The sequence below is a fragment of the Enoplosus armatus genome, chromosome 13 (genome assembly GCF_043641665.1).
Source record: "Enoplosus armatus isolate fEnoArm2 chromosome 13, fEnoArm2.hap1, whole genome shotgun sequence".
Taxonomy (NCBI): domain Eukaryota; kingdom Metazoa; phylum Chordata; class Actinopteri; order Centrarchiformes; family Enoplosidae; genus Enoplosus; species Enoplosus armatus.
The window spans coordinates 20976864-21045008 of NC_092192.1; the positions used below are offsets into that span (position 1 = coordinate 20976864).

At 42.7% G+C, this 68145-nt stretch overlaps 9 protein-coding genes across 9 annotated transcripts in view; 2 read left to right on the plus strand and 7 right to left on the minus strand.

Annotated features, from left to right (window-relative positions):
- wnt11 (wingless-type MMTV integration site family, member 11) overlaps positions 1-1373 on the minus strand; it is a 10029-nt gene extending 8656 nt beyond the window's left edge. The window contains exon 1 of the mRNA XM_070917235.1: positions 1108-1373. The gene's annotated coding sequence lies outside the window, so the exon portion shown is untranslated. The remainder of the gene's footprint in view (positions 1-1107) is intronic.
- A 7488-nt stretch (positions 1374-8861) lies between these two features.
- On the minus strand, positions 8862-11560 carry LOC139295571 (52 kDa repressor of the inhibitor of the protein kinase-like). The gene is made up of 3 exons (XM_070917777.1): positions 11299-11560; positions 11153-11189; positions 8862-11018 (listed from the first exon to the last, which is right to left on the minus strand). Exons 1-3 carry the CDS (start codon positions 11482-11484, stop codon positions 9475-9477), a joined length of 1767 nt encoding a protein of 588 aa, XP_070773878.1. The 5' UTR covers positions 11485-11560; the 3' UTR covers positions 8862-9474.
- A 1099-nt stretch (positions 11561-12659) lies between these two features.
- LOC139295516 (52 kDa repressor of the inhibitor of the protein kinase) lies at positions 12660-20157 on the minus strand. Its single transcript, XM_070917710.1, has 9 exons — positions 20063-20157; positions 18467-18587; positions 17756-17863; positions 17597-17651; positions 15639-17440; positions 15518-15548; positions 13466-15220; positions 12858-13097; positions 12660-12688 (listed from the first exon to the last, which is right to left on the minus strand). Exons 1-9 carry the CDS (start codon positions 20155-20157, stop codon positions 12660-12662), a joined length of 4236 nt encoding a protein of 1411 aa, XP_070773811.1.
- Positions 20158-22221: 2064 nt separating this feature from the next.
- On the minus strand, positions 22222-25656 carry LOC139295656 (52 kDa repressor of the inhibitor of the protein kinase-like). Its single transcript, XM_070917882.1, has 5 exons — positions 25571-25656; positions 25155-25272; positions 24787-24885; positions 24652-24688; positions 22222-24527 (listed from the first exon to the last, which is right to left on the minus strand). Exons 1-5 carry the CDS (start codon positions 25654-25656, stop codon positions 22711-22713), a joined length of 2157 nt encoding a protein of 718 aa, XP_070773983.1. The 3' UTR covers positions 22222-22710.
- A 1195-nt stretch (positions 25657-26851) lies between these two features.
- On the plus strand, positions 26852-29939 carry LOC139295595 (cytoskeleton-associated protein 2). Its single transcript, XM_070917808.1, has 7 exons — positions 26852-26893; positions 27293-27361; positions 27478-28265; positions 28369-28708; positions 28801-28861; positions 28999-29272; positions 29427-29939. The coding sequence occupies exons 2-7, from the start codon at positions 27317-27319 to the stop codon at positions 29689-29691; spliced, it is 1773 nt and encodes a 590-aa protein (XP_070773909.1). The 5' UTR covers positions 26852-26893; positions 27293-27316; the 3' UTR covers positions 29692-29939.
- A 432-nt stretch (positions 29940-30371) lies between these two features.
- Positions 30372-37863, minus strand: stt3a (STT3 oligosaccharyltransferase complex catalytic subunit A). The gene is made up of 18 exons (XM_070916744.1): positions 37838-37863; positions 36919-37039; positions 36772-36832; positions 36558-36679; positions 36190-36335; positions 35496-35586; positions 35301-35407; positions 35052-35216; positions 34647-34827; positions 34373-34528; positions 34149-34240; positions 33791-33946; positions 32878-33066; positions 32596-32712; positions 32402-32504; positions 31944-32132; positions 31421-31536; positions 30372-30755 (listed from the first exon to the last, which is right to left on the minus strand). Exons 2-18 carry the CDS (start codon positions 37004-37006, stop codon positions 30717-30719), a joined length of 2118 nt encoding a protein of 705 aa, XP_070772845.1. The 5' UTR covers positions 37007-37039; positions 37838-37863; the 3' UTR covers positions 30372-30716.
- A 906-nt stretch (positions 37864-38769) lies between these two features.
- ei24 (EI24 autophagy associated transmembrane protein) lies at positions 38770-46808 on the minus strand. Its single transcript, XM_070917177.1, has 11 exons — positions 46716-46808; positions 45216-45352; positions 43677-43822; positions 42969-43029; positions 42421-42487; positions 42208-42332; positions 41653-41772; positions 41008-41119; positions 40818-40929; positions 40253-40327; positions 38770-40159 (listed from the first exon to the last, which is right to left on the minus strand). Exons 2-11 carry the CDS (start codon positions 45255-45257, stop codon positions 39997-39999), a joined length of 1023 nt encoding a protein of 340 aa, XP_070773278.1. The 5' UTR covers positions 45258-45352; positions 46716-46808; the 3' UTR covers positions 38770-39996.
- Positions 46809-47581: 773 nt separating this feature from the next.
- Positions 47582-53976, plus strand: LOC139295313 (beta-galactosidase-1-like protein 2). The gene is made up of 19 exons (XM_070917483.1): positions 47582-47673; positions 48230-48415; positions 48502-48570; positions 49066-49161; positions 49561-49669; positions 49777-49869; positions 49996-50077; positions 50161-50225; positions 50354-50438; positions 51305-51442; positions 51617-51697; positions 51793-51902; positions 52007-52153; positions 52368-52439; positions 52577-52655; positions 52758-52845; positions 52932-53043; positions 53153-53269; positions 53890-53976. The coding sequence occupies exons 1-19, from the start codon at positions 47582-47584 to the stop codon at positions 53974-53976; spliced, it is 1908 nt and encodes a 635-aa protein (XP_070773584.1).
- Positions 53977-56609: 2633 nt separating this feature from the next.
- On the minus strand, positions 56610-58396 carry b3gat1b (beta-1,3-glucuronyltransferase 1 (glucuronosyltransferase P) b). Its single transcript, XM_070917337.1, has 4 exons — positions 58285-58396; positions 57471-57982; positions 57022-57318; positions 56610-56696 (listed from the first exon to the last, which is right to left on the minus strand). Exons 1-4 carry the CDS (start codon positions 58394-58396, stop codon positions 56610-56612), a joined length of 1008 nt encoding a protein of 335 aa, XP_070773438.1.
- Positions 58397-68145: the final 9749 nt, after the last annotated feature.

Here is a 68145-nt window from a genome sequence, read left to right on the forward strand (position 1 = left end):
CATAAGGTAGCAAAGCTGATTATTTCAGCGTTCTGTGTGGTATGGATGGATGGTTGAGGTTATATACAATCACAAGGACATTTGCTAAACTCAGACATTTGATCATTTGATTATCAAGCTGCTTGGTTTATTCCAGTCTCTGTAAGCCAGTAGTAAAAATGTCAAGCTATTTTAAAAGGAGGTAACAGTCGCGGGACACGCACTGATCTGCAGTCAGCGCATCGGCAGCGTTATCGTCTTGTTATGTGACGGGGCTCTGAGCTGCTGATAAGAATCTCTTTGAAGAGACCTTCAACTGATCACGGGCCTTCTCAAAGCACGAGCTCCGCTCCTCGTCGCTGATTGGCGGAGGCGCGTTCGAAACTGCGTGAAGTCCCCTGAATATTAGAATATTAGCTGAAATGAGCCGAGTGTGTGACATTACACCAGCTACTGGCCCGACGGCGGAGAGAATAAGAGAATGCCGCTGTCTTCCTGGCCGTATCTGTTGAAATGCGTCGCGGCCTGAAGTGGATTTACTGAATTTACATTTGGCCTAAGTGGGCTGAAGGGCAGCTCCTGTTTCCCCCTAAAAGATAAAAACTGATAGCCTATCTCTCTCTCTCTCTCACACACACACACACACACACACACCATGCGATGCGCGTCTCTCATCGAGCCTGGACAAGCTGGGCAGGGCACTCCAAATGGACTATCAATCATATTTCCTATCGATCCAATTGGAGCAGATTAACTAACAAGGTCGGACCTGGATTATTATTATTATTATTTTTGCTTGTGAAGACAGAAGAGATTCTAAAGTCGCGTTGGACACAAAAGGTCTTCTGCAGTTGCTTTTATCTTTTACAACTGCAGAATTAAAATACAACATCTTTGGAGAATAAACTGGAATAAATGCAGTTAACCGTAATTTCTCCTATATTGCGCTAATCTTTGTTACAGTTCCTCCCACACTTTTCTCCCCCCCCACCCCGCGACAAACAAAGCAACTCTGTATTCAGCCACTGATCCTAAACTTTAGACCTGTTCCATGTGCACAGAGAGGGCGCACTCACTAACAGCAGCGTGCGTAACTTTTCCTCCGGCCAAACCCAAGTTTCTCCTCACCTTAGCGGCGGCGCCCGGCTTCCACCGTTCAACCAGACAAAAAAAGACCAACAAAACAAAAACAAAAACAAAAAAACACCCAACAGCAGAATGAGATCTCAGCAGGTCGCAGTATCCTGTCAGAGTATCAGCCGGACGCGTGAGTAAAATCCAGCATCGGGGTGTAGAATAGCTCCGGACAGGTACGCATGATGTGTAGCAGAGCGGCGCCGGAGAGTGAGTGAGGCTGTGTGTGTGTGTGTGTGTGTGTGTGTGTGTCGGACAGAGAGAGAGAGGTCTGAGCAGAGGAGGGTGAGTGAGCCTGAGTGGGGGCAGACCCGGCTCTAAAGTACCCCTGCCCTGCTTTGATCTCACTGCTGATGTCAGACCAGCATTAGCATAAGAAAGCGTGCTGCACCGGGACGGAGCAGAGCTACTCGGAAACACTGTAATGCAATGGAGTTGGATGGATATCCCATAATATTCCCACAGGGAAGGGGAGTGAGTCACAGCGCGTCTGTGGCGATACAGTGACCTTATTTGAAGGGCATCTTTATCGCTGCTCCGGTGTCACACTCCCGTAAAACGCCGGTAAAAAGATTCCTGAAGTTCTCAAAGGACACTTATTATTGTGCTTCATAGAAGCCAATTATAATATTTTTACACATGGCTGTAAAACATTACAGCTAGATGAAGTTAGTACACTGATATAAGACCTAATATGTGTTTTTGGATTAGAAAAATATTTCTTATACCAAAAACAAAATGGCACTCAGCCATGTATTTGTGTCATAGTTATACTGTGTTTTTATACTGCTAAAACTAATAATATTAGTTGTTATAAAATAACGAAGCCCTGTGTCAGTTTTGGCACTACAGCAATAGTTATAAATGAAGTAACAATGGCGTTAAAAGGCGACAAAGACACATTCATCTATGATTTGTTATTTTATATTGGATTCTTATGACATAAAACGATACATAGATACACACCGAGTGCATTGATTCAAATGAACGGCGAAAGTGCCATCATTGTTCCAAACACTGAAATTAAACAAACGTTCTGCATCTGTTGCTTCCAAGTTGTACAGCCTTATGGAAAAATATAAAGCAACTGCATCATTCCACTACAGTTACTGAAAATGTCCGTGTCTCATGCTTTTCATCCAAACCCATTTAGAAACAATGTTTTACATTCGGACGCTGTTGCATGGTTTTTCTTTTTGCGCGCTCAGACCAACAAAGGGCACTACGACTAAAATTCAACAACGACTGGGCTGTGGTGAAGCACAGTCTCTCGTGTGTGAGCAAGTAAATGTTCCTAAAAGTAATGCTTAAGGGAAATGTTTAAGACTGAAATATAATGTGCTTTTTAGATAAATATGAATTTGACATTGGAATAATTTCCCATTTGAAATGTAAACGGTGCTCTGAAGTCACCAGGACACTAAAAACGTATTTAATAAATTAGGGTGGATACCATATAATAGTTTCAATATATTGTAATACAATGTGACATGATATTGTGGTATTCTAAGTACACACATACACACACACACACACACACACAAATGCTACCCAACATTTTTAAATGAAACCTTCCTACAGTTACACAGAGTTTTCCTGTTCTGGCTGATTTCCTTAAATATTAACCACACTGTAAGTGATACGCTGCAGAGCCAGCTGTGGGAAAGTAATGCACAGTTTCCCTGAGAATCTGCTGCACCTCCAGCGCTCACACAAAGGCAATAGTGAGCTGTTGTCCAGACCTTGACCTTGCAACTGGTATAGCTAACATGGCTGGCCTCCTGCACCGCTGGCCGCTCCACCGGGAACAGCAGATCAGGTGTTGTCATGCTGTCTCCGGAGCAGACACATTCGCGGACCACAACAAGCCCCCCACCTCTGGGAACACCCGCACCTTGTGTCTAAATCTGTCGGCCAAACAGGGTCCGCAGCAACCTTTTACACACACGCATAGCCCCATATGTGTGTACCTTATTTACAGTGGGGCTGTGATCCTGGTTCCAGAGAGACTCAATGTGTTTTACATGGCAGTCAACTGTGAATGGGCACAGGTCGGAGCGTGTGTGTGGGAGTTGTGGAGCTTCCAGCAGGACCGGGCCCGTCTACAGAGAAGCTTTTTACACTCAGGCTCTCCATTCCTGAGCTAGGATCAACACGCAGCCCCTTGATCTTCACATTTTACCTTCCAAGCCACACAGACGGGGAGGACACCTTCTGAGGGAGACAGAGGGGGACAAGCGAGCCTCTGGAGTTCATGATAATGAAATAACTCATGTCACACCACGGCGGAATCAGAGAGAGTTATGATAGATAATCCACATCGCAGATCAAACGCAGCTTTACGGAGATAATGTTACAGTTACATCGTCCTTTTTAACGGTCACAGTGATCAGTTTTTGACATGATGGAGTTACTGGCAAAAAAGCTGCATGAGGAGATGTCCTGTTACATTTACAGTAAAAACGTTTCCAAGTTTCCAAACCTTGCATTCTATTTTATTATTTCTTTCTTTTACAACACACTATTGTTTAATCCAGATGTGGTTTGAGCCTGAGATGGAGGTTTATTTTCAAATGAGTTTCAATCAGTGAATTAGATCCCTTCAGATTGTGGGATGTCGTAACCCCAATGAAATATTTCAAGAACCCAAAATGTAAATGCACATAAATAGCAACTGCCATGTGTAAATTGTATATCACAATTCACGTAAAAATGTTGTCATAGTTTAAATGTTTAAAAGAAAAATGCCTGAATGAAGAATGGAGTTAGCCCAGCTCTGAGTACAGTGTTAATGTTTGGGAGGAATGAGTCCTCGGGCTCACAGCCATTGTCCTTTAAATCTCAAGACGATTGAGCCAATATCACCAATCTGGAGGCTCACCGGGGGGGGGGCTCAACTTTCACCCATGAGGATCAGAGCCTGAATAGGTGCAGAGTTACTATTATGCCCCTGGAAAATACTCCCATGCCCCCATCAGGATACATATAAAAGCAAGTTGGGCTCCAACAGGGCAAACGTTTCTGTAACTTGGCAAAAGAAAATGTTTAATGTTAATTTGAATTTTTCTTCCCGTGCTGTTATAAATGTTTCAAGATGATTTAAAAAAACAAAACAACTTAGTTCAGCCTTAATGCCAAACCCTCATTACACAAAAAGATTCACATAACTACACCGCCATGTTTTTATTTTTAAATCTAGTCCCTTTTATTTTGTCAATTCTTTGATAAAACTGACTGAAATTTCCAAACCACAATGAAACTAATAAAGGTTGAACTCTGATGAGGTACGTTCATTTCTGCTGGTTGTGTCTGTCCTCCATTACCAACTAAACCCACTTGACCAGAGATACATTTTCAATCCAAATTAAAACCAGGACTTTGATTAACAGCCATCATAAATACAATAAAGCAAGAACTTAAAAGGGAATTTTCAAATGGAAACAATCAGTGAACCATATCCGTAACAGTTACTTTGCTTCTTATCTTCACCCAAACACTGCAGGGCTCTGCTGCCAGCTGATTACTGACAACACAAAAAGAACATTATGTATTATTAACGGTATTCCTAAAGGGTAAAAATTGTCAGATCAGACCCGCAGAGGGACAGTGACAGCTTCGGACCAGCCATGTGAAAATCCCATCACCCTCCGGTGTGCCTCCTGTGAAAGCTGCCGTAGCTCACAGTGGGGATCGCCACAGAAACAACAAGCTCCGTCCAATCTGTCTGACTGGACCCACATCTTTTGAATACCATTTGTTTATAACCTCTGTCTCTATTGTGCTTTGAGGACAGAGTCCTTTCAAGTGACAGATGGGTGGCACTTTTGAACACGTCATGTGGTCCTCCAGGAACCTACACCATGAGCTGTGTGTCCACCAAGCCTGGATCACTCCCGAAAAAACCAAATCACCATGGCTGTCCTGGTTTGAGCTGAGGGGCATGAAAGTCGCCTGCCCTATGAGTTAACCAGCCAAGAGAGGAGTGGATTCCAGTAATACAACTAATTAAGCACATTACAGTCCTGTCATATCACCAGAGCATCATAAATCCCACTTAAATTGAGTCCATTCATTGCGTGAAAACGAGCTCCAACAATCAAACGGAAAATCCAACATAAAACAGATTTTTTATAATATCTTTCTGCTCCAGTGATTAAGTCGTTTTAACACAAACTACTGTCACCTAAGATGGAAATTAGTAGATCGAGTCATTAATCGATGATGTCATCAGATGACATGATTTGCATTTGTTTCGTTGACACAGAATTAGTGACTGAATCAATGGAGAAGTGGAATTTTTGCCCACTTCTTATCATCCAAGTAAGCAGCGGTTGAAGGAGTGTTCAGATCTTTTACATAAGAAAAAGTAGTAATATCACAGTATAGAAACAAGTCCTAAATTGTTACTTTAAGTAAAAGTACACAAGTATGAGCATTAAAATACATTTAAAGTACCAAAAGTAAAAATACTCACTATATAGAATGGCCCATTTCAGAATAACAAATATTAGATTATCGGACTAAAATTATCACTGACGTTGTCGCTGGTAAATGTTAAAGCTAATTTGAACTACTTTATATATTGCCGGGTAGCTTCATCTATAATATTACTTCATCATTTAGTAGTTGATTGTTGCTGAATATCAGTTGTATTTTACATTAATCATCGTGGAGTAAAGAGGACAATATTTCCCTCTGAAATGTAGTGGAGTAGAAGTATAAAGTACCATAAAATTACTCAAGTAAAGTACAACTACCTCAACATTGTACTTAAGTACAGTACTTGAGTAAATGTACTTAGGTAGATGTGTCTATAATCCACAAAATATCTTGGGATTTGTTTTATTATTGACTGTCTATGGAGCAGCTGCAGGATTTGTCTCATGACATCATCACTACAGTTTGTCTCTTTGCTGTATCTGGTCCAAGTCATGAATTAAAGCGGAGCTATACATCACTTAAGAATGAACACACGTGAATGATATTGTCGGGTGTCCCTTCCCTATAAAAAGAGACATTTCTCCCAGTGTCGAGGGCGGCAGCGCTGTCTCACACAGGCCCTTTATCACAATGTATGAAGCCATATCACTGCGTCTGAAGAGGTGTTGCTGAAGAGGAGCAAAAGGTGTTGAGGCCCAAGGGAGTTGAGGTGAACCATGTGGGTGGGGTGATGACTTCAGCAGAGTTTGGGGGCGCTCCATTCGTTTACAGACGTCTCTCTGCTCACACCTCCTGGTAAACATGAAGCCGAGGAGCGATAGAGGAATCACAAGGGCAGGACAGGCACCAGCCCGGCGTCAGGCCTCCAAACAGTACAATAGATAAATTGTGTAGATACATCTGGTTCTTATGAATTTAGCCCTTTAGATTATGGTTGGCGGGGGCGTGAGAGCACCAGAGCATCCTTATAAATGATTAAAGCGTACTTCTTTAAGGATTACAAAAGCATTTGAAATTCCAAGCTGCATGCCCGTCGCTCTGTGAAAATGTTCCAGGACCAAATAAATGCATGTTTTCACACAGCTCCAAAAAAGGCGTCTCAATCAAGCTAAGGTTGTGATCATAAAATAAATTGTATTCACTGTCTCATGATGGGATAGTCCCTTATACACCTCAGTATTGGTTAAACACACTCATTGAAGACAATCCTTCACATTCCACTTGGTTAAAATCCTTCAGCTTTACAATAGCAAGTAAAAATGAAGTGTTCTTCGAGGGTATGAAGCAATCAACAATCAACAAGTTGACATCTGAATAATTCAAACCAAAAGTTTTGCTCGTAATTCTAGGAAGATCTGAATTCTGGCCTGTGCTGCCAATTTTCCCTGAAAGGGAACCTTGAAATTAAATCCATTTAAGCCCTCTGTCTTCCCCTCCAGAGTGTAGTTAAATCCTGGCTGTGTATGGACATGATTACAGACTGCCACGGGTCTTACATCAGTGCAGAACCTTGACTTCCAGCAGGAAACCTGGTGCACGGGTCAATTACGGCAATACCTTGTTTTGCTTAAAGATGGAGGATGTGTTCTTCATGCTCAAACACACAGGCTGCACCTGAGATTTAAACTGTAACATTGTCTACGTCCACATCCAGCGTGTAAATAAATAAAACACAGCTTGTAGGAGGTATATGGCTCTCGGCAGAGAGTAGAGTTGGGGTTATGAGACGATGTCTGGTGTGCTCCTGTGCCGCATATGGTTACAGTGAGGCCTGTGAACACTGCTGCCGGCGGGCCACAGTGGAGACAGATCCGTTTGCTCAGCAGCTGAGCGGGGACACAGAGATGCTCCCTTCACACCGAGCTGAGCACCGACAATCAGGGCTTTGTCAGGGAGGTATCTGCTGTTACAGCTCACAGGAAGAACACGTCTCTTTAAAAAAGTGGGGTTATCAGTGTCAAGATGAGGGGGCTTCATGTCAACAAACCCAAAATGTAAATATATGGTAGGGTTTGAACAGTAGCATGCAATCTTTCTTTTCATGAAACCTGTGGGATATTTCAGGAGCAAACATTTCCACGTTTAAACTTGTAATGTAAGTGACTTAAATATATCCTGGGGTATTGTGTCAGTTTAGCTTCAAATCAGTTAATGACATTCAGAGGGATTATTCACAGTTTATCAGCTGTTCTCCTGAAGAAAACTGTAATAAACCAGGATAGAGATTCAAATACTGTGCAATGCAGAGCTGTAGATTTTTAAACATTACAATTTATTACAGGTGTTTGTCAACTTTAAATTTAGTGTAACATTTGGAGGGACATTGCCATTGGCCAACAAGTAACATCTAATAACAGCTACAGCACCTTTTCTAACTGTCAGTACAGTAGCTGTGTCTCCTCGTATAAAGGCTTATACACCCGATTGGAATTCATAGCCAATAATTGACAAGAAAGACAGACAATGCCCCACAGCAGACCCACAGAATTACATATTAACCAAACCACAATGGTAACAAAAGAGCCGGAAAGCGATGATTTGCATTACTGGCAAATACTAGTCAAACCTGTCTATCTCACATAACCAGCATTGGAGAGACCTTACACTTTGTGGACAAGAAGTAATTGTAAAATAAATATTTACCAGGTATATAGAGATAATGTAATGGTTGTATGACCTTCATAACCCTCCCCTTGAACCCACATCCTTGTTGATCAGTAAGTGAATCATGCAAGACATTTTTATTCAACACATCGTGACCTAGAGTGTGAACTGCCGAATTTTCAGTCAGCAATCATTAACACTGGCAACCCATATTGCAAATTCAAATAGGCTTTATACGAGCACAGTTGAACTGCCCCGTAATCATATCACAACTAACACATGTGAAAGGTGTCCTTCCTTTTGTTAAAGAAAAATAAATCATGCAGGTTCTCTATGGTTATGTATTTTCATTTATCAAAATAGTAATACTAGCAGGAATGTAAACTGACAGATTTGGATTACAGTTCTACTAGATAATAACCTCCCAGACTTCCTTCAGCCCAGTTGGACTTTATTACTAAATATCCCGTTGCTGCAGGTATTATAGTTCAACAATTTGACATTATATTTCAGGATAAAGCTTGCAGGTACATTCAGCTGCTTAGTTGAAGTATTTATCCTCGCTTCTTACCAGGTTCAGTTATTTCCTCAGAAGGTAAATTACAGCCTCACTGCGCCATCTTGTGTTAACTTACAGGTATGACAACCCATTATAGCCAACTGTGCATCTAAAAAAAAAAAACAATCAATCAAAAGCCAAAACATCTTTTTGGAGCATTTTATTACTTTTTTGACAAATATATATGAAGGTTTTCCTATTAAGGAAACATTCTTTCAAAGATACGTTTACAGCAAATTCATTCCTGCAAAGAGACAGGAATCATGGGAAATCATCAGAAGACATGATGGAACTAACCATTTCTATTTGTGCCCAGGAAAGGTAAGGGTGCAATTTCATAATTATAATAAATTCATGACAGCGATACAGAAGTCAGTCAACGCCAATGGGACATTTTTCAACATCTGCATTATCATGACATGGGGTGAATTATTAGTTTTGCATCAAGGCACACAAGCTTTGATAACCGTCAGTGGAGCATTGCTTCTTTTTTTTTTGTCAAGACATTGGTCCCATTGGGCAGTACAACTGTACAAACTACAGAATAAAAAAAAAAAAACATAACATAGGGCTTTGTTTGCAGGATAACAACAAAAGGAAATCTCAAAGAATTTAGATCAATAATGTACACAGAAACATTGAGTTTAGAACTTGGGACCTCAATTCGGGTTGAGACACATTAGTTCTTAAGTATGGTGGCGGTGACATCTCAAACGCATTGCTCAAATCTGCTAGCTGTGACGGAAGACCTGCAACTCTTACAGAGGATGTAGCTCAGTGAGGGATCGCTTTTCCTGCTGTATGAACTCCAGTAAGCTTCTTTTTCCCTGCCTGAAGTTGCTCTCCCTCCTTGAAAACGGCAAGATGACCTGGAGTCTGAGGAGAGTTTCAATGTTGCTAAAACTTCTTATCTGTGAGGTCTTGAGCGTATCGAGCACAGTAGTGGGGAGATAGCCTGCCAGGGGGTCCAACCATTTCTCCTTCCACGACTTCATCTCAGAGTGAAGAGAAACCTGATCTGGCAAGTCCTCCTTGTACAGGCGGAACACAAGACCACTAAGAATGCTGGTTTCCACTTTGGACATTGCGTAAGGCACAATCTCCAGACACCTCAAGGTATCCAATACCTTTTCTGTGAAGAGGTCGTCAACTTCTGCTATTGAGTGCTCTACAACCTTCATGCTTATCGATTCTTTGTAAAACTCACTCAGTGGATCGAGAAGCGCCGAGTGCAACATTGTTACATGAAGATTTGAAGCCAGTGCCACAGCTTCCTCAAACCAGGCCTTGTGATGGCTGTCAATGTCACTCGTCAGATTACTGAGGGACGCTTTAAGATCAGGCAAATTATTCACAGCAAGTAACATATCTAAGGGTTTACCCTGAAGAGACTGACTTAGCTTTTTAGTTACACTCAAGACATTCTTCTGCACCACTGTTGATAGGATAAACTCAAAGTTTCTGATCGCATCGAAGAACTGTGATGCTTGCTGCTGGTTTGAAGTGCTTCCCTCCCCTTTCAGCTCATTCAAGCAGAACATCACCGCTTCTAAAATCTCTACCATCACCTCGTGCGTGTCGTGACTCTTCTCCCAGTTTTTGATGAGTTTGTCCCTCAGCTCGTTGCCCTTCCCTTCATCGTTCTGGAACACGTGAATGATCATGTCTTCCAGTTTGTTCTGGCGTTCTGCATCCTCTGTGAGCCAATGCAATATTTTACCTATGAGAACTGCTCCGTCCGCTGCTTCTTCAGCAGGAGAGGATCTAGCCAGCCATACATTGAGAGACAAAGCAGAGCTGACAGTTCTTACAGCCTGGGGGTATTTCTTAGCTATAGCTAAACTTACAGCCCTCATCTGAGCTCCTACTTCACCTACACTCAGCAAAGCCTGTCCTCTACAGTACTCCATGTTGAGGCCCCACTTCTCAGACAGGGCAGTCTCAATAGCATCTGCAAGGACAACTGGGTCTTCACCGAAAGGGATGAAAGCCAGTGTCTCCTCACACTGGATGTCCTCTTTGTTTAAGTACCTGATGCACAACGGAACATAGAGCTCACCGTCAATTTCAACAGCTTGCTCAGTTATAACTGTGAAGAACTGAGAGTCCCAGAGTTCCTTGAGGATTTCTTCACGCAGTTGTGGCTCATAGAAAGACACTGCTTTTCTTGGTCCTTGAGCGACCTCCAGTATCACTTCACCATCAGCCGATTTCACCTCAACATCAGTGGGCTTCTCTGCTACACTGGAGGCGTGCGATTCTGTTGGTGTTGCTGGTTTCGACTGCTGTGTTTCAACGCCTCCTGATTTAAAGAACAAAAAGAAAATGTTAATGCAGCACAGAAAACTATGTGCTGTCAAACTACTGGTTATTATTTGTTGAATCAGAATCACGGACATAATGATGTTTTTATCAAGCTGCCATGAAAGCACTTACCACTGTCCAACTTTAGTCTTCGTAAAGTTCCCATCACCTAAGAAATATGAGGTGCTGATTAAAATGACTGGAAAAATGCTAGCTTTGTTTTCTGATACAACATGGTGATTAAACATAAACTATATAAAAAACTATTTTAAATTTACCTGGGAAAGACATGGACTGCTCTCTGTATCAACCTCCATACACTTCTCAATGACCTCCGGCAGTCTCTGCAGTGTTGTGCAGTGAGAGAGGAGCATCACATGATCCATTCGGCTGCCTTTGCATACAGTGTTTTTCAGAAGATCCCTCATGGAGTTCAGGGTGGTCTTCATCAGGTCACACTCCATACTGACACTAGGCAGGACAGCTACTAGCCTAAGCAGCAAGGTAACAGTTGGGTGGCTCTTCGACTCAGGATGGACTAGTGTTTCAGCGATGGATGTTGGAGGAGCAACATCCTGGTATTTCTCTCTCCAGACAGAGGCCCAGGCGCTGATTTCCTGCTCGGCTGCTTCAGGCTCAGGAAGATCTGTAAGGTAGAAGCTGAATGGCTTGTCCGCGGACTCCGACAGAATGGACTGCGGACTGCAGGAGGGAAGCAACGACAGGACTGACAGGGCCTTTAAGTGGCTGTCTGAGAAGCTGTACTTCATTTCATCAATGAGACTTCTGAGGAGAGGAACACTCAGATTCTCTCTGTAATAGATCTCAGGGGATTCATAGCTGTTGGCTTCCTCTGAGAAGCATGCTTGTTCAGGAGCTACCTTGGTTGCTAGCTGGAATGCCTGCTCAAACCAAGTAGAGTGCACGGTGCTCACATTTTCTAGCATTTTGTTAAGAGTCTCTATGATGGAGGGGATTTTTTCCACTTCACAGAGAATATCAGCAGGGTTTCCACAGCGGAAGACAGTGCTACAGTTACGAAGAGGAGCACAGGCATTCTTCAGAATCACAAGGGTCACAATGAAATCCATATTTCTCAGAGCGGTAGAGAGAACTTGCGCATGCATTGACTTGGCACCTGTGGCACTAGAGCTAACAGCATCTAGGCAGCTGAGGATGCCCTCTAATGTGTCAGCGAGTATGTCAAAGAAGTCCTCTCTCTTTTTCCACCTTGAGCAACAGGTTTCTGGTATTTCCTCCAGGGCCTCTCGTGGCATATTCAAAAGCCCATCGACAGCCTGTGCTAGCTGACCCTCCAGACAAGGAGATTCATCAAAGAACAGCAGCAGGTCTTCTGTGATATCCAACATTTTTGCTACTGAAGGGCAAGGCACACTTCCTGCCAGCCAATGGGCAAGGCCGCAAGACTCACTGGGTGTTACGACAGAGAGTGGATAGCTCTTGAGAAAATCCAAAGACATTTTCTTGAGGCTTTGATAACCTGAGCCCAAGTGCATGAATGCCTGTCCACGACACTGAGATACTGGTAAGCCCCAGTCTTCAGTGAGAATCTTCGCGAGGTTAGTTGCTTGTGTATCAACATGACAGTTTTCGTCAAATGGTAAGAAACCCATGAGCTCTACTTTCGGAGCAGATTCTCCAACATACCTGACAAAAACAGGTAGGTGCGTCTTGTCAGCAATTTTCACAGGTTTGTCTGTGATGAGTGAGAAGAATGGCGATTCCTGTATTTCCTTGAGTATGACATCTCTGATTCCATTTATGAGAAGTTTCACCATTTCATCATCACCTATACAAGGTGTGCATTTGCTCTCACTTCCAAACCAGTGGCACATGCTGAGCTCCTGGATGAAAAGCTCTCTGTCCTCTTCTGAGAGGTCGGAGAGACTGCTATTCTTTTTCCCCAGACGTGCGGCCAGTCGGAATACTGTTGCCAAACTTTGACGATTATCTGCTGCGTGCCCATTCTCATCTGCTGGTTTCATGTCTTGGTCCTCAATCTTGTCAGTAGCTTGCTGAATTTTAGGCTCTTCAGCTTCCTCTTTGACACAATCAACTAAATATATATGAGGGGGAGACAAAAATGACAACACAACAGTGGTTAGGATAAACATTCAAATCACGCCAAAAAAACTACTTTCAATAACTAATATGGCTCTTTATCAAGTTGTGTACTCTCCTTACTTTGTCGTTAATAAATGCAATTTAAAAAAAAAACATCTCTCAACAACCATACCTTCCATATTATTGTCAGAGATCCTGCTGAAACTTTTGGATTCCTTGTCCTGTGAATACACCCGGGTAAATAAAAGTTAGTCTAAAATTAATATAATTAATCAAATATGGAGAATACAATAAGAATGCACAAGAAATGTAACACTCTCATTCTTCATTGAAGAATACAAGCACGTACCAGACAGATACCCTCCAAGGCTTGCGGAGTGACCTTTAAGCACTGTGTCACCATGCGGTCCAGGTCTCTGCTGAAGTCTGTGCCCACCTGCAACATGGCCAAGCACGGGGACCTGTCTTTGGGATTTGTATTTCTCAGGTAGTGTTGGAACTTCTTGTGGCGCATTACAACACCACAGTCCTCCAGTGCTGTGCTGGGTAGTACGGACATAATCCTCAGCAGTGCATTGATGTTCCCAAAGTACTGCATGAGTGGCAGACGCAGTGTGTGAAATATTGAGCCTGGGATGGTCACGGATGCAACTTTGGTCTTCCATGTTACTCTCCAACAGCAGAGCTCTGTGAAGAAGTTGTCAGCATCGGGAAGATCACTGCTGTAGAGGGGAGGCTTTGACTTCAAGCTCTCAAACATGTAACTCGCTGTGACTGAGCATGGAACTAGGGAGAGGAAGTTGAGAGCTTCTTTGTGATCCTCTGAAAAATGATCCTTCACGGCATTGATAAGGTTATCTACTAGGGGCACACTTAAGCCATCTTTGTAAAAACCGACAGGCTTCATCATGCCGTCTCTTGGCAAAGAGTTTTCAGGCACTTCAATCTGCACTCGTAGACTCTGTGCCATTGCACAAGCCTCATCAAACCAGTTCTGGTGAAACACCTTCATATTTGTTTTTACTCGGTTCAGAGTGGCCACAATACCACTGATTTGGCAAAGTTGGGAAGCAGCACTAAAGTGGTCCTTCTGGAGACCTGCACTCAGCTCTCGGGTAAAAGAGGATGCATTCTTCAAGACCACCATAGCAATAATGAAATCAAATTCCATTACCTTGACTAGGAGTGTACCAGCTTGTTCAGACACAAAGGCTTTCCACCTCTGTGGGTTGTTTTTGATTTTCTCCAGACATTCAACCAGGGGTTCCAGCATCTGCACAAACACCTCATAAGAATCATGCTTCTCTTGCCAAAGGGCACAGAACTTCCCCTGTAACTCTTGGACCTTTTCGTAGCTCTCTCTAAGACCAAAGGCTATTACATGGTCTAGCTGTTTTTGTAGAGTAGCACTGCTGCCAAAAAACATCAAAACCTCTTCAAATGTATCCAGGGCTCTCTTAACAGCAGGGACTGGGATGGATTTGGACCACCACGTGTTGAAAGAGTAGGAAGAGCAGTGTGTGCTTATAGCAAGAGGATACTTCTCCTGGACTTTGCAGGCAAAGGCTTTCAGCTTGTAGGAAACATCACCAGAGCCTAGGTATGCTTGACCTCTGCAGTTATTCAAATCAAGATGCCACTCAACTGTTACTATTTCCAGGAGACGTTGTAGCATGGCATCACAATCAAGATCTGCTTCAAGGAATCCCATCAGCTCCAAGCGCATGACATCAAAACTGTCCACAAACCTAAGGAAAAGTGGAAGATGGTCTTTCTCTCCCATCCTCACAACACGGTCGATGAACAAGGAAAAGAACGAACTCCCCACTTCCATGAGTATTCCCTCCCTGACGGCATTCTCGCACACAGTGAGAACTTCTTTCATTTCAGACTTGGTCACATACTCAACCTCCCCATCCTGGGCAGAAGCGTCACCATGTTGCCTGCTATGACTGCTGTATGCAGCCGTGACTGCAGCCTGCAAGGCAGACTTAAGAGCTTCTCTATCAGTCTCCGCACACTTCATCTCCACAAGCCTTTCAGCATCCATCTCTAGGTTTATGAGTTGTAATTCTTCTTCAGTGTCCTTTTCAGCATGGTTCCCATGGGATGCCACTGTAATGAGGTGGGAATGGTATTGTAAGCTGAGAGCACAATTAAACACATTCGTGAATAAGCAGGTGTGCATATTGAAGATTGCAGTTTCACAAAAATATTCAACTTGCCAAAGTTATTTCCACTCAAGCCCAATAGTCATTGGTCATCATTGTGTATGCTTTGTGTTTACAGCTATAATTTGAGAACAACATTCCCTTAAATCCTTGATTTATTTCATGTGATAGAATAGCCATGTGACTAACCAAAATTGCAACATGCTGAAATGGTAAATAAATAATTTCAAAGTCATTTCACCTTGGGAAGGCTTCTCCTTTGTGTCATCATCCTGTAACACACACACACAGTTAAATGTAATTTCAGGTAGAATAGTTATCACTAAAGAGGGTAACAGTATTCTGCTTAGGAATCTACTCACTATTTGCAGCAACTGCAGGATGTCCGGATGCTTCTGGGCATATGACTCCACCATTTGTTCAACATTGAAGTGCACATCTTGGTTCACGTAGACATATGCCATGCTGCATTGTCTTTGGTCCTCTGGTGTGGCTCTCAGGTACGAGTGGCACCGCTCCAGTACCATATGGTATTGGCCATACACATCTGCCTCTGCATTTACACATGGAACAGTGCCCAACACCCTCAGCAAGCTCTGCACATTCGGGTAAAACCCAATATCTGGAATCTTGAGTGTAGCAAACACTGTGGTTGGTAGGATCCTGCGCTTGCTCGCATGCCTCCACTTCACCTCCCAACAACCAAGCTCTTCATAGAACGTGTCAGGCCTTGCGAGGTTGTTCAAGTTGGCGTCTGCTACTTTATCCCTGCGAATGCTGAAATTGTGGTCAGCCATGTAAGATGGCACCAACGAGAGCCATCGGAGAATCCTCACCATCTCTGTGCTGAACACTCTCTTCACCTCTGCAACAAGATACTGCAAGATAGGCCGGCTCAGAGTTTCTCTGTAAGAGTCCTCCAGTGGCGTCTCAGTTGTGTCTCCTTGGTCCATCTCTGGTTTAGTGACCTCCACTCCCAGCTTCTTTGCTCTGCCAACCGCATCTGAAAACCATTTCCTGTGGAATATTGCAAGCTCCTGTTGGTATTTGCTTACCAGCTTTAAGGCATTGGAAATTGTGTACTGCAAGGTACTGCTGATGCTAATTATTCCCCTGAGACTCGAGTTGAGTATGCTCACACAACAGAGGGTGTTCTTCAGAACAACAAGTGTGATGATGAAATTGAAATTCTTCAAAACTGGCTTGAGCTTGGCCATCTGTTCAGCAGTATCTTCATCTACTTTTGAAATCATCTCATTGATGCAGTTCAGGAATGGCTCCAGAATATCTAACATGGTCTGGAAGGCGTCCGTGCCATATTCCCAATTCTCACTGACAGCTGCCTTGATCCTGTCCACTTCCCCTTTTACGTGCCCGTATGTCATCTGGATCTTTCCCTCCAATCTTCTGCACAGCTCTGGTGTTCTCCTGAGTAATGAGGCCACCTCCTCTACAGTGTCTGCAACATTTTGGATGGAGGGCACAGGCATGCAGCGAATAATCCATATGTTGAAGGCATATGGGTCACTCGGTGACAGAACTACTTGTGGAAACTCCTGCAGAATCCTGCAGGTAAGGTCTCGCATTTTCTGACACATACTACCTGTAACCAGATAAGTCAGTCCTCTGCAGTGCTCCATCCTTAGCCCCCACTTGTTTCGCAACTCTGAGAGAAGCATGTAAAACAAATTCTCCGCATCCATGTCGCATGGTAAGAACCCAATGAGGTGCTTTTGTGGGAACCCATCTACAGTGACAGACCTGATGAAAACTGGGATCTGCTCCTTTCCTTCTATACTTGTCACATCCTGAAGCAGAATGGAGAAGAATCGGGCCAGTCTGAGGCTGTTTTGGATCTCCTCCCGCATGAGGTCTTCACTGAACTGGAGGATTTCTTTCTTGTCAATTTTCTCCACACAGATACGATTGAGAGCCTGTTGACCTCTTCCACCTCCAATCGGCTCATCAGTGTTGATGTTCGCACCATTGATGCTGAATCCAGTCAGTGCCAGGATCTCCTTGAAATAGACTTTCAGAGTCTCTTTTGCTTTGGAGCTGGCTACATCCTCTTGGGTTTGGTTATCTCTTAGCAGTTCAGGCGGTCCACTATTCTCTCCAGATACTTCTCTTGTCTCCTCAATCACCTCTGCTGTTGCTCTGTTTTCTGGTGGGAAAGAGAAAAAAAAACTGATTGAAAGGTTGAGATGATGTTAAAAATAGCTAATCCAATCAGTGAATCAATATTTACAACAAGGGCTAATACATTTTAACATAGACTAAAACTCAAGAGTCTTAAATAAGGTTTTTTTTCAAGAATGACTTGAACCAGTTACAGTACCTTTTGTTTTCTTCACAGAAGTAGGGTCCTCTTCCGACTGGGTTAATGGAAAGGATAATTATAAGTTTGCATTTTCAGTGTTTTAATGTCTGATGACAAATGCAAGGAAGAGCGGTTTTAAACATTGAATTAAACACTTACAGGATCTCTAGCTCGTTTCCTGTTGCAGGTTGATTGATTATTCACAGGCGTTGTAAAGTCAAATATTGTTGGAACAGCATCTTCCCTTAAGACACTACTGGAGGCGCTCTGAAAAAGAAAATGCAGAGATCACACTTATATGCTTATCCTCAATATTCTATGTGAAATAAGTTTCTCTATGTTCACACCATGTGATATTGGGATTAAGGAATCTAACTATATACAAAATAGCACTGAGCATCACTGGGTACACAAATGTTGAGTAACAAAACCATTAACAGCACATCTGTACAGGGATATAAAACGGACTCAAATGGTTGCATTAATAAACTGTCTAATTAAGCAAAGTGTCTTCGCTGTTGTTTTAAAGTGGGTGCCATGTTTTAAACCCAGTCACATTGATAATATAGAGCAACAAAACCCATCAATTGTGTTAATACACTGAGTTACATGTCTATTTGGTTCACCCGTAGCTTTGGATGTTCAGTCTTTGCTGACACTATATCAGAGTGGTGTTAAAGCTTTGAGGTTGTAGTCATTGGATTGTATTACATTCACAGATTGATTGTATAGACATGTTTCTAATACAAATAATATGGCACTATAATAACAAAAGAGGTTGCAAAATGACAATTCTTCTTCTTATAATTATTATTATTATTATTATTATACATACACAAAAAGGTAATGGGCAGCAGATTTGCTTCTTACCTGATGAGAAATCATAGAGGGCTCAAAGTGCTTTGCACAAAGTCTGTACAGCTTATGCAACTGCTCCGGAGGTTCTGATGCCAAATCTTGGCGACAACAGTTGTCCAACCATTGTGTGCAGCTGAAAAATAAAGGGGGTGAAAGGCATAAATTGTTGGGGTCGTAACCATAGACTTATAATTAGACTAAAATAGGCATTAGCCAAAACACTTATGTACGTTAATCTTCTGAACTCTAAAAATATGACTCAACAAACAAACATAAGCTCTCACAGGTTTCAGTTGGCACCTGAAACAACTTTAAGATTGCAAGGTGCCATGTTCATCACTGGTCGAATGCAAGATCAAACCCACTTTTAGACAAACATAACATCCATACACAACTCTGTGAGAGATGCTTTTGAAGCTTATTGCACATGCACAGTGCTGTTAGGCTACAAGAGGCCATGACTGCAACAATAACATGGATTTGGCACACCCACACTGACACAATTCTGCTTTGATTAGCTGCACTTGTAACACAATCCCACAAAGTTGCGGCTGACTGCTGACTAAAGCCTTCACTACTTCACATGAGCTGTTTGCTTTCCTTCCATCTCTCATTATGATTTCCCTTCTCTTCCTCTTTCTGTCAACTGATTTTTATTAATGTGGATATATTTGCCAACAAGCAAATGAGATGTGCTTTTCACAATTTAACCCAGCATTAGGTGGGTGCCAGTTTAAAAACGAGCACTCGAGGCAAAAGGAGGATGAAAAGACACAAAGTCACTGCAGGGCTGGAAATGAAATATTTCAGAGACCCCGTGATCTACCAGTCTTTCCTATTGCTCGGAGGTTATATTTCCTGTCCACTGCCACAGTAGTGTGATTCGGCCAGCTGAACTGCACTTACCATTCATTTACAGTCCTTAAATTAGTTCTACTGAATTGATTTTTAAGATTACACACCTATAATTGCATAATACTACCGGAATCTCGAAGTGGAAAAAAACAAACAGCGCCAGTTCAGAGGTAACAGCAGGGAAAAGGGAGGCGCTAGACTGCTATTTATTCATAGGGACATCACCTGTTAAAACTACGTACATATAAGTTTCTATTTATATTGTTCACAACGAGCTCTACTGCACAACGACAGTGTAATTTAACAGTCTGGTGAGCAGTAGCCACAATAACGCCACATATCACTATCAATGGGAGGTCTTTTAGTTTTGCTAAGCTAATGTCAGCGTTACCACACTATCGAGACGGTAGGTGCCGTGTACCGCTGGCGATTTAAATTACAACAGAAAAAAGTTTTAAACTATGGTTTCTCTTGGTTTGTGAAACGACTGAACACAAAGATAAAACGACAGAGCCAATATCACACGTCAGTGCCGGTCTCCGAGCTTGAAAGAGTGAACGGAGTCTATTTCACGCGGACTTTTCTTTCAAGAGTAACGTTAGTCTGCGCCATTTTCGACAGAGTTGTGTCACTGTTAGCCAACATGATGTTAAGCTAACACCAGGGCTAACAGTGGAAAGCTAACACATTCATTTTGCATGCTCAGTTGCTCATTTTATACCCAAATTCCAACGAAATAAGCTAAACTCTTACCGCTCCGGGTCCAAAGGAAAGCTGAAAAGTGGAGTGGAGTTTTCGGATTCTCCTTGTTGGTAATCACAGTTCGCTGCGGCGCAGCAGTCAGTCATTTTGGACTGCAATGTAGCTAGCTAGCAAGTTAGCTAGCTTAGCTGGCGGTTGCAAGCTGGCAAGCCTACTGTGAGCAAACCTGCAGGAGAGTCTACAGAGTCATGCTTTGAGCAACCCCTGCAACCGACACAATTGAGTTTCAACGTTATTTTCGCTTACTGTCTCTTTGACAAACTAAGAACCTACTAATTCCATGCTTTCAAAAGTTGATGTTGCGCGGTGAGCCAAGTGTCGCCGAAAGCGTGTTATCCCATCAACCAGGAACTGGACCGTGTAGTACAAAATGTTCACCAGCAGAGGGCAGAATGGCACCGCCAGGCCCGGCCAAAGAGTTTAACTGTCAAGATAATTCACATCACATTCCATTCAAACCGAGCAAAGCAGGCAGGTGCCCCAGATTTCCAATCGGTTTTTTTTCGGTAATATGCGCCACCAAAGCACATTATCAACCAAGGAAGTTGCACGTACATCCGACCATGAATTATTGTGTGGGTATGACAAGATATACATTAATGTTATCTGTGTATACATGTTTATGTACATGATCAACTTACATGCCATTCACATAAGAATTATTTAAATGACAGAAATACGCTTTTGTGAAATCCTTAGTTGTTGTTGTTGTTTTTTGTTGTTTTTTACCGAATTACTCCAGTTGACTAATATATTAATGTCATATATTAAAGCCATGCTTTTTTTGGCCGCTGATGAAACACCATAACTTTGTTTCCACACAAGCTGTGGTCCAGTATTCATTGCTTACATCATAGCTGACATTACACAAGCATTAAACAGAGGCGTTTGATAAACATTTAAACCACATATAGCTCTGATAGTCCTTTTCTTGTTTTGACCTGATACTCTGATTTGGATTCGCAGCTTCCTCTTCACATGTAAAAATGTAAAACACATTTGGTTAATTTCATTCTTACTTAAAAAAAAAAAATTAAATCTGAAGAAATCGTTCACTCTGCTTTTCAGTAATTCCCACAGTTCGGATTGGATGGGATCGGATGGGATCGGATTTTACCAAAACTCTTAAATCTATCATTTTACTAATTTCACATTATCATTTACTGTTACCCGCATTTTTTTGTCATCTGTTATCTCAAATGAATTGAAGTCTACATCACGTTATGTGTAATCCATTAAATTATACATATTTCCATGTGTGGCTGAAAAGAACAAAGAGGAACCTACAACATAGTAAGTAATTAGTGTGTAATTAAATGTCTTTTTTAAATACAATTTTCTGGAACTGGAACACCCAAATGATACACAGCAATCATCGGTGTCGGTAATCACAGCTGATCATTTAAAATGTCTACCGTGAAAAGGGTTTAAATTCAAGCAAGGAATTAATCGTCTGAATCATTTTATGGATTTATACAAAAGAAAAGCTAATGCCTCCAAATTAAAGAAACTACACATATTGTGTAAATGGTTTTTCATATGATTGGTTGTAATGAGGTGGAGAAGGAGACATGGAAGGGTATTTTAATGTTGTCCACGGCAGCAAACAGTGTAGGAAGGCCAAATGGTTTCAGCGTTCAATCATATCAGATTTCATTAACACCAAACGCTATAGTGGAAATTTGAGTCTCAGAGCAGACAGTGAATCTGCTGTTTAGTCACAAGCATACACTCCATTCGCAGACATAATACCCAAAGTGCAAGGTGCATAGTGATAGATACCGGCAGGGGTGTGGCTAAGAAGTATGGGCCTTCTTCACACCACTTTGTCCTGATCTCCAACTAACTGGATTTGTCAGGACACATACCTAATGTAAATATTTTAGGCACTGCCTGGGTGGTGCTAATTGGCTGTCATATCCAGCTTGCACCAGCCTCTGTTCCAAATCTATCTTGGAAAGAAAAATGTTTTAGAAAGGACAGAAAAAATTGAAGATTTAATAAAAAAAAAGAATCTAAATTCCACTCCTACTTATTCTGGTGTCTCTCAAAAAACACTCGTTTCTGGGTCGGCATTTTCAGTTTTGTTTACAACAGACCTCGTTTCAGGACGGGGTTAAGAAAAAGTTCAGAATGAGGACCACAAAAGGTTGTGAAACCCAAGAGACTACCTCTTTATTAACTTGTTCAGAATTTATAGCTGACCCTCCGTATCCAATTGTTACATGTCAGCAGAACATTGGGTGACACAGCAAAAACACTTTAACAAGACTTTTAACTCCACTGTTAAAACTTCAACAATTTACAACTTATTTCCGTCCACTCAGTCAAAGAATGGACTTGGGTAGCTGGGAAGTTTACAGGGTGTTTACAGAGCGGCCAACGTTGGTCCAAAACACAACATGAAAACAGCATGAAGGACAAGCGTAGCAAAAACTAAATTCAAAGATGACACTTTGCAGCCCAGTTTCTCGTTCATTTACATTCTACATTTTATCACAAAAATGCCTACAAAAAGATTCTACTTCAGTATGAGGGCTCGATAGTAAAAAAAAACAAACAAATGTTTATCTCATCAAAATAACAACCTGCATGACTCCTTAACAAAAGCTGAGGCTTAACTACCATATCACCACAGACTAAGACACCTCCTCCCTGTCAGGGTACGTCTTCATGTAGACCTCAACCATCGAATCCAGATCATACCCGACATCATAGTTCATGTTCAGAAGAGCGAGACCTTTTGATGTGAATTTGTCCGGCGTGTTCTCCATGTACATCTGGAAGCGCTTGTACGACGCATCACAGCTGTCCTCCAGAGCCAAGGTGGGCAGGATGCCGACCAGCCTCAGAACTGCGAGCATGTTTGGGAAGAACTTCACATCGCCCAGCTGCAGTGTTTCATGGAGACTGGAGGGAAAAGTCTCGCCTTTGCCCTTTTTGCTCCATTTAACCCACCAACAGTGCAGCTCGGCGGAGAGGGTTCCTGCATTAGGGATGTCATTTTTAAACACTTGCACACTCTCTTCCTCAGGCTCAGTAGACTTATGCTGCTCTATGACAGCAGGGACCAGCGACAGACATCTCAGAGCCTTCAGGTGGTCCTCACAGAAGAGTTCATTCATTTCTTTGATGACATGGCTCACCACGGGAACAGACAGGTGCTCCTTGTAGTAACTCTCCGGCTGAATGGCTCCAGGTTCTGACCGGCGCTTTCTCAAGAATGACCGAGGAACCTTAACTGGGATCTCCATCGCGGCGGCTAGGTTAACGGCCTCGTCGTTCCAGAACTCATGATACACATCGATGTTGTCGGACACTTCCTTCAGGGAGTGCAATACAGCTTTTAAACTGGTTGCCGCAAAGTGGGCGTCTGTTGCTTTGCCTTGCACGTTCTTCCCAAATGCTCGGGTAAGTGTCATAGCGTTTTTCAGCACGACCAAGGCCATGACAAACTCGAAATCAGCTAGCGCTTTTGAAATCTCTAAGGCGTTGTGTGTGACTTGATCGCTCCACCTCATGTCCTCGTTGTCATGCACGCTGTCCACGCAGAGTAGCAATGCCTCTAGGATTTCCACTGCCACCTCAAATGCATCATGTCGCCCGGTCCAGCTGGTTCGACAGATCTCCTTCAGTTCCTTGGCTCTCTCCTCTTTGTCCGGGTGGAAAATGGAAATGGCATGCTCCAACTCCAACTGCAGTAAAGCGGACTGACCGAAGAATGACTCAATCTTCTTTAAGGTGGACGTGACAAGCTGAACCCCTGACAAAGCCATACCACCTGCCAGTGACACGTTCAATGCACGAGTAGATCTCAGCGCAAGCACTGCCATTGGATACCTCTCCATCAGTTTGGCAGCAAATGTTTTTATTTTACTAAAATGTGTCCCCGAGAAGGAGTGGGCTTGACCTCTACACTGCTCCATATCTAAGCCCCATTTGTCAGTCATTTCAGACAGCAGTTTCTCTGCTAAGGCATCTCCATCACCTTCAAAGGACAAGAATCCAACAAACCTCTCCCGCTGGCAGTTAGACTGGTCCACATAACGGAGAAAGACGGGGAGGTACCATTCTCCGGAGAGCTTCACCAAATCATTAGTAAGTACGGAGAAAAAGCCATTTTGTTTCACTTCCTCCACCAGCTTACTGTGGATGCACTTCTCGCACACCTCAATCAACTGATCCAGCTGAGCTGAGGAGCAGCACTCCTTATTCACATCGTACCTCTTCTTAAGGACTTCGTCTCCGCAATTCATACGATATTCTAACAATGCCTGAAAGTTGCTTGACCCAAGGCCATCCTGTTTATCATCACCGGGCCCTGTCGGAGGAATGCTTTGCTCTGCCAACAGTACAAGAACTTCAAATAATGACTTAAGATACTCTTTGTACTCTTCTTCCTCTGGGACGGTCTGGACATCTTCCTTAGCTGTCTCGGCTTGAGACTTTTTGATTTCTAAAAAGGGAAACGGAAACAATTGCAAGATAGAAACCAAATCAGTCATTCATTCAGCAAATGTGGGTGTGGGAGTAATTTCGTCAAGTAATAAACGTCTATGTATGTTGATATTTCTACTCACTTTTTCTCCCCTTACTCTTCGTTTCATCATCTTTGGTCTGCAAAGATCAATAGTAAAAAAATACAAATGTTATTAAATAGAAACTACAAAAACGTACTTTTCCCCTTTTAAATCAATAAGATTTATTTTACCCACCGCCTCTTTACTGCGCTTCACCTGCCCATTTTGAGGTGGGCTTGGCACGTCAAAGATCGTTGGTATGGCATCATCCTTCAACACTGTACTCTGAGCGTCCTGAAAACAAAGTCAAGCCAAAACAAGTTACTCATACAGCACATACGAAGACAGAATTAAATATGACTTCGGTTGAATTTGTATTACACAGCACTAAAAGACAGATTGCATTTATTGAATAATCGGTGAAACAATATGCAGGGCTGCATTAAGCCCCTTTAATATTTCACTGAAAGATTGGCAATTACATAAAAAGTACTGCAAAGTCTGGGGTCACGTTGTCCTCTGCAATTTGTTCCAAAATCATGTGCAACTTGAGAACAACTTACACCATCGATCCAAGATGTTTCAAAGTGTTTCCCACAGAGTCTGTAGTATCTGTACAACTGGTCAGGGGACTTGTCTACGAGGTCTTCCATCTGGCATTTTTCAACCCACTTCTTGGACCTGAAAGGAGAGGTTAAACCTGAATGAGAGCAAGTTTAAAATTCCACACAAATCTTGGGCTTGGAGATTCAGTTATGGTTCAGTGTTATATCAGTTCAAATACTGTCAAACGCTTGAATTGACTTTGCAGGGCGACATGCAGGCATAGGATGCAGCTGAAACAAAATGTAGAAAATTCAACCAAAGTTGGCCCTGTTTTAAAAAGCCATGCCTGGTCACATTTGACATGCATATGAGAAACGAGCAGGCATGGGTAGCTTGAGAGCTTCCTGTTTGCTTCGGTAGTAGCATTAGTTACCTTTCTGGATCATGCGGAAACCTGAAGAGTGGCTGAGGGTCGGATTTACCACTAGTACAGTTCGGCACAGCGCAGTGATTCTGCATCATGAGTTTGTGTCATAGACCAGCGTTTTGCGTAGAAATCCTTAGCGGATAGCCAACGATGTTGCTACGCTAGCTAGCTGTCAAGCCACTTTGAACGGCAAGGTAACTTCCGGTTTTTGCTTTCAACATAAAGTATATTGTGTCAGAGTAACATCTCTGAACGTAAAAGAGCACTTGTTTTCTGCAAAAAAAAAAATCCCATTTTATTATTCACAAGCCCGCGAAAAAATGTCCGTATGCCAACAAGGCCGTGTTAGCTTGACAGGTCAAATGTCAAAAATGCAATAAAGGTATTCGTTACATAGCTAACCGTGTAGCCCTATTCTCTGCTTGTTTTGTCCCTTTATCCTCAGTACACTTGTTCCTGAAGGCCACAAGTAATGACAAGTTTTTGAATATAATTATGATTTTATTTTGAAGGCAAGTTCGCTTGCTTGTTATCTTACGGTTTTGTTAAACTTGATGTGTGCAACAACGTGCATCAAACCGCGGGCTTCGCTCCTTTCCCATGATCCTCAGCAGTCTTTTCAAAGCCCCAAAGCTTGAAAACATGCCATGACACATTTCAAAACATGTTCATATCATGTTGTTGTGCTTTTTGTGACGTTCGGTTCACAATAAATACACACAGTCGTTGACTACTTACACTTATTATTATGATTATCATCAAAACAAATGCGTGCATTTGCATTTTTCTACATGTGCAGAAAGTATTTGTATTGTCTTATCTCTTTTAAAGACTGGAGTTGTGCGTCACCAAATCATTTGTACACTCAGCTACAGCAACGTGATGTAAATATGTAATGTTTCCTGAAAATAATTGCTTTTGCTAACCTCATTTCCCTGATTACGATTACAACCTACTGGAGGTCATAGCAGTTTGTTTTTCACTAAATCGCCGTTTACACGGTAGCTCTCATGCGCTGGGCGTGTAGCTGTATGCATGGACCGGTATTTGAGGAATCCTATTTGTGTTCAAACATTCAAACGGAGGGATGGGAAGTTGTGAGATGGAAGAACGGCGCTAGTCTTCTTCAATTCTCGTTCTTAGTTTGGAGACACTCTATTGGTTCATGTTGTTATCTCGCGATAATGGCGCGACCAATTGAAGCGCAGCAGCGCCAAGTCAAATAGAATATTTTTTTCCGCAGGGAGGCAAGTGACGTGTTTTGCTCCAGAACTGTGTTGGTCTGGAGAGGCTTTCTTCTCGTATTGTACGACGAAAGACCACAGCACGGTAAGTCAACGTCTATTTTTAACTTGACTTAAATATATGTATAGATACAGTCCGCGCACCAGAGCAGGAATTACGGCAAATGTTCCATACAGCTAACGTCTAACGTCCCGCTAACGTTAACGTTAATTCGCTTTTATCATGTCAGCTAACGTTACGCCAGACCGCTGACTTTAAGCCAACGCGTAAATATTAATGTTTCCTTGCTTTCGATAACCTACCCAACTCTTTAATATATGAAAAAATTCTCACGAAAGTAGATACAGGGTAGATGTTATTGTACTTACTTGCAGACTATATCAAGTATAATCATAGTATGCTAATGTTAGATGATATAAATTAATGACCCGGGTTATTCATTGTAATCAGGCTTGTGTTTGTGTTGCTTTGTTCGCCTTCCAGGAATCTTCTGGTTCAGACTTCACAATGGACAAAATTGCAGTTTCAAGACGAAACCACACCTATAAGAAAGTAAGTTAATGTTCATGAATATCATGAAATGGCCTATTTGTTGTGTTGACGTATAACTAAGTTCTATTCATTGTCCAAATTCAGCCTACCTAATGGTCTTGTTTTGATTGTATTAGGGAAACAAGGAAAATGCTCAGCCAGCATATGGAAGCAAGTCCTTTATCAAAACGGATAAAACGTCTGCTGCTCCCTTTCAACTGAAAAGCAACAAAAAAGAGGAAACCCTGGCAAAAAATGGTCCTCTTAAAACCAAGGCCAAACACGCAGACACAAGGTCAACTGCTGGCGAAGCTCTGAAAGGGTTTAAGACTGTGCAGAGAGATGGGAAAGGAGCTGCTGCTACTGATGTCAGACAACAACATGCGCACAGCCAGGCCCTCCTCACTGAACAGGCTGTGAAAGACCAAAAAATAGTCATGGAAGCTCCAAAGCCACCAGCTGCTGTGCCATCCAGGTCTGCTCCCGGCATGTACAAAGGCAAGATTGTCCAGTCAAAAATTGGATCCATTTGGAAGTCAAGTGCCACGGTGGGCGGGGCAGATCCCAAACCACCAGCACCCAAAACAGAGAGGCAATGGGTTGGAAATATGAAACAAGTCAGGTCCAAATCCATTGCTGAACTTCCTGGGCATCGCACACAAAAACCCACACAGACGAGGTCCAAGTCGGTGTTGGATAGACCTGCTCAGGTGTCCAAGCCCGCTGTCACCAGCCGCGCTGGATTCTACTCTGCTCGCCCTCCTGCCAGAACCGTCCCAGCAACACTAACCAGTACCAGCAAGGGAAGTGGGACTCAGAACTCAAAGCCAAAGGTTCCAGTGACAGACAAGAAAGTCAACAAACTTCCTGTCGCAAGCACCTACAGTCAGTACAGGTTTACCATGGAGACTGCCGAGGAAAGAAGGTAACATTTTGCCAACATACACACTTGACGGTTGCCTTGGTGTCACTGTACTGTAACATCAGAAATGTTTAATAGAAAAATGTTTTTGTGTTCCCTCCTGCAGAGCGAAACTGGCCGGGTGGCAAGCTTCCAAGGGCAAGACTTCCAAGAGGCCAGCCCTGAAAACAGCAGTACCCCCAAAAACCAAAGTCTCTACAAAACCTGAAGCTGATCTCAAACCTCAGTCTCATGTTGAGCCTCAGCCAGCTACACAGCGCAACCCTGAACCTGAACCCAGGCTGGAAGCACACAAGCCAGACTCTGCTGGTACTCACTGTGCAGATACACAGGCAGCAGAGTTAACAACACACAGCCAGACTCCAGTGATCATGAACACGACCCTGGACCTGCTCGAAAACTCTGATTCAGATCTGCCTGTTGACCTTCAGGACAGAGTGGATGATGTAAGGGAAAAGGGCACGTTTTCTATTGCGGTTTTAAAAACATTACCTTCCACAGTGATCAACCATGTTCTTCTTTGTTTTCATTTTGACAGATTGTTGTGAACCTGTGTGACGCTTTGGAGGCCATGGCAACACCCTCAAGATGCAACAATGGTAAGTTCACCAGTGTCTGTCCACTGTGATTGTCTGGTGGCCTAGTGGTGCATTTGGTAAACTCAGTGGTGTTTGATAAGTTCTTAAAATAATAATAATAGATCTACTGAGGTCAATGGAATTTTTGTTCCCATTAGGACTTTCACAGATGACAGATGTGTGCGATGATGTTGAAGTGAAGGACAGTGAGCCAAAGGCTGAATGTACAAAAGAGGAGCTGAAGAATGAAATGCCTGAACATGTTAGCGAGCAGCCAAAGGATGAGCAAGTGAAGGATGAAGACGAAGAAGAAGAAAGTGATGACCAGGAAGTAGAAAGTGATGGTGATGAGGATGTGATGGAGACCACACCACAGATGAAGGATGCTTCAGTAGTAAAGTACAGTGTGAAGACTACTCCATACCTGCAAAGGTGAGTCCATCAACTTTAATGTCTAATACTAGCAATCTCTTTAGCCCAATCCTTTCAATCACCACTTTCAATATTTAACCGTGAGTTAAATAGTCAAAGTAGTTTATTTTCACTTGCAGTACAGTATGTTTATCTTCAAATATCCCTTGTCTAGTGTCAAAAAGACCATTGAAGGTGATGCCAGCACAAGTACGTCCAGGAGGAAGAGCAACATCAAAGATCTGAAGTTTCTGACACCAGTTCGCCGTTCCTGCCGCATAGAGCGCAAGTCCTCCCGCCTGCCGTCGATGCTGGTGGACCATGATCCCTGTGTGTCGTCACTGGCTGAGCTGGTGAAGCTGGATGACAATCCCAACGCCTACATCTACAGAAAAAACCCTGCACTTCTGGAAGATCTGCCAGACCAGCCCAGTCTGTGAGGGGCTCCGACTGTGTCCCGTTAAAAAAAGAAAAAACCTTTAGAAATGTATGGGACAAGAGCTAATGGACGCTTTATACTGTTACTTTATACTGTGGTTTTACTAATGTGTCTGAGCAAAGAATTTTAATTTTCATTGAAATTGTTTTATTGTATTTCTGGTCTGAATGTATTCTAGACTTTCCCCTAATACTATTATTCCTTTATTATAAAGTTGACATGTATTGCCAAATGCACTACAATAAAAGAATATTGCCTTATCTTAAATACCACCGGTTATGCATTGATCCCAGATTTCTTGAGTTAAGTTGTTATCATATAGCCTATATACTATGCATCTCACAATACTGTGGTCACATAAGTGTTAAGACCCAGGAACATCCCATCAACAGTTTCAAGTTCATTTTGGGAGTACAGTGATCTTCCAACCCCATGCAGTGGCTGAACTGAGTAATTCAGGGAACAAGTGTGGTAAAAAAATGACAATACAAGTAAATCTCTGGGGGATGCTACTGGAATCTAGTTAACCTTGATTATGAAGGTGTAGGATATTAAGCAGCAAGCAGTCCTTTCAACCAGTTGTGGGTCTCACCCTGATTCATAAACCGCTGTCTTGATCAACTTCATAGTTCCCCACATCGATTTATTTTGTGAGAGGAAATTAAAAAAAGACAGCCACTATTTCATCACGTTCAATCCCACTTTAATTGACCACATTGTAAAAATCCAAAGCGTTCTTAAATGAACACCGCTTTCTTTTGACCACTTCATGGCAAATTACACTTCCTGACTTCAGACTGGACGTTTTGACACCAGCTCCCTCTGATCCCAGATGAGACATTTCATTATAACAAAATAAAAAATGAAAATCATCCACAAAAAAAAACAAAAAAAATCTCTTGGATGCAATTTTCTTCCCCCAAACAAAAGTATAAAAAGTACTCTTTTCCAACTCATCTGCAGACCACAGGGGAAGGCATTCAGTGCTGTGCGCTAAAAGGCTGTTTTCACTGCTTTCTGATGGTTTTATGTCCTTGAAAGACCCCGGTTGTCCAGATCTTTCACCTACGAGATGGAACACAAGACTTAGTTAGGAAGGCCTATTAAAAAGGCGGTTGTTCAGAGTTCATATTACATTTTTGAATGTGGGCATAGCCTTTTATTAGTAGTATAGAAGTCAACCTTCATTTAAAAAGAATAAGCCAACAGACTGATCTATCATCAGTCTGGCTTTAAATGCACTCCAGGTAGAGCTGTAACAATTACTTTCATTAATGAATAAACTCCAGATTATTCCATCGATTTATAGATGATTGATTCGGCCTATATAACATCAAGAAAAACTGAAAAATGCCATCACAATTTCCTAGAGCCCAAGGTGATGTTATGAAACCATCGAATGTTTGTTGTTTTTGCTTAAAAAATGACCAAAACAACTGATTATCAAAATAGTTGATTTGTTTTCTGTCAACCGACTAATTGTCACAGCTCTGATTCCGGGTTTAGGTTGTAAAGAAATGCATTTTACCCTTCTGTTCTTCCAATTTTCCTCAGTCTGTCATGTCTACAAATCTTTGTGATTTCCTAAATTTCCCCAAAGAAATGGTTTCAGAAGATCTGATCTTGACCAGCAAACCTATTTGGGGTTTCCAACAATCCTTACAGACTGGTATGAGGACGATATGTCTAAAAGGTAAGTAAGAGTAAGGAGAAAAAGTTAGCCGTTTTACCTTGTATATCCTAACCAGCCAGTGCTCTGTTGTGTAGGCCTCTTCCAACACGTCCAATTCGAAGTCTTTGTTCCCAATCTCAGCGTTCCTCACTCTGTCATAACCAGGTGGGCGCTCTGCAGAGGAGATTATTACGATCATCAGAATTACAGTACAATAGGCTGTAGTTTTATATTTCATGAGAAGGAACATGAATATTTATGCATCATCCCTCATTTATGTCTCGTCTGCCGACGGCGTGGTCACTTTAAGAGCTGATGCGGCAGTTCATCTCAGCACGGAGCCCCAGATATCTACAGTTTTCACGGGCCGTCGTGTTCGCAGTCTTGCTCCGTGGTTTCTGCTAACATTTCTGTCCGACTATGGTTAAAATATTATACGAATGAAGGATCTGCACCATTAATCACCCTAAACTAAAAGAGTGCTCACATGTGGCTCGTTCACAATAATGCCTCTGACTGCAAGGTAAAAGCGGGTCATGCGTGACGACAAACAGACCACACCAGGTTGTAGAGTTACTCACTGGCCTCTGTGTAGACCTGGCCGAAGCGGTAGTAGCACATCTTGTACATCAGGCAGTTGAGCAGGACAGGCGAGCCCTCGCGGTCCACTCTGAACTCTCCGGTGGGGGTGTAGTAGTCGTGCTCCTTGATGTGTTTGCCTGTGTCTGTGCTTCCCCCAATACGGACCATCCACAGAAACTTATTGATGTCTGTGATGACAGACAGATACGTTTCATTAGAGAAGCGGTGCCTTTGCGTCGCTTTTCTGTGACATTCAAAGTTGGTTATACACCGTCGTTTAAAGAAAATGCCATCACATGCGAGGATGTCGAATAGCCTCGCTTAAGCTTTGCAAACAGACTTTATTAAATCCAACTCTTTAACGCTTCCATCTGTAGTGGGAATGTTTATGTCAAGCTGCCTTTAAAGACAGTGTTATTACTGTTCTGACTCTGATCCACTGATACTTGGGACGTACCATCTGAAGAATAGCCCGTCAGTCCTCCAAAGATAACCAGGACATAGCTGACATCCAGCTCCCTCATAATCTCATAGGCCCTCTCTTCTGTGGATGCCATGGCCTACAGAACAAAGCGCAGCTCATCAGTCAGCAGCACTTCATAAACATGATTAACATATAAAGATGATAACCCCAGAGGTTACCCAGCTCACCTGTCCAACTCTGGAGATGTGCGTGTTGTTCCACGTGTTGTTGTCCACTAGAATCGTTCGATTAGCCATGGCAGTTATCTGATAGCCATAATCCCACCACGACATGACTTTGGCATCCTGGAAGCACAAAATATAACTCAAACGACTGAATGGAAGCCCTTTAATGGTTATAGTGGTGCATAACTCATAACAACAGCCTGTATAAAATTCAGATCATTTAAAACCCCCAGTTAAGAACTCTAACTGGTTTACAAAACCTGTATTTCTTTGGGTATGACTGACCTCGGGAGTGTTGTGGCGGAGCCAGTAGTAGGCCTCTCTGAAGTCGTCGAAGATGATGCGGCTGCCGTCACCTCCACGAGCCGACAAGACAATTGAGGGAGAGGAGTAGGCTTCGCTGGTCACCCACGTAGAGTGGAAGGTGTATGTAATGAGGAAGAAGGCCATGACCAGAATCATCCCACTGGCAACCTGGTAGGAATATGCAACACAGGAAGTCATCAGTTTTACTCTTCTGTCTGTGCGACTATCAATGTTCTTTTATTCTGATTACTGAAACAAAAGATGCTTTAGTTTTATCAGTAACAGAGTACACATCTGCACTAGAGAGATTTTAGTCTCTTGATGTGTGATTTTAGCAGTTTGGTCCAGTGATTTCCAACCTAGGGGGTCGGGGTCCTCTCTAAAAAAAGGGCCAGAAGATAAATGGTAAATGATCTCACTCACATAGCGCTTTACAGCTAAGTCTCATTCACCCATTCACCCATTCACTCACACATTCACACACCGATGGCGACCGAGCTGCCATGCAAGCAGCTTAGGGACAATCCCAACCCACTCTCTAACCACTGTGCCACCATGCCGCTGAAGAGAAACCTGAGGGGTCATGAGATGATTAATGGGGGGAAAAAAAGAAGAAAAAAGAACATGTAGTGTGGATTGGGGACAGTTATAGCTTTGTACAAGCTGTATCCATTTTTTAAAAAGGCCCCGAGGACACACTGTTAATTATTAACTTCAACTCCTTACTTGCTACTTTGGCACAGTGTAGTTGGCCATCGCATTATCATATGAATAGCTCTGGAACTATAGAAAAAAGGTAGAGGTCATGACCAAGAATGTATTATCTGGAATTGACGGGCGTCAACTCTAACAGCCATGACAGCTCTCTGAACCAGTCTCTCAGACCGCCTACCTCATTTTTGATGGGGTAGGTGGAGTCCTGCTGCTTCTTGCTCTTCTTGTCTGGCCGGCTGACATCCAGATTCTTCATGTAAGTGGTAAGCACCTGGGACACACCGATGCCTGACAGGATGCACATGACGGGAGCCAGTACCAACATCAGACGCACCTGAAGAGGCACAAACAAGCAGTACATGAACCCATGTGCAAATTCACTTTCCTGTACATGTTTTTCCATTTTCTTCAGTTATGCTGTGAAGGCGCCATCTTCTGGCGACACTGTTGAAATGTGACAAACCCCAAAAGCAAACAAATCAACGGCTCTCTGGAGAGTCCTTTGAGTCGTACGTGTGGCCTTATAGAGGGCGTACCATGACAGCTGAGAAGTACATGCTGGTGACTCCATACATGATGATGAAGATCCTGGCGTCAGACAGGTTGTTGAAACAGTAGTAAAGACCAACTGTAAGGAGAGGGAAGGCAACCGTCACTCAAAACAAGCATACAGTGAGCCGTGTGCTTGGCACAAATGATGGGGTAATCTTAAGAGTATAAACCTCGTTACTCCGTGTGTGTCTACTGAGTGTACACTTGCCTGGGAACATGAAGACCAGCAGCTGGAGGTCAAAGTAGTACGAGGACCAGGTTGTGGGCTGGTGCTCAGAGACGGAGGCGATGATGGGAATGTTGTTCTTGGCATAGGAGGGGTCCAACAGGGAGTAGAAACGACCGGTCCATGGAGAGATCTTACCTGAGGGAAAAACACTTTTGGTCAGTCATGGTCCAAAGCAAATCACTTCAAATCAGTTTCTCACAATAGGAAAGGAGAAGGTAATGTATCTACTGGTACACCTTGTCAACCCTCTTACCAGTCAGCATGAGAACAGCGCCCACAGACAGCAGGATGAAGCCCACCAGGGAGATGACGCTCTTGAACAGCACCTCAAACTGCTGGGCATTGAGTTTGCTGCGCAGGTAGTCCACAAAGGCATGAATCTGGCACAAGCCAAACATACCGAAGGCCGCCATGTGCTCTGATGACTGCACCGGCTGGTATATGAGAGGAGGGAGACAGGGATGTGAACTGTGTGCCACAGAACAGTGAAACATCTATTTCCTATCGCATGACAGTGCGATAGGGAAAAGAAGACACTTTTGTGAGTTCTTTGGCCTACATGATGATTGACCTATATCAACTGTCTGAAAGTGTCCTGTAAGCTGAGGCACGATCAGAGTATCAGAGTGGCTCATGTGACAAGACAGAATTTCCTTACCTGGAAACCAACAAAAGAGATCTGCATGGAGAGGATGGTGCCCAAGCAGTAGACTGTGCAGTACGCCACGTAGATGCGGTGAGAGAATCGGCCTGTGAGCATCAGAACCAGGACGTGGAGGGGGATAAGGTTGATCAGGAACACGTAGCCACCCCAGGAGGAAACCTAGACACACAGTAACACCTTATCAGGCTTCTGCAAACTCTGAATTAGTTGAGTAAAACATGCACATTTTTAAGATCTCCTCACCATGTAGAAGTAGGCCAGTGCGCATATGGACGACCAGTACACTGACCCCGTCTTGACAGCCTTGATCCACATGTAGTAGGTCAGCAGCATACAGAAGATGGCAATACCTGAGTAGGATAGCACAGAGGGATGTCATTAACAATCTTCTTGCGATCGTTTCTTTAAATAACATTGTTATTCACATCAGGCGTATACCTTCGTTATCATAGGAGCCAGCAACAGAACGAGAGATGTAACCAGGCACCACCGCAATCATGGCAGCAGCCAGGAGCCCAGCACCTGCATCCTACACAGAAAAAAAGACTGTTTAGTAGTAATATGGTGTACATTCATATTTTTTATGCCATTATTTGAATAAAAGCATATTGAACATTCATCAGAGAAAAGTCCTTGTCTACTGGGTGTCCCTTCCAGTAAGGCTGCTAATAGGATTTTAAAAAGGGCACTCCTCTGATTTTTCACATGAAGATATGTGTACTTGTCACAATAAGTACCAGTCAACCTGTGAAATCAGTTGTACAATGTTTTTTGTGGCTTTGACAGGAACAAGTCTGAGAAAATAATAATACATGGTGTCATCAGGTTGTCTCGGATTATTATGATCTCGGACTCCAAATATTTAGCAGGTGGTGGCGTGAAGTTTACAAGATGTGGGCATTTACGAGGTAAGGACAGCCTAACGAAAGAATGACGATTGAGTCGTGTCCGAGTCAACTTAACCCACACTAGGAACAAAAAGTCAGGACATCTCTGACTCTGCTGCTTTGACTGTGACCATTCTCTTGAGTCCCATTTAATTAAAGTGCAAAGCTAAGTGGAGTGGGTGGAAGTGCCCCTTGTAAGAAAAATCTTACATAACATAGTATGTTGTGCGTCTTCTGTGTGTTACCTTCAACTCCTTGGTGAAGTGGTAGGTGACTATGGCTGTGAAGGAAGAGAACAAGGGAGCCAGGAAGACACAGACATTACGGATGTCTATGGTGATGTGGAAAAAATGTAGGACGTGGTACAGGACGGCAGAGGTGATCATCAGTCCTGGCGGGAGAGAAGAGAGGGAGACGAGACAAGAGGTGTTCAAGTAAGCTTTGCATTAGTGCCAATGAAGGCGGGCTGTATACATGAAGCTCGCTGACATCTCTCTTCTGAACCTTACACAACACTTGCTCTACTTTTCACATCAAAACAACACAGAATTAAGTTCATAAGCCCAGGCTCATCTACTTGTGCTGCTCTCTAATCATTTATACTGATTCCTACCTGGATAAATGGTGCCACCGATGATCCTCCCCAGAGGATACCATGCCCTGTCATCAAACCAGTTGTGAAACTTATAAAACCCTTCTTCTGCAAGGAAGCGGGTGGTACGGTAGTTGAAGTACCTGAGGGTGAAGGTGAGACATGACTTTAGAAAAAAAAGGAGGAAAATCTGTTAATAATCCCAGGTAATAACCACGAGAGAAGCAGCACTTACGGATCAAACTCATGGATGACGCTTTCAAACCTCAAGACGGAAAAGAGTCTGGTGGAGAATGCTGAAGAGAAGGAAAACACATGGATCAATATGTGGTACATTTGTTTTTGGTATTACGGAGACAATCCTGTTGCGTTTAGGACTCACAGAGGACAGCAGCCATAGACAGGATGAGCAGCTTCAGCAGCGTGTCCTGTTTCTCATAGGACAAACGCAAGAAGCCCAGCTTGGTCATTTTGGCGAGGTTAAGGACAGCTCACCGTACTACCTGATGGGAGGAAGACAAACACTGTAAGACCAAAGAGACAGTGGAGAAGAGCCCAACACTGCCTACTGTACGTTTCATTTTTAGAACCAAATCCTGCACGATAAGAAAAGCTTTTCAAGGTCAGCTTTTAAGCAAGCCAGACTCTCAGGGAAAGGGAAAAAAAAAATCAAAGTCTTCCAACTGTTAAGAGTCAACTACAATGTCCAGCCCAACCAGATAAGGCCACGCACTAAGATGTGGCGTCAGGAACCAGGAAGCACCCACTCTGGAAAACTTCTGCAGGGATTGGTGCCTGTCCTCATCAGATTTTGCAAGTTTTTACAAAGAGATTAAACACAAAACCATCGAGCTCAACTGAGCTCTGATTAATGCTAACTTTCAAGGCAGAACTATCACAGCGAGCCTTGGAAGTACTGACAGTTAGCTAACCTTTACAACATCACAGAGTCAGGAAATGAACAGCGGCTAATGTTTGTTAACTAGAACTTAACACGCATCGTGTGCACATTTAAAATGGAATACAAGCATTGTTATAGACTAGACAGCATCTTGTAGCTAGGCAGCTCCAGGCCGGCTAGTGTTGATGCGGCTTCCATCCAGTTAAAAGTGTGAGTAGCTAGCGAGGCTAACCTGCTAGCTGCTGTATAATGAACACCCTAGCCCCGCGCCTCTTCTCTGGCTTATTCTGAAATTAGCATTAACTCCTTCATACGCGGCAGCAGGACAACAGTCCAGAATAACAGTTAGTGCTCCTAAATGAGCTATCGGGTTCAATATTTAAATTTCAGTAAGACTCACCCGCTCCGCTCCTGCTACTCATACACTATTCTCACACAACCTTCACCGTGAACTAATCCCGCCCCAGCGACGCCACGGTGCGCGTTTATTGGTTGACCGTCAGTCAACAGTTATCCCACATACGTCTGATTGGTTCGTCGGCTGCCGTTCAACTTTGGTTCCCTACCTAGCCGCTGTAGTGTAGTGACGTGTCCTTAGTGTGGAAAGGCAACGTGTCGTCCCCTGCTGGTGCAAAACTCTCACCACATCATCATTTAACGTTAAAAACAGTACATATAAACTGTTAACTACTACTGCTACTACTACTGTACATGTTTACTATAACATTAACAACCGGTTTAATAGTATAAAATCAGTCATTTATAATCTAGAGGACAGTATACTGTAGGTTTGCATACAGACAAAGTGTGCAGTCTAAACATCTTCTGCTAACCTGCCTTCTGTTTGGATATAGCTATACTACATATGCTGCGCAAAGTAAATTATGAGATGGAGAAAAACAATAATACATTTATATTGCATCTTTACAGCTGTTCATTTGCAAGTCTCCAGTAACCAGGCAGTGCCAGCTTCAAGTGATCATAACAAAATTCTCCTTTAATTAATTTCTCGCTGTGACTCAGATTTACTGCTTCTTAACACACAGCACTTACTATATATTGTGGATTGCACACCCACAAAATCTGCTTATTTCAACCCTATTATTATACTGAATGGCGCACATTTATTTGAAATCGGGCACGAGCGTAAAACATTCAACGTCCACTTTCCTTTACAGTTAGAACATGAGTTCATGCAATAGCTTTGCAGTGTGACCACTATCTCTGTGAGGTCTCGAAACAATTCTAACTGTTCCCACTGTTGAGCTTGAAATGTCCTGTCTAGACCTCACCATGGTAGCAAAAACCCTGAAGACAGTGATGATCCAAATATTGAATACTGACCAATTTTATTGAAATTAGATGTATTACTTTTACAAAACCTCAATCACATATATCAGTCTGCACAAACACTATGCTCCTCTTACAATAATTGCACACCGTTTCAAAATCACGGCCCTCTCCGCATGGCCATGAGCTCTGATGAGTGACAGAAAAGCTTGTGACTGGGTCGCTGCGTGGTGGTGGTCTTCTGGTTGAACATTCAGGATGTATTAACATTATATACAGCACACAAACCAAACCGCAGATGATCTGTAGGGACCAATTATATTTACTTCAGCTCTCTGCTGGAAAACTAGAGCAAGCAGGTCAAGGCTGATCACCCGTTTAAAGATAGAAAGACTTGAACTATGTGACTCCTTCCTTTATTACAGAGCTTAGCATTGTAGAGGTTGAAGTGAAATAAACAAAACATAGATGCAGCAGTTTGGCAGTGTCATTTCACCTATCACCTACTAAATTCACACAGACTGAAAGTGTTGAGGCAGCTTTTCCTTTGCTGGCGTCACCTTCTGATCTCATCAGACACTGGAGTGAGATTTTAATTTGGGATGAGACACCAAGCAAACCTTTAGTCAACACACGACAAGAGTGACTTTGTTATTTGGTTCCCACTACTAAGGTCACCAATCCTTTTTATAGCAGCTCTTGAACTGATTTGTGTATTCTACTAAAAACAAAGCTCTTACAGGATAAAAAAAAAAAACGACTCCCTTTTTTAACTACACATGGTTATTCCTGGAATTGCTATCACACCATAATTCAACAGAGAAACACATCCATGTGCAAGAAAGCATTCAATCTGTGAGGAAGGAATGTGACTTGCAACATCAAGAAAACATGTAGTGTAGGTAAAACAAGACTGTGCTTTCCTTCTGAATGCAAAAAAAGAATCCTTCTTTAGTCACACATTTGCTTAAACATATTCAAACTACATGATTTCTTGTGCTGTAATTTATTAAAGGAGAGTCACTCAAATGGCACATTATACAAAAAAAAACCCCAAAGAAAATTCACAAAAGAAAACAAGTCAAGAGCTGAGTGTATAATGTGTTATGAGTGTGAGGCACAGGGAAGTCGATTTTTGTGTCACACTAAAAATGTGTCTGGTGGGTGCTGAAAATGAATAACCAAAGGGCCAGAGATTAGATAAAAACATGTAAACCCTTTGTCTAAACCGCTCATCAACTGCTTTCCTATCTCCTTCAAGTGGGTCCATCAGTGGGTGGGCAGAGGTCTCTGGCGGGTCGGGGAGGTGTGGGGGGATGACAGCCTCTCTGAGGAGGTGGACGATGTCAGGGAGGACTGCAGGTGGACTGTCTTGTGGAAAAGCTTGTTGCTGATCAGCACAACCAGGGAGAAGAGACGCAGCTGGAAGTGGCTGAAAGAGTGGCAAACACAAATGTGATCAGTGACTCAGACATTGAAAGACACAATTTTTTAAGAACATTTGTCGTCTTTATTTCACACTCACTACAGCTTTGTTGGCGTCTTGGCCTCATTAGCGCTGATGATGAATAGAGGGAAGAGGATGGAGAACAAGCAGCCACTAAAGAAAGAACAAAAGAACATAGCATACAGTAAAATGCAGTAATGGCTAACTCAGCCCACAGAGAGCATGAGGGCTGTTTTCTAGAGTGCCCTCTGGCTATTTTAAAATTCCTGCGTGTTTTGTGCTATTTTGTAAATATTCTACATTTTACCCGTGTTTTCTAAACTCTAAAAAAACTTTCGACTTGAGACAGGATGTCAATCCCTTAGGTCTGAGGTCATAAACTGACTAGATTATTTTGTTACAAATCCTGTTACCAATGGTCAAGAATGAACATTCAAATTAGGAAAATTCCATATTTTTTTCCATATTTGTATAATAGGGCTTTCTTACTGAGGGCACAGACACAAAGTGTACAAATGTAATTGGACAAAAACAATACTTTACATACACAATTTCTTTAAGGTCAAACATAGGGCTGCAACTAATTAGTATCAATATCAATGAGCGGGTCAGTTTTTTTGTTGATCAATGAAGAATCACTTACCTGATGATGTATGAGGAGGGCAGGGCGGTCAGCAGAGCCATGGGCAAACCAAAGCCGAAGTAATAGGGCCAGTTCCTCTCAATATTGGACAGCCGTTGGTGCATTTCAATGCCTTAAACAAACATAAAACAATGACTTCTCCAGTTAATCCAGAGGATTTATTTCGGGTGTGATATGTCTTGTGTCTCACCATGGTTGAACCAGCGATACTCAAAGCAGTACAGGGAGTAGAGCAGAGACATGTGGAGGAGGCTAACCATCTGTCCAATGGCATCGATGGGGAAGAGGCTAACAATCATACCCTAGAAGACCATGAAAATACACAACACAATTATATTCACCAAGACCTGTACTGAGAGACAAATTTGTGCATTTCATCTAATTTGCTTTAGCTTGGAGAGTAGAGATTTTGTATCATTTGTCAGAAATGAATGCAGAAACGAGCCCTCTTTACCAGTTTCTGAAACAACCCCAATAGTTGTATAGTACTCTCTGAATTGCCTCTAGAGTCTAGGAATGAAAATGTTTTCCTGACATGTTGGAGATGATGCTGCCGTCCTGAATGACCAAACTCTCTGTGTAAAGTGCAGTTAGGTATCTTTGCACATGGATCATGAATGTCATAACTTTCAGACTCATGTGATGTCATTTGCACACTGAGCTTGGTGAAACTGACAGATCACAACAGCAGCTTCACTGTAACCGAAGAGAATCAGATCCAGTTCTGGGTACATGCACTACAGTGGGATTTTGTTGTACTGTTAAACAAAGAAACTCCGACAGGTACGTTATTTTTAATTGGAGAAAACCATGGTGTCAGTCTGCAAAAATGTACCTGAATGAGGAAGAGTGCCTGGAGGAGGAGGTTGAAGAGCATGTCCGCGATGATCTTACTGACGCTGGGGAACGGCTGCGCTTTACATCCAGACACTTCGAAAGCTAGGTCAGCTATATCCTGCAACAGAGAATAACACACTGATAACCATGTCTGCGTCAGTGTAGCCAAACTGCTACGAAGCAAATAAAAACAACATTATAGACATGATGACGGCAATATGAGATGACGGGAGATAACACTCGACTTTAAACAGATGGTTGTTTCTGTGTATTGAGATTCTTTTAATAACAATATTTTAATATTGAAGTCAATTGTGAATTTGAAACCACGGGAGTCCAGTTGAATGGCGTGACTTACAAAAACTCATATTTCAGTGACAGTGAAATTCGATTATGCAGCAGACGGCATGTCACAAATGCCCTTTAAGACCCTGATGCAATTTTGATACCTATGTGAATATGGTACGTCAGAGTGTGTAATGGGATCTATGCATAGATTTTAAAAAGGCCACCTGTCATCACATCATTACAATCTAGCCAAACAGGGCCTGACCTGGAACCAGATGGCGTTGACTATCTTGCTGAGGACGAACAGAGGGAGAACCCAGAGAGCACTGAAGACGGAGGTGAGGATGAACTCTAACCAGGACCACACGCTGCCATGGAGGGAGGGGTCACCTGGAGCAAAAACAGCTTGTTGACTGATTGGTTCCCACCACGGGCCAGAGAACCTGCCCCGGATTCACAAGGTTCCATACATACATACCGATGATTTTTGCTGTGAGAGTCTGCAGCAGTGGGATAAACACCCGGTAGAAGAGAAACAGACTGAGCTGGAGACGGAGAGAGAAAATGAAAGGCTAGAGTTACTCGTGCTTCCCCACACAACACAGTTCAAAATCTGGTATTTGGGTTAGATAGTTTCATGGACATTAAACATTAAAGGTTACATTAACCTTAGAAATGACACAATCTGGAAATAAAATCAAAAAGAAAAAAATGTAAAAGCTTTTGAGGCTTTGCATTTATATAATCACATTCAAGACAGCACCCGAAGGATTAGGGACAGAGGCCACACACAACATGGGTGTAGCAGAGTTGGTTATCTGAGAGATCTTTTCTTTAGCTGACATTTACAAGAAGGACTTGCTCCCAAAATTGTACAGAAGCTAAAAGATAGATTTGGCAAAAAAAAAAAAAAAAACTGCCATCCAGACGCAGTATTTTCATGCGAAACTTGCTGCTGTCAAGTGTTCAGTAGTGTGTGTGTGTGTGTGACGAGGCTGTACAGTAACAGTGGATGAAATATCTTACCCAGAACACTCCTCCATTCCAGGCACAGCACTGAAAGATCCTGCTGGCTACTTTTGGTTCACTGAAAGAGACAATAGATAATGTCCATTACTGTTGAATATTAAAATGGTAATTTGGTTTCACTTTAATTTCACTTTTCTTACTTAACCAGAGTCAGACAAGCTCATGGATGCTGCGAACATGTCCATTTGCAGACTGAAGGTATTTGGAACAGTGGATTTTACTCACAGATATGTATGCTGACAGTTGGCAGGTCTTTTGAAACGAGGACATTAGAGATCCAATTAAACATGTTGTAATTTACAACAGTTATTTTCATTATTAACAGTGACATGGGAATATAGAAACATTTCCCACCACTTCTTGTTGTGCAATGAGCCACGACGAACGCTTTGGGGACTTTGTTGACCTGGGTTCAGCACTAACTTTCAAGCTGTGGAGACTCCTGCTCTTTTGCTAGGGTTGGTAAGGCTTAAGGTAAATAAAGCCATTTGATTGGTGGAACTTGTGGGAAATGGTGCACAGCATGGGAGGTGCACAGGAAGCCTGGAAGCTGCATTTCCAGCTTTTTAAAAGAGCTGCAAACAAATCCCATAAACAGCAATGATGTATGCAGATACAAACAACATGATCCATGACTCTGGCTAAGTGAGAAAATCAGTAGCACTGAAACCAAAATATGCAGCTTTTTTTTTTTTTTTGGCCTACTTGTCCGGCTTGCGCTCCTCACTCTGTGCCCGTCTCTGTGCCAGGGCCCCGCTGGCCCTTCTCCTCCGCTGCTCTTCCCTTTTCTGCTGGATGCGGGCATCCAGCTTGGAGATTGTTCCAATCCCCAATATGGAGTCCTTGATCCCCTGGAGAACCCAGAAAGAGGGAGAATACACACAATGTGTTTATTTCTAACTTGTCTGGAGCTTTGAAATGCCTCAATAAGTGCTTGTTGAACTCAAGAAGTAGCCCATTACAGGTACTTGAGGGCAGATCCAATTAACGATATTTTAGGACTTCATGGTTCTGTACACAAAGCTGTGTATAAACGATGCTTCAGGTCAATGTTTATTGATCTGTTTAATTAATATCATGATGACCAGCGTGTCTAACACAATGCCAACCTAGTGGCTATTTAGTAAAATGCCCCACTACACTGCCATCTTTCCTTGGTGTAACACTTTGGGCTTCCATAGGATGGCTCCACAAAGTCTATCCGGCTACAGCACAGGCAGGCAGCAGAGAGACACCATTAATGGGATAACAAAAGAGCTATCTGGAATTATTCCAGACAAACATTATCTTTGGACTCTATTGGAGCACAGCCAGCGCAAATTCAAGCTGATGGTACACAATGATAACGTCCAAGGTAATAAACAGAAAATGAAGTTCAACTGTCCTCATTTGTCCTGGACAACGGCACACCAAGCCCCTGCATCTTCAGAGGATTTGTCTGTTAACATTTGCCCTTCATACACCACACATACATCAGTCAGAGAACGTGATGTTCCATTTTTGTAGAGAATTTCAGTGGATACAACAACAAATGCATGACATTATAGGCTTAATTAAGGTAGCACTTACTTCAGGGTTATTGTATATGAAGGATTTATAACATGCAAGTGTAGTCTTTTAGTGAGTTCACCCTCTTTAGTTCTAGACATACTCCGCCTGTTTTCTTGACTGTATTGGGAGTCAATGTTTTTGGAACATACTTTGAAACCAAAATACACCTTTTTAAGCGTCTTTCTACATTTGGATTTGTTGGTGGACACATGTCAGTGTGTCGTAATTACAATGTTTAATATGATTAGCTGAACAACAAACAAACTGCTCACTTTATTATTAGGTACACCTGTACAATCTAATGCAATCCAATACAACAGCTCTGCCATGAATTCTACTTTTACAAAGATCATCAATTTTCAATTTTTGTTGACACTGTCAGATATGTGATCATTTGTTTATTTCGGTACTTTATGTGTATTATTGAGGTCATAATGGTCATACTGGACATACATATGAGGGTGGCAAAATATTATATATTATTATATATATATACACATATATACACATTGCAGTGTCTCTTCTATTTCAAAATAAAGCTGAATGGGTCCATCAGTTTGAACTCATGGATCTGTTTCACTGTCAATGAACTACACCTTATGCCTCAAGTCATAGCTTATGTTTGAGTATAGAGTGTGTGTGTGTGTGTGTGTGTGTGTGTGTGTGTGTGTGTGTGTGTGTGTGTGTGCTGACCGTCGCAACATTACGGAGGAAGGCCCTGACGCTGTCTGTCATCTCTGGACCAGCTGCAGATCCATCAACTGCAGAAGGAGGGGGGGGTGGTGACCTGGTGGTCAGCTCTCATGGCAGGGAGGGGCTCACACAGTAACCTGCCACAACCAAAAACCAAGGAAACAAAGTGAGGACAAGAGCTTTCTTTCTAGAAAATAACCATTGAAATCTAAAAGATCTAAACTGCAAAAGTCTCACTTTGGTATGCTGGGATATGCAGCACAGACTTTGCCTGTGATTATGTGTGTATATATATTAATATTAACAAAAAAATAATCATATTTAGTTTTACAGAAATAGTAATCTTGGCATTTCTAAATTTGGCAGTTTTTCATGTGCATACATGAGAATCAAACTTACCGGTATTACACTGCTATTACTTTACTTCAAAGAACAATGACAGTGATTACATTGCATGACAAAAAACCCTTCTGGCCTTGAGACAGTTCAGTGACAAACAGCTGTTTGCCACCTTTTTCCATACTTGGAATATTTGGTAGCCATTTTGTTCTGATTCACATCAGCTTGGGGGTTTAACCAATGTGTGCTTTTCAAGGCGGATACCAGCATTTCTACAGTAAATCTGCTGATTTGTTTGCGTGTCAAAAATTGCTTTAAAAAGTAGAGGACAAAGGAGAACTTAACAATATTATATCATCACAACGATATAATTTGTTTCTAAAGACACCTCATCAACCCACCACATCAGCCCCATTTGATAATAAGATAATGCTAGCTAATGTGTGTTTTGTCACTTTGATACTATGAAACTATATGTGGTCCTTTAGAATTTAGGAAAGTGTAATGTAGCGTCAGATCACAAGGCGATAAAACACAACCTAGTGAGCAACTTCATGAAAACTGTAAAGACAAAGGATCTGATGTTATTAGCTAACCTAGCAGAAATTAGGAACGCATGGCTAATGTCTGTTTAATAAATGCTGCTATTGTCCGATTTACATAACAAACCAATGGACGTGTCTGCATTGTGGCGTTATAACGTTACAAGAGTATACTCAAGCGGACTCAAGTCCCGGTTAATTGTACGTTATAAGTTTGGCACCAAGGTGAAACGTTAATTCAGCCGGTGTCTCTTAGTGTGATAGCTACTGTTTAAGTGTAAGTTAACGTTAGCAAGCTGACTCAGTGGGTTAGCTCACACAGGGGATAGCAGTCAGTGTTAGCTGGCTCTCTCTGGCCTGCCGGAAAGTCTGAACCATTAGATATGCGAAGATCCTCACTGTGTAGCTCGTGTGGTCTGCGTGCTGCCTCCGGTCTCATAGCATTTTACTTTCGTTGGTTTGTTTAGTGCTCTGCTAGCTTGCCTGTCTGTGTGTGTTGCTAGCTAACTGTGAACGCTCAACAACTATTTGAACTGTTGTGGTTTTCGTCAAGACAACACCTCAACGAGCGTGTGAAGCCAGAGACAGAGCACACAGTCAGCCGCGGAGTCTTCCTTACCTCATGCGACACTCTCAGGGTTATGTTACGTTAACTCCGTTAATTCTTTCTTTTGCCCCTTTAATGTGACAACAACAACAACAACACCACCACCACCACCACCAAGCAGACACTACGAGCAGCCAGGGCCGTGCAAAACATATTGCGCAAGCTCCGACTTCTAAGGAGCATGGGAAGTGTAGTCCTGCTTGCTGGAGGACGAAGGTGGGGTGATGAAGGGAACATCTGACCATTTTAACCATCAGTGGAAATGTGTGTGTGTGTGTGTGTGTGTGTGTGTGTGTGTGATTGTACTATGTTCATCAATATGCTTTCAGTTGAGAATATAATATATTATTAAGGCTTTAGTGAGTCTTTGTTTCCTACGATCCCACCATAAATCTTCGCTGTCGTTTCTGTTCTTTGTGCGTTGGATAATGTAAAAAATAAGGTCAGCAATATTTAGAAAAATACCATCCGCAATTGAACATTTTAGAGATGCTGATATAATTCCCTACAAAATGTTTCCATAAATATGTTTATATTTTGATGGACTCTTATTCTTACAATAACATTTTTGAAGATGAGGTAAACTTTTAAAGTTTAAAATGTTTAAGTTTTGATAGATCAGTATTACTATTATATATATATATATATATCTATAAATAATATTCATCGTCATCCTCACCTATACAACAGTGACACAGACACACAGGCAAACCCTGTTTTAATGAGTTGTGTTAGATGCCCATGGATCTGCACGGGGGCACTCCCACGAGGCGGTGCGGTGTTCATGCCCGCATCATGCGTTTCTCCGTGCTCAGATGCTGCTGTAAACTTAACTCGAGCGCTGCTTATGTCACTGGTTGGGCGCTCACATCCTATCGATGGTTGTCTTGAGGATAAGAAATTCGCACAAAAGGAAATGTGCCCTCATCTGCCTGTGCATCGCTGGCTTCATCATGTACAGATATCTCGGGTAAGTTAAGTTCTCACTGTTATTGTTAAATCCGTGTCAGTTAGAGCTACTCTCAGGCTGCTTCTACCTAATGCAGTGCCCTACTACAGGAAGTCTCTATATGAATAATATTATACCGGTGCCATGATATTAGGTAAAACTGCTATGTAGTGAAAACATTTCACTGTACCTCGCAGTTAAGTATCACTATAGTTTATAGAATTAGTTTCTTTGGGGCAAAGAGACTGTGCCATAAAGGATGTTAAATATAAATATATACATACACTTATTATTATGTATTCATTTTATTATTACATATGTATGTACAGTAATAACTGTAGAAAGTGAAAAGGTATATATAGCATTTTGAAGGGTTAATGTGAAGTGCTAAACTCTTCTGATGAAGTCTATCTTGCCTCTAAATTCAAATATGTTCCTGCTCCTTTGTGGCTGTGTTTGTCAAAACAAGACGTCTGCAAATTCCTATCAAGCACGTCATGTGGTCTATTCAAGCAACAATAGCCTATGTGCTATATTATGTGAGTGTGACACAAATAAGCTACAACTGCTCTTCCAGCATGCCAGCAGGGGGACGGAGAATGAGCAGGAAGGTGGGTCTGAGTGCCAACTCCTCCCAGTTCTCCCTGGAGGGAGAGCCCTTCTGCATCCTCGGGGGATCCATCCACTATTTCCGTGTGCCCAGGGCCTACTGGAGGGACCGCCTGATGAAAATGAAGGCCTGTGGAATCAACACCCTCACTACGTAGGAAAAGTACTCTGGATGTGTTTTGTTTCTCCAGAATGGTCACCGGTTGAATGTTAACAGAAAACATCCTGCATCCTACGTAGGTATGTGCCATGGAGTCTGCACCAGCCAGAGAGAGGGGTGTTCAACTTCCACACACAGCTGGATTTAGAGTAAGGAGTAGTGTGACTCTTCCTTGACCTGAATACAAAACACACTCATGATTAATCACCATACAGTTTGTTGCTTATGGGAGTGCAGCCCATGTTCTCATGAAACAAAATATGCAACTTAAAGATGTCCATACTAGGAAAGAAAACACCTTGCACCGCCTCTCTAGCTGTCCTAACAATATTACCTGCTCCAAGGCGCGCTGGGAATACTCTCCTTCTCATCATCTAAGCCCCAGTGCTCAGGGGAGAAGCTAGAGGCAGAGTTAGTCCCACCTGACAACAGTGGCATCTCCCCAACAACAGCAACTTAACAAGCAATTAGCAACACAGCGGTGATAAGTGAAGAGGGACATGGCGCCTCGGCCTGCTGCTGTTGTTGCCAAGCACATAACACACTCCTCAAACAACGAGATATGGGGTCTCACTCGGGGTCTCAACTTTGTGTTTGTGCGGGTAGAAAATACCTATTGATTGTCTTCTCCATCTGGGTTTCAGAGCTTATATCAATCTTGCTGCTGAATTGGGATTGTGGGTGATTTTACGTCCGGGGCCCTACATTTCCTCTGAGCTGGACCTAGGAGGACTGCCAAGGTAGTGCGAGCATTCTTTGCATATAACTAGTCCAGGGGAAATGTATTATATTGCACATAGAAATCCCGATTTTCCTTGTATTTGTGAAAGTAGGATGTAGGTTTGAACCCAATGCTTTTATTCAACAAGCTCTGACTGCTAGTTAATGTCCTGGGATGAATGAAATTAAGTTTGTAACTGAATTTGACCACGACAGCACAAAAACCACTTGATCTGAACCACAAAGTGCCACTTCTTCATTGGTGCAATCAGGGTGAAAAAGTCACATCTTGCTGCAAGGGAAGGCTTGGCTAGTGTGTGAAGCTTTGTCCAGTATTGTAGACTTACTGTGCCTCCATTGTTCTTGCAGCTCTGTGGCTTTAGTCATAACTAAGCATCTTGTTTTCTGTCTCTTTGCAGCTGGCTCCTCGGTGATGGCAGCATGAGACTGAGGACGACTTACCCAGGCTTCACTCAGGCTGTCAATACTTTTTTCGACAAACTTATACCAAAAGTGGTTCCACTGCAGGTTGCTCTTTGTCACTATAGCTCAAAACAAGTTTGTTGTGGCTCCATTTCATTTAACTTGTCATCCTTGAAATAAAATGTCTGTTTTTTTTTGTTTTGTTTTTTTAGTTCAAGAAAGGAGGTCCCATTATTGCAGTGCAGCTCGAAAACGAGTATGGATCTTTTGCAAAGGATGAAAGTTACATGTTTTTTATTAAAGAGGTGATGTGACAGGCTTGCTTAATTAAATGCCCCCTCAACCCTCCATTAAAACACACATGTACGAATAGAGATTGATATTAATTGAGTGGATCAATCCGATTGTGACATTCCATTTTATTTTGAAAGGCTTTACAGTCCAGAGGGATCAGTGAGCTGTTGCTCACATCAGACAACCACAACACATTAAAGTCGGGGGGTGTGGATGGAGGTACAGTATGTCATTAACACACACACACACACACACACACACACACACACACACAGCTTACCTTGTGATCTCCTATCTTGTAGCCATCAGATCAGTAAAGCTGCAGAAGCTAAATCAGAGAGACATCCAGGATCTGAATGCTATCCAGGTGTGTATCTTACCTTTCCACATGATTTCTCTGTCTGTCACTGAGGACAGCAAGTAGACAGTTAATGAAACACTGGACAGTAAGCTGTGTGAGCTGATAGTGTGGGCCTTTTCTGCGCTGTTTGTCAGCCCAACAGCCCTACCATGGTGATGGACTACTGGACCGGCTGGTATGATGTGTGGGGCGACCTCCACCATGTGCTTCCCCCGGAGGGTAAGGAAGATTCCGAGTGGTTAAGATGCATACCCTATAACTTCAACGCCCCGGTTTTAATGCCAGCCAGGATTCTTTGTCGCATGACATACCCCTTTCTTCCTTCCTTCATTTCCTGTCTCCTCACTGTCAAATATCTAATAAAGGAGAAAATGAAATGGGATACATTGCAGCTTTTGAAGAAACAGCTGATATGTGCAGTAAATTTGATGGAGATTCCCCTGATCACAGCTATTTCCAAACTGTCCAAAAACCTGCAATTACATTATATTTGCTTCGCACGTTTATTATTATTTCATGATTGGTTCAGTACGGCTTTTTTCATGCTTTCTTCACATAAAGGTTGTAATGTATCCCAGTATTTCTTACTGTTGTATAGGTGGCCGAGCACATTTCACATTTATTCTGAGGAAAAATAATTTGATAGTAATGGGGTTCCCTGGGGAATATAATATGAGCTCTCCCTGGTCTAAATGATGCAGATTTACTTTATAAATGCTCTAATCAGCCTTGAAAAACACATATTGGTAATGTCGAGTCACTTTCTGTCCTTTGTCATACAGTCGGCCTCTGACATCTCCACATAAAGTATTTCTTTTTATCTCAACCACGAGCAATATTTAGTGTTAAGTCATTCTAGTTTGCATTATATTTATTTTCCCACCGCTTTGCTTTTTGCATGAGGAACGCCAGCTAAATGTCAACAATGTAAATGCAAATGTAAATGTGAAGGTCAGGTCAGCAGAGGGTCAAAAAGGTTTCAGTGACTTCACTTAAAAACTGTATTATGGTTTCCCTGTTACGGGGACCTTTATGTTTTTGAGGAGTCAGTTTGTTTACAGTGGAAATGTTGAACTTCTTGTCAGATATGGTGTCCACCGTGAGAGAAATCCTGAGGCGAGGCATGTCTGTCAACCTCTACATGTTCCACGGAGGCTCCAGTTTCGGCTTCCTGAGTGGAGCCCTCGCCGATCCTTCCTACAAAGCATTGGTCCAGAGCTATGGTTGGTTCCTCTGTGTCGTGTGCTCTGTCACAAACAAAGTGATGCAAATTTGATGCAAATTTACAAAGATTTTATTATAATGGTGAAGCGCTGCCATGTCAGAGCTGGAGAATCTGTTCCCAGCAGGTGGCAGCACATGGTAGTTCATCTGTGTTACACTGCCATGTTTTTCAGATTACGATGCTCCCTTGTCTGAAGCTGGGGAGTACACTCCAAAGTACCATCTCCTTAGGGATTTACTTTCTCGATACAACAGTAAGTTAAACACTACATTCAAATGAGAAGGAAGTATGTGAATACATGCCGTGACTGACCTCTGACCTGATCTTGTCTTTGACCTTTCTGCGCAGGAGGAGACGATGTCCCTGACATGCCAGCCCTGCATTACAGGGAGGCTTATGAACCAGCTATCATGTACCAGCACCTGTCCTTATGGGATGCTTTGAGCTTCACTGAGGGAGTATGTTTTATGTAAGATTATCTGTTGCATATATGTGTAATGAAAAGAATTTCACTTTTCAATCAGGGAGAGGTGAATCTATTTTTTTTTTCAATATTCTGCAGCCATTTAAATCACCCAAGCCAGTAAACATGGAGAATCTACCTGTGAACAACAGAAACGGCCAGTCCTATGGATACACGCTGTATGAGACTACCATCACCAGTGGGGGATTGTTGAAGTCTGGAGATAATGTCAGAGACCGTGCCCTGGTGAGTCCTTATTGAATAAGTGTATTTCCCAAAATGTATCCATCGGTGGTCGCTCAGCACACGTTTCAGGAGATATGGCTATGAAAGCTGTGATGACTGTGGTGATAGTTGGCAAACCTAAAGCAAACTTTGAGATATTTCATCCAAGAGAAGCAGAGTTTACGTGTTGTGTACTATAATATCATTTATTTGACAGCGATATATTTCTTCCTAGGTGTTTGTAGACAGAAGCTACATTGGCCTTTTCAAGCATCAAAGCCTGGAGCTGGCAGTTCCTGATGGTAAGGTATGGCAACAAGTTGAAGAATGAAGGCAAACGTCTAATATACGTCATTCACGGTTATCGGATGTGATGGATCCTGAAGAGTTGGCTGTTTGGCTGTTAAAACTTGCAAAAGACATAAAAGCAATCAATCCCTGCAGGGACGGCGTACCTTAAGTTTATTGGTGGAAAACTGTGGACGAGTTCACCAGGGAAAGGACCTTGACAAACAACATAAAGGTGATGGACAGACAATATGCAGTTCATTGCTGTGCCCGCTATTAAACCACTCAAGCATTCAGTGTGTAGTATGCAAGCCAACTTTGATTTGTGTTCTTGCAGGGCTTGTGGGAGACATTTTATTAAACAATATCCCCTTGCGGGATTTTACAATATACAGCCTGGATATGAAACCCAGCTTTATTGATAGGTTCGTACGCTTTATTGAATCTAAAGCATTGCATATCACTTTCATTTTGGTGTAATAGTGTGTTTGAAGTTGATGCTTTATTTCAGTCTTTATCGGGCACCTTGGAAAACTCTCCCTGAAACTCCCAGCTTCCCTGGATTTTTCATGGGGAGGCTGTTTGCATACGGGTACCCGAGTGACACATTCGTGAAGCTGCCAGTAAGTGAAATGAAACGTATTGTTTTTGTGCTATGTACATTTTTGCGCACGTGTGATAAATAATTCATGTGTGCATTGCGAAGCCATCCAATTTTCTTTGGGTCCGCAGGGCTGGGAGAAGGGTGTCGTGTTTATCAATGGGCTGAATCTGGGCCGCTACTGGTCAATTGGCCCCCAGCAGACTCTCTACCTCCCCGGCCCCTTTCTCAACAGTGGAATCAACCAGGTACAACTGTGCACAAACCAGCATTTATTAGAGGGACAGTTTGACATTTGTGGAAATGCGCTTTCTTGCCAAGAGTTAGATGAGAGTATTGATACCACCAATATTAAAAACCTCACCGGCTCTGTCTGGTAACAAAACCTGCCTAACAACACCTCTGAAACTCACTAGTTAGCACGTTATATGTCATTGGTTCCAAGAAATAGTCTGGCTCATAACCCCTGTACAACTGCAATGTGTTGTTGTTACACTTTGGTTTTTGCACAGATTAAACAAACTAGATGTAACATATAAATTAGTGAACGCTAGAGGTGCTGGCAGGCGGACTGGTGAACCTTTGGACAGAGCCAGGCTAGCTGTTCCCCCCTGTTCTCAGTCTTCATGCTAAGCTAACTGGCTGCTGGCTGTAGCTCAATTTTTAACGTATAGACATGAGAGTGGTATTGATCTTCTCAACTCCCTCTCGGCAAGAACTATTCCTTTATTTTATTTTTTTTGCTGGCATTGTGATGTTCTTATAATTTTACATTTACAATGTGTGAAAACAAAACAAGTCAGAGTCAAGTCTCAAAGCGCTAACTCTCTCTTCTTTGTCCCTCACTTTTTCTGTTCAAATTAAAAAGGTCATTGCGTTTGAGGAGCAGGAGGGTGACTACAAGGTCCTCTTTGACGATACGCCTGATCTTGGCATGGCTGCAGACATCCAGTGACTGTCATCACCGCCTGGATGGGCGTTGTTTGTTGTGTGAAAATGAGCTGGTTACATCAGTTTGAACCTTCAGATTCAGGGATATTAATGTTGTTCATATGGTCATTGTCTAATAAGACCTTCAAATCTACATACATACACACAGACCAATATCAAAAACAGAGAGGCATGTTTGTATGGGAACAGTTTATAGCTATGTACATACAGTACCTTTAGTTACAGTGACTCTTTACACATAGAGCAGAATTACCAAGTATATCCTCTTCCCTATGGATTCCTAGTTAAAAACTGATCACTTGTGTTTGGGGGTGGCAGTTATATATATGATATTGTAGTTAGATTTGTATTGCTTGAGTGAACATTCTGCAGAACGTGTCGGGTAGCAGTTATTGAAATGGACACATCTCAGCCTGTAAAACAAAGAACAAAAAAAAACAGGCTTATGGAACTTTCAACTTGAAAAACCCTTAGAATGTCAAACGTTAACACAAGCAGCATTGTAGCAACATGTTTGCGCAACGTTCCTTATCTTGAAGTAAAAGCTCAAGATGCCTGTCACATCAGCGACTGACCAAGCTCTTAACAGGTATAGAGCCTGAGAGCATTAGCATTTGTAAGCAGTGCCACTGCAAGTCAATGGGGTATGAAATCATCACTTGCAAGCCAGCCATCCATGGTGGGAATAATTAGATTGTGTAATACGGCCATTTGAAAGGATGCACATCCGATTTTTAGGGTAATGGCTTCAAATCCTATCGACTCACGCAAGCATAGCTCACGACTAACAAGTGAATGGTACCAGTTACTCTGAAACAATAAATAACTCTGCTGAGAAACCTTCAGTTCACTTAGTGGGATCTAAATTACCTTGTGAAGAAGCCTGTGAAGCAGACAGGCCCATAGGAATACTGAATCGTCTCTTCAACACGAGTAGACCTCAGTGGCGTTACAGCATATCAGGAATAAATACAGTAAATGACTGTAGGAGAGGACATCGCTGTTACACCATAATAAATCATTGCTCCATGTTTTTCAGTGCATGTGTGTCTGTGTGATCATCATGTGCAGTGTGACAGCTGAGCATGTGTGAATGTGTGTTGAGGAGTAACAGGACTCCTAATTAGTGCTGGGTTCGGGGTGCTATCTAAATAGCGCAGTGTTGTACAGTACATGTGGGGAGGGCTCAGATCCCCTCAGTGCAGTCTGTCAGTCAGTGCTGACTCACTTAAGACAAGGACCCCTTTTATTCCTCTGTGCAGCCCTGTGCCCGACAGCCAGCTCGCCTCAGAACAAAAGGGCCCTATTTAATGCTGATTGGATGGTTGGCTGGTGTTGTCTGTGCTCAGAGGGCTCTTTATTGCTTGCCGTGCCATCTCTTCCTGCAGTTTAAATCGTGTAAAATCCTTTGTCTCAGCTCTCCGAGGAGACCTCAGTGGGCAAGCTCCTTTCGGCAACTCCCACCGGTGTCTCGCATCAGCCAGTGCTCCGAGCAGAGCGGGCCGGCTTGTTTTTGTGCGGTTGTGCTTTGATACTCTGGTCACTTCACGCACATGGCTTGTGCTGTCTCCGGGGTGGACAGGTGTGCCTCCATTCCTAAGCTGTGGTGAATTACAGCTACAGTGCTGTGATAATATTTTTGACCCTGCTATCACTTTAAGGAGCTCTGAGGTCGGTTTGAATCCAGGTAGAATCCCATGGAGAAATTCCTCCCCTGAAACGACAACAATTTTACACATAATACGGACAAACAAGGAAACAATGCATGTCACAAGCAGTAACTAACTGAGGCTGATGGGAATGTTATTAGTTTTGCAGGTATTTGATAATAAACCAAAGTATTAGGCAAATAGTTATGACCTGCGCTAGATGAAAAGTTAAGTTATCACAATTTATTCTGAGGGGGACATGGACGTCTGTACCAAATTTCATGGCAACAGTTGTTGAGACATGTCACTAAAAAACAAAAATGTTAGCCTGCTGGTGGTGCTAGAGGAAAAATCATGGGATCACCACTGTCATTATGATTTATTCTCTGGGGACCACGAACGCTAGTACAAAATGACTCCATCCAGTAGATAAAGAGATATTTCTCTTGATAAATGATTACTTTGACCCGCTGGTGGCACTAGATGAAAATTCAGGCATCACTCCATTAGGATTCACCCTCTGGGCACCATAGATATATATTCCAATTCATCCAATAGTTATCAAAATATTTCACTAAAAAACAAAATAAATCAAATGAAAGCTCTGGAGGTCCCCAAAGTCCTCTGGGGACCACGAATGTTCTGTACAAAAGTTCATGGCAATCCATCCAGTAGTTGCTGAGATATGTCAGTTTGGACCAAAAGTGGTGGACTGACCTGACCGACAAGTATTTTTAGTAAAGCCGAGAGTATTTTTAGTATGGCTCAAAATTCTTGCTTGAATTTCCATAACAAAATCTGCAGGAGATAATCCTTTAAACATGTTATATAAAGGGCAGACATCTATTTCAAGTAAGGTCCATATCTCATGGTGCACAGATGAGCTAAGATGCTCCCCTTTGGTCCAGCCCCCGAAATAATCGCCGTGTGGAAATGCACTAATTTGCATTTCTAAATCTCTGCTATTACCTGTGTCAGATGAAGTATGTCATATCTCCACATTAGAGTCTGTAAATCCTTTCTTGCCCTCATTTACGAGCACAGGCTTCTCGGTCCGTGTGTGCCATACTAATACCTGCGGGTTAGGAGAAAGCCATGCAGAAGAGCAGGAACGCAGTCAATATGATGAAACATTAAAACAGAAATGTTGGCTCAAATGCTGTGCAGCAGTAATATACTACATCATACCTGCTACACAAGGTCTAGAGGCAGAGTGTAGCACATTTCAAATGAGCTGTAAGCTGACAGTTTACTGACTTTAAGAACAAATTGTTATGACAACCAAGGATCTCAAGAATCAGTCTCTTACACTAGCAGCATTTACAGAAGCAGCCTGTTTTATTGCCAGTTCACTGGGGCTGCACAACATTGCAAACATGTAGAGAGCCTCCTTTTCTTACCTTAGTGCAGTTGGCAGCTTTAGGCTCCAAATCGCTGAGAGTGACCAGCTCCTTTAATAAACTGCTCTCCTGATAACCTCCCTTCACCCCACGGAACTTGAAATAAGCCTGAGGTTTAGACAGAATGAGGCGCAGGTTCACTGCGAACCCAGCCATGTCGATGGCAAAGGGCCGGTGCGGGTCAAATACAGTCTTCCAGCCGTACACCTTGCCCAAGGTGTTTACTTTAGGGGACTCATACCGCAGGCCACCCACAAAGGCCACAGGCCACACTGCCACCTTTTTGGTGGAACGCATCTGGTTGAAAACAGATAAACAGATCATTTTTAATTCCATAAATCCCAAAATGTAGATTTAGTTAAATGACACACAACAAGTAAGAAGTCTGCGGTCTCACTCAGAAGAAGTCAGCTCTACGTTTGATTTTGCTTCGCAGCATATCTTCTTACCTCCTCAAACAGCTCCAGACTGTATGTGTTGTCATCGTCGGCAAAGTAGACAATCCCAGGCTGACTGATGTTTATGCTGAAGGTCTCCCGGAGCCACCGCAGGGCCAGGTTCCTCTGTATGGTACCCCGAGGTATTCGGGGGTCCCTAGTGTCCCCGCGTACCTTATAGTTTCTAGGCGTCTCCACGTTGAGGTGGGTGTAGTTGAGTCCCGTCTCCTGGAGGAGGCGGCTGACGAGAGCGGTCCTCCTCTGGGAGTCCTCCACCAGGATCCAGTGCAGGTTGGGAACGTGCAGCAAGGTGTTGGCCAGACGCGTCAGCTCTGCCTTCTGCACGGGCCGGCTGTAGGTGGGAGTGATGACGTGGATGGTGGGCAGGATGTCAGACCAGGGCGGGGGCCGGCTGTAGACATACTCAGTGCGCACCACCTCCACGATGTCCCGGTTCTGAAGAGAGCAGGACTCCTTGAAAGCAAAAGTATTCCTGGAATTGGAGCGGCCATCGCGTCTGTCATCTAGCCAGGAGGGAAAGGGATTTCAATGAGCCTCTGTGTGCTGTCAACTATAGATGGGAGCTCGTGCTACATAAAGCCATTGTATGATCACATTTATCTGTCTTCTTGACCTGTTTGTTGTCCCGCATGAGACAGCGTGGACTCTCTTTAAGTTACAGACAGTTTGATGCTAAACATGTGAGTACACAGTCTTCTGTGAATTACACCCTGAGGACAACACGCTGACACAGACACATGCAGTAAGTAACACAAGAACACCTCAAATCATCAACGCAGACTCTCAAGAGTTATTTGGCCCTCACCCTTTCGAGTTGCAAGCAGAGGAGTGACGGTGCTCTGGTGCCAAACAGTGATGAGCAATGTCCAAGGCAACACGATCAACACAATGGCGACGATGTCTCGTCTCTTCGGCATCTCCAGGGTCAGACCTGAGTCATGTCACTACCTGCAAGGCATACAACACATGACACGGCTCGCAATCACGAGAACCAGAGAGCTATCGCAGAAGAGAACAAGCTAACAAAACCAGTGTCTTGTTTGAAATGTTGTTGGAGTTATATCCATATCCATATGTATAAAATGATCTTTGCTGTCAGATATGTACAGGTGGAGAAATTCCATCTTACACCAGACTATAATTAGAGTTCTCAAAGGAAGCACTCACTGCCTTTAGAGTAATTCTTTTTTTTTTTAGCATACTGTATTCAGCCCGTGAATGGATGAGCGTGTTGACTTTCTAATGGCCCCACATTTCCGCTACATGTGAACTGCATTTTCGAGTTCATAGATTTTGGCCCTCTATTGAACATCAACATACTGTAGCTGCAAGGCACAAACTACAAGGAAGCAGCATTGTGTTGAGGAGCAGTCGCAGCCTGCTGGATCTGCCGCACCACAGAAAATAGGTCAGAAAACGCTCCGAGCTTTCTTTTTGTCTCATTTGAAAGCATACTGGTGTATTACAGAGAACATTTGAGCCAATGATTTGAAGAGGGCTACAGTGTGAATGAGAGGATCGGGCCCTTTCCTGCTTGTGAACAGTTGACACAGAAGAGACATCATGAGTTTACTCTTACTTGACACCCCCTAAGTTTCCTTTTGGCTATTGTTTGCTAATAGGGGCTAATGTGTTTTTGTTTTCGATGGGGGTAGCTCAACAGTTCAACCAGGCACACACATGCAAAGCTGTACCCAAATGGAAATAAATGGACCATATCTTTTGAAATGGAGTTTCGTTCTGGACTTATTGTTTGTGGGTTGAAATCATACCCCCTATGTTGGTAAGTGGCTCTGGAAAGCTTTTACGCCACTACACATAAGTTGACCTGTTGTGCTATGTGCTGTTCTACGGAGCGCACCAGAGAAGAACTGCATTGTGTCAAATAGAGTGTATTTACCTCAGTGGGAAAGGTAGCCTGGCCTTTATTTGGGCTGATATTACAGACATGCCTGCGTGTCTAACTTCCCATGTTCCCCAGTTAATGCAAACGCAAAACCTCCTCCATGTTTACTTGTTGTCTTGATTAATTCAGAATAATTTCCATTTCCACAGCACTAATTTCATCAGTGCAGCAGTACCCGAATGGTGTTAATCTGCCATAAATTAAGCTCCACACTTCCTCCAGAATCTACATATTAAAAGTCTTGCAGCCTCGCCTTTGTAGGTTTACTGTGAAACGAGGAGCAGGAAATGTTGAGTTTTGTTGACAGTACTTTGACATTGATCAGGCGTAAAGGGCAACGGCTGAAAGAGTATGAAAACATTTCTGTTAGAGCAGCAGAGTGGTGAGTACAACATGACTCGGTTGGTGCACTGATGGAGTTAGTGCTGTGGACCCATGTGAGCTGTTGTAGTGGGCTTCTGGTAATTCCATCCTCCTCAAGGTTGTTTTATTTATTATTAATGTCATTATTTGAGATGATATGAGAATTTACGGCATGTAGCATATAAAACCATAATGTCTTACCTATGTTTGTAGCCAACACACATGGTCACTCCAAGGACTGATAGTGTAGGCTCTGTACCAAGAGACTGTGTGTATCGACGGCTCAGTTCAGTCAGATTATCCCTGCAGAGAGAAAACGTTCGTAGGATTACAATCTGTTCGACAGCCTTGCTATCTCAGGATTGCAATGCCGATATGTAACAACGTTCTCTGTTGTAAAAGCTGTTGATCAGTTGGTCTCTTGGTCATGTGACCTGCCTGGTGATCAACATACTAAGTCTTTGACTGGAATACTATGAATATGAGTGTGGGATTGGATCCCTCTAGAAATGCAGAATATGTGGGGCAAATGTTTTATATTCAACGTGGAAGCATAAACAACTGTTTCACCCGCAGTATTTGTGTGCTTTTGGTATGATTCATCACCAAAGGTCATTCATGTTGTTGTGTGTTTCAGGCAATTTACAGCCAGGCAGTTGCGTGCAGTTGCGTGCATGTTCACTTAGCTCTCTGATTATCCTTTTGTTCAGCTGTTTCCTGCGGTCCAGAATCCCTTCAGTGTGCTCCACAGATATCTGTGATCACAATAACACCGGCTGCAGCCGCTCTGCGTGCTTGTGTCTCCCTTCTTTTCAGGAGACGGCTTCTCTGCTGGTTAATCACACGTCTTTAGACCTAATTAATCCTTGATTAAAAAAGGATCAACCCCAGTCTGAGATCAAAGGTTGTGCTGGCTAATTAACACATCAGGATAGGTTTAATAGGGTCATGTTTAAACAGCATGTCATTGATATAGACAAGCTAATTATCTATGCACATCATGTTGAAAAGCGATGACTCGCTCGGATGTGTCATGGCTGAAGGCAACCACAGCAGTTTGGATTGATATACTTTCGTCTGCATACACACAGACTCCGATAACACAGCAATCTAAATGGGTTATTTTGAGAATTGTGGTGAAAGTGTAGATTTTTTTTTCTCTGCATCTGCATCAAAATACACATAGTGGTAAATAATTGTGCAGATTTTTTGGGGAACATCTACATAGGTACATAGGAACACATTTAGCAGCATTGCCTGGAGTTGATATTTGCACTTGTCGTCTGAATTTGTTTCCACTTGCACAGTGTGTTCAAGAGTTATGGCAATTTATGACAAATAAACTACACCCGCAAGAATATGGCAGCCAGTGAATGAAATATATGAAACTCATCCAAATATATTATGTAGCAAATCTGGTATAAATTGGATGCAGTTTATAGTAGAAGTGAAAATTAAAATAGCAGAAAAATCTATGTATGCTAAAATGTGCATGGCTTATATGGATGGATAGTGTTAGCGTTGGACTAAGGAAACCAGGGAAAACGAAATGTGTCTACCCTTCACAGTTCAGGAGTTATGAGCAAAAATGTTCTTTCAGCATCAAAAACGAATCAGTGGTTTCTTTCCACCAAATTCAGTGAGCTTCAGTAAGTGTGCCTATTCGATCACAGATTTCCACCGTGGGCCACGTCCACTACTGCAACCAGCAGCAGCTGTCTGGGCATCTGGGGGGGGCAGCAATGACATGACCTCATTCAGTTACTAGTGTGTTGCTTGACACAACTTTACAACGAGGCCAAAACTCCCCAAAACTGTGTTTGTGTCATCATGAATGATACAATAGTTGCTGTAGCGTTCCAGTCAAAGAAATTGTAGCTGAGCCTGTACTGGTGGTCTAATGCCGTTTATTCTTGTTGTAGTTCATAGACCGACGTAAGAGCTAAACAGAAATTGCACAAACAGGAGGCAAAATAATACATTAAACTCTGTTAGCACCAGAAAGTTAGCAAATAGGCTCTATCAAATGAACTTGTTGTTACTTGGTAGCAGATTCCCTTTGCTTAGTGTCCTTATTTCTTCTGGATATGCTCGTCTTTGCAGGTCTTTGATGGTCACGAGCTCTGCATTTTGTCGTTCACTTACAGTAGAGTGTGCATTTGATTTGTCTTTCAAGAGCCGCCGTGGAAGATGTGCTACAGCGCTGACAACCTGAGACAGGTGAGAACTTTACCAGGCGGTCTGCAAGACTCACTTGTTCAACAGTCTTTGTTTGTAAGGTTTGAACCTTTTTCCACTTCTGGGTCTCCGATTGGAAGTTCCAGAATCTCCTTTGTATTTTCTTTTCCCACAGGAACTTGGGACCCATGAGCCAATCTGATGACAGCAGTTCATCCACTGTTGTTCCCCTGGATGCGTTGTTGGCAGGGTTCTCATTGGCGGAGACATAAAGCCACTGCTGGGGTGTTGAGCTATTACGTATCTTCTGCACCTTGTTTGCAACGAAAGTGCGAAAACGCCTTGCTTCATTATTTATGTATCCTAGGACGACTTTCGAGTCTGTCCACAAGAACTCTTCCACATTGCTATAAATGAGCTCTTCTCTGAGCATGTTACTCACTGTGACTGAGGCTGCAGCCGCTGTCAGTTCTAACCTCGGGATAGAGGTGACCTTTGTGGGAGACACGCGAGATTTCCCCATGATGAGAACGCAGTGAATGTCTCCATCCTTGTTCTCAAGTCTCAGATAAGAACACTGTCCATACCCAGTGGCGCTTGCATCTGAGAAATGTTGCAGTTCCCTTTTCACCACCTCTCCAAAGTTGGCAGGCACATGACATCTGGCTATCTGTATTTTCTCCAAATTGGTGAGATCTTTTCTCCAACACTCTGTACCTTGAAGACACATTTCTTGCAGGATTCTTTTCCCACTGAGAAGAAAGGGGGCAACAAATCCCAGGGGGTCGTACATGGATGCAACAGTGGATAATATTCCACGCCGCGTGGAGGGTTTGTCTTTCAGTGTAATGTTAAATGTGAAGCAATCCCTTTCAATGCTCCAATGGTCACCTAATGCTCTCTCTCTGTTTGCATCTCACTGAAAGCAAGGTCCTATGTTCTGATGCTGCTATACTGTTTAAAACAGCAATGTTGTTTGACACAAACTTATGTGGCCGAAGACCGCCTGTAGCACATAGTTCACTTGCCTCTTGTGCCAGCTACCTCTTTCAACTGTCTCTGCGCTCATGACTCCATCATCCACATAGAAGTCTCTGGCAACAAACTGGGCACCCAGCGGATACACAAGGCTGTTCTCCTTGGCTAGATGTTTTAATCCAAAGTTTGCACATCCCGGGGAAGCCACTGCACCAAAGAGATGCACGGTCATCCTGTACTCTTGTGGTTGTGTGCTTAAGTAAGTAATTAGAAATAATAAACATTCTCTTGGACGTGAAACTGATAGAACATCTTTTCTATATCACACATCAAAGCTGGTTCCTTTATGCTTGGCTGAGCAGTCAAATACAACGCGCCATTTTTCTGGTTTCTTTGGCTGATAAATGCCATAATGTGGTACATACCATTTCTCACCAGGGAGATCGTCATCCTGGGCTTCCTCTACTATAATATTCCTTGTATTTTTCATCTCTGGAGAATTTCCTCTTGAGGTGGTTGAGTCGGACCTCTGCGAGATGTGTGTGTCAGGCATGTGCGGCCGTCCTTTAAAGGGCAATGGCATTTCGTAATGTCCTTGTTCGTTTTTTCCTTCCTCACGTTTGTCGAGGAAGATGAGATCCTCTTGACGCACTGTTTTGTCATTTCCACTGACATCTTTGATCTTCTAATGACATCTTCTAATGCCCAAATTGCATCCATGGGAGTTGCTGATCTCTTTCACAGCAACACGATGACAAAGGCTGTTCATCATACCTGTTTCAAGGCATGGCACTGAACTCCCCACTATGCTCCATCCTAAATCTGTTTGAATAGCACAGGGCTCATCATCTCTGCCTAGAATCACCTGTCTAGGTGCTAATGCTCTGGAACAGTTATAACCTATCGAGAGGCCTACTTCACAACTGAGGAGCGGTGGGACTTCATCGATGATTGGTGATAGGTGACACCAGCGTTTGGCTGTTTCACAGGTAGGTATGTGTTCACGGTTGACAGGTATATAGTCTTTTGTGTACGCAGGAGGGAGATGGATGTGTGTTGCAGAGCTGTAACCCCTGACACGGAGACCAGACACCTTTTCGCTGTTTACAACTGCATTCTCTCCCATCATGGCGGTTAGTTTTAGTTTTACTGGACAAGCGTCCACTTACGGTTCACGACTCACCTCATGATCAATGAAGGCAGCGTCACTTTGAGTGTCTAACAAAGCAAGTTTTTCTTGGTGTGGGTTTGCAGCAGATGACACCCAAACTGGTACAATCATTGAAGTCCTTGTCTGGCAACATTAAGTGACATAGCAACTGTCTCTGATGAGTTATTTTGTGTTGCATTTTCCATACTCACATGCCTTTCTCCTTTTCCTTCTTTGATGTAGTTCTTATCATGAAGGCAGGTTGGGTGCCTTCTCATGCAAGTGTGACAGGTGAGGCGGCGTCGACAATCCTTCGCACAGTGATCTTGTTTCAAACAGCCATGACACAGTTTATTGTCCTTAACATATCTCCTTCTATCTTCTAGTGATCTTTTCATGAGGTTTGGGCACTTGTGAAGCTGACGTGTGTTTTGGCACAACATGCATGGAGATCCCAGGTTTGCTCTGGTTGATATTTGCTTGTCACACTGTACAGCTGTTTTTATACTGAAGACACTTGCCTTGTTCCCTTTGATGTCTTTTAGGTTACCTTTGTCACTGCATGACTCAGAACAACGAAGAGCAAAGATGGAGGTGACCGGGTTGCAGGCAATTTCTGCTTCCAACAACAGAAATGCAGCAAAATCACTGAAGCTGGGAAAATCTTTACTTTCCACCAGGGCCTTAGTAGCATGGCGGTTCCATCTGGCTGCTGCCCAGTCAGGCAGCTTCTGTAACAATCTTTGATTTTCCTCACAATCGTTTAATATTTCCAGAAAGTTCCTTAGTCCTTCAGCATCTTTAGACTGTATTTTTGGCCTGCTTGACAGCTTCTCTCTAAAAGCTCTTTGAATTACAAATGCCTGGCCGTATCGCTGATTGAGTTTTTTCCAGGCATCTTGACAAGCTCTTCATCATTTCTGAAGAAGGTGACTTCTAGGAATCTACGAGCTGAACCACCAACATACTTCTTCAGATAGTACAGTTTATCAGCAGCAGAAATGCCCTTTTGGTCTATCAGTGACATAAATGATTCTTTCCATTCAATAGATCTGATTGGCTCGCCACTGAACACGGTTGGCTCTGGCATAGGAAGTCTGTTCATTGCTATACTGTCCTGAACAGCTTGTGCTCGTTGAGCGACATCAGGGGGTGCAGATAACATGGCTGTGTTAGATGGGTGTGATGCAGGTGGCTGAGATACAGAATTTGTCCTTTTCAACCTGCAGACGCTCCAGCTCAGACATTTGAATTTCCAGTTCTGTCTTGTGTTGCTCTTCTAGAGCTTTTATCCTTTCCCTTTGTTTTCTTTCCTCTTGCACAATCCTGCATTCGGGCTCCTTTGCTGCCAACTCCGCCGCTGCATCAGCCCGTTTTGATGCGATGTATGACGATCAGCTGCTGGTGCTACATGACCTCTTATTTCAGTGTAGAGTTTCATAATGCCATCTTTTCCAATCTCTAAAATGTCTGCCAGTGACGACAAATTGGCTTCAGATATGTCTGCCTTTAGTTTTTCTCTTGCCTCCCGCACTTGGATTTTCCCATTGTTCATATAAGCTGGTAAGCCTTTTTTCCTTTTTACTTACTTCTTCCCTTTAACATGGAGATAAGCAAGCATTTTTTTCTGTTGGTGTTTTGGTACGCTCAGAGCGATGAGGTTCATCCGTAGTTCTCTGGACTCTGCACTGTAGATCGGCCAGCAGTCTTTCTTTACATTGGATTGTTTCCTTTATATCCTGTCTTGTATTTTCACTTGCGTTTTTAATCCTGGATTTCCTTTAGTAAACTGAAAATGTGTTCATTAATGTCCTGAAAACTCACAGATGAGGCCTGTGTGCCCTCCATTTTAGTGCAGCCTTCTTTAATCCTTCACCGTTTCAGTTTACGGACCAGCTTCTGCCCCCTGCTGTCCATTAAGGGTATGTGCCTTGAGACCACGTGGTGCAGCATGGTGGCGGACAGTCAAGTTCTTACTATAGCATTCCAGTCAAAGACACTGTAGCTGAGCCTGTACTGGTGGTCTAATGCCGTTTATTAGAGCTAAACAGAAGGCAAAATAATACATTAAACTCTGTTAGCACCAGAAAGTTAGCAAATAGGCTCCATTAAATGAACTTAAAATTATTAGACACAAACAAATGCAATTAACACACTTTGTTGCCACTATCGACTGGAGCTAGACTTTTTATAACCAACTCTCCCCTTTATCCTTCGCACTTGTTTTGTTTCCGTTCGTTAAATGCATAGTGTTTTGTAAAGTGTCATGAGATGAATTTTGTTGTGATTTGGCGCTATATAAATAAAATTGAATAATTGAATTGAATAGTGTCCTTTCAAAATAAAGTTCCGCTTTCACAGGAAGTAACACAATAAGAGCAGTCTAACAAATCCATTACAAATACAGACATAACATATTAATCACATTGTGCTTTGGGGTCATTTACAGTTGCAAATAGACCTGATTTAGATCACAATGTTGTGGATACCAGTATGGTGTCTACCAGTGCTGATAATTACACTGTTCATCGGCAAATATTTGTTTCACCTTCATCTTTACATGAAGACAGCATTGAAATCAGCCATGTAGTGTCCACACGCAAACATATGAAGAATTTACAACTGGCACAAAGTTAATTAATCAAAATGATTGAGGTCGCGCTGGTATTATGTAAGAGAATGTTTCCCATTCAAAGCGTACAATTCTTTAATTTCTTATTTTCTGTAGCAACAACCACTGACGTAGTCGACGTTTGAATACAGTATGGAGGACGACTGCACCACGACCAGCACTTCTGTTAACACTTTCCTGACACAGGGATAAGGGGAGAAGAAAATAACTGGGGTCACACGAAAATGGAAATAGAGTAGCTCTGGTTACGTTTCCTGAACTAACCTTTTGTTGTAGGGATTTTTAATGAAATCCCATTAGGTGAGAAAGCACAAATAAAGGCAGATGCCGTATCTATTAAACAAACACACAGTGTCAATGTCATGAACTGAGAATCTGTGATGAACCTGATTCAGCAGCACTTTTAGCACCCTGAGCTACAAACCTCAGAAACATCATTTGTGGCCTAAATGGCTGACAAAGTGAAAACTGAATGAACTGAATGCCAGTTTGGGTTATCTGTTTGCTTGATGATGAATTATAAAAGGTAAAACCTATGAAATTTCAATGTGTTTATCTTGGTTGGAGGCATAACAAAGAGTAGATACACAAAAGAATTACATTTTCGCAAGTGTGTGTATCTTATGAATGTATTCATTTTGATGCATCTACATTGTAAAACATTGTTTTCTTCTGCTCTGGTAACTCAGCTGTGAACATGGCAATTTCCTTGTGTGCAAGCACTGAACCATGAAGCCAATTTAAGTGTTGCCTGTCAAAACACCAATCGACAACCTTTACGCCCAGAAGGAGGAACGATTCCCCTTTAATTACACAAACTGACCTCAACACATTCACTTGTCATTAAATATTTAACTTTGACCACACAGTCAACCTGTATCCAGTGGTGTGAATTTGTCCTCAAAAGCTGCTTTCAGTTTCCTGGCAGTGAGGTTGTAGTGCTGGAAACAGACTCAGGTCTACATCACAAAGCTAATGATACCAATCCAGCGCTCATTAATGATAGACCTTGGACTGGATCAAAGAGCCAGGAGTGGAAGGAGGACGAGTGGAAGACGATGCCAGCCTCACTCAGCACTTAAAAAGATCGAAAGCTTCTTACAGTGTGTTTAAAATGTATGGCACAGCTCATGGTAACTATAAATAGGTCTCCCTTGATGTCAAACATCTCAGAGACGTGTCTTTTGAATCCTGCCTCAGCAGGGAGATCCATACTAACGTTGTCTGTGCTAATGACAAGTCAAATGGCAGGGGCTGCCGAGGGCCACGGGGCAGATCCAAACTGAAGGCAGGCTGCTGAGAGATCCACAACACTAATGACACTAATGACCACACCTTTGCATTTGTTCTGTGTGTTCAACCTCCAACCTATTAGCCCCGGCCTTGACGCAAAGCAGTCCCATGCACATCGTCCAGTCCTCCAGGCAGGTGGCGGACAGAGTGACAAAAAGAAAAAACG

Excerpts from the sequence above, each read along its gene's own strand:
- LOC139295571 (XM_070917777.1), bottom strand. The coding sequence starts at position 11,484 with ATGGAGTGTGACCTGATGAAGACCACCCTGAACTCCATGAGGGATCTT. Across the intron at positions 11,190-11,298 it reads GCAGTCCATGTCTTTCCCAG|GTGATGGGAACTTTACGAAG; the intron begins GTAAATTTAAAA and ends CATATTTCTTAG. Across the intron at positions 11,019-11,152 it reads AAGACTAAAGTTGGACAGTG|GAGGCGTTGAAACACAGCAG; the intron begins GTAAGTGCTTTC and ends TCTTTAAATCAG.
- LOC139295516 (XM_070917710.1), bottom strand. The coding sequence starts at position 20,157 with ATGACTGACTGCTGCGCCGCAGCGAACTGTGATTACCAACAAGGAGAA. Across the intron at positions 17,652-17,755 it reads GGAAACGAGCTAGAGATCCT|TCGGAAGAGGACCCTACTTC; the intron begins GTAAGTGTTTAA and ends CCATTAACCCAG. Across the intron at positions 13,098-13,465 it reads CACTCCGCAAGCCTTGGAGG|TTGATTGTGTCAAAGAGGAA; the intron begins GTATCTGTCTGG and ends ATATATATTTAG.
- LOC139295656 (XM_070917882.1), bottom strand. The coding sequence starts at position 25,656 with ATGCAGAATCACTGCGCTGTGCCGAACTGTACTAGTGGTAAATCCGAC. Across the intron at positions 24,886-25,154 it reads AAACATCTTGGATCGATGGT|GACGCTCAGAGTACAGTGTT; the intron begins GTAAGTTGTTCT and ends CTTTGTTTTCAG. Across the intron at positions 24,528-24,651 it reads GAAGAGTAAGGGGAGAAAAA|AAATCAAAAAGTCTCAAGCC; the intron begins GTGAGTAGAAAT and ends TTCCCTTTTTAG.
- LOC139295595 (XM_070917808.1), top strand. The coding sequence starts at position 27,317 with ATGGACAAAATTGCAGTTTCAAGACGAAACCACACCTATAAGAAA. Across the intron at positions 28,266-28,368 it reads GAGACTGCCGAGGAAAGAAG|AGCGAAACTGGCCGGGTGGC; the intron begins GTAACATTTTGC and ends TCCCTCCTGCAG. Across the intron at positions 28,862-28,998 it reads ACCCTCAAGATGCAACAATG|GACTTTCACAGATGACAGAT; the intron begins GTAAGTTCACCA and ends TGTTCCCATTAG.
- stt3a (XM_070916744.1), bottom strand. The coding sequence starts at position 37,006 with ATGACCAAGCTGGGCTTCTTGCGTTTGTCCTATGAGAAACAGGACACG. Across the intron at positions 34,529-34,646 it reads CGCTGTTCTCATGCTGACTG|GTAAGATCTCTCCATGGACC; the intron begins GTAAGAGGGTTG and ends TTTTTCCCTCAG. Across the intron at positions 32,133-32,401 it reads GACGGGCTATTCTTCAGATG|ACATCAATAAGTTTCTGTGG; the intron begins GTACGTCCCAAG and ends CTGTCATCACAG.
- ei24 (XM_070917177.1), bottom strand. The coding sequence starts at position 45,257 with ATGACAGACAGCGTCAGGGCCTTCCTCCGTAATGTTGCGACG. Across the intron at positions 41,773-42,207 it reads TCAACGCCATCTGGTTCCAG|GATATAGCTGACCTAGCTTT; the intron begins GTCAGGCCCTGT and ends TCTCTGTTGCAG. Across the intron at positions 40,328-40,817 it reads CCCTCCTCATACATCATCAG|TGGCTGCTTGTTCTCCATCC; the intron begins GTAAGTGATTCT and ends TTCTTTCTTTAG.
- LOC139295313 (XM_070917483.1), top strand. The coding sequence starts at position 47,582 with ATGGTTGTCTTGAGGATAAGAAATTCGCACAAAAGGAAATGTGCCCTC. Across the intron at positions 48,416-48,501 it reads GGAATCAACACCCTCACTAC|GTATGTGCCATGGAGTCTGC; the intron begins GTAGGAAAAGTA and ends CATCCTACGTAG. Across the intron at positions 48,571-49,065 it reads CACACACAGCTGGATTTAGA|AGCTTATATCAATCTTGCTG; the intron begins GTAAGGAGTAGT and ends TCTGGGTTTCAG.
- b3gat1b (XM_070917337.1), bottom strand. The coding sequence starts at position 58,396 with ATGCCGAAGAGACGAGACATCGTCGCCATTGTGTTGATCGTGTTGCCT. Across the intron at positions 57,319-57,470 it reads GTCTGGAGCTGTTTGAGGAG|ATGCGTTCCACCAAAAAGGT; the intron begins GTAAGAAGATAT and ends GTTTTCAACCAG. Across the intron at positions 56,697-57,021 it reads AAGCTGCCAACTGCACTAAG|GTATTAGTATGGCACACACG; the intron begins GTAAGAAAAGGA and ends CCTAACCCGCAG.